The following is a 69,335-nucleotide window of genomic DNA, read 5'->3' on the forward strand; positions in this document are numbered from 1 at the left end:
TATAAATTAATAAACGAACCCTTACAAATGTTCTCTCCTGAGACGCTGCTTACCTTTGCACATCTGGTACGAGACTTGGAAAGAATTTAGTGCAGGTGCCAGTTGAAAAAGTCACCTGCAGTCTTGGGATTACTTCTGACTTCCTACTTTCTTTTTAAAGCAAAAGAATAATGCAACTTGACAATATGGTATTACTTCACTGCCCAGAAAGGCAGTTTTACAAGATTCAGTGCCTAAATAAGATTTTTAAATAGTTTTTACTGCTTTTCTTAGTACACAGCCCTACAAGCTACTGCTCAGGCAGGAGGCTTATTGAATAGCATTTTACCTGGATAACAGCAATATCAAAGGTATCCAGCTATGGGTTAAGCCTGGTTTCATTGATCTGCCATCTCTCTTTAAATCATTTTGCCATTCTGCAGCAATTCAACTGTTTCTTTCTAGTGTCTTTGAATAGCCAACAATTATGTATGTAGAGATCAAGAGGAGTATATTCATGGAATAAGGCTGGCAGCCTTTCTTTGAGGGTGGGGGAAAGGTGGCCACTTACAAAGAGATACTCATGAGAAGTAAAATGACACGCTTTCCTGTCAAGGACAGTTGTAGAGTCAGAAGCACAACTCAGACTTTCTGGCTCTGAGACCGGTTCAGAATTAACAAAACAGAATTGACTTGAAGAATGATATTGCAAAACACGGTACTGTCAAATAAACTATGCAATTCTGCCACATTTTATTATCTTTATAAATAGCCACTTTAAACACACCATTCAGTGAACTAATATATCCTGGCAGACTATTTTTCTTAGGTTGTGGAGTATATTAATGTATCACCCCAATGTATTAATATTGTGGTTTATTAATATATCAACTGCAATGCTTGATTTGGCCAATTCTGGAGCATAATTTAATTGGCTTGCTGTATCTTAGTTACTTGCAAGTTCATTACAGCAAGCTTCCTCCCTCTTTAAACTACAGTTCTTCAGCAAATCTTTCTATAAGTGAAAATGTAAATTTCAATGTCTGCACTCAATAAGGTATTGCTAACTCCATCAAAAATTTCTGTCTATCATAATACCATTTGGGAAAACTAAGCCTATTACGAGAAAATTCAGCTTTTTTCAATTTTCAGGTTTGCATTTGAAAAGTAAGCCATTAAAATAATAGATGAATGCTGTAGAGCACAGATTCCAAGTGACTCCTACCTATAGATACATGGGATAACTTAAAAACTGGAATCAAATCCTTCATAAAGGAATGGCTATAAGACAAGCAGACTTCTCCAAAATGCTGTTTATGAGGAATTTCTAAGACTCAAGGATAAAAATGAATTTTAAATTCCCTTTTGGTAGGTGTAAATAACTTATTCAAGACCAAAATTAAGAACAAACGCTATTTTGTTGTACCCTGGGTTTGTCCACTGAAGTCACTGAAATGCTACCGAGAACATAATTTGGCACATGGTGTATTTGTTACTTTACACTTGCATATAGTTCTTGCATGACAGTAATAGGAATAATTGCAACTGTACACCTGCAGAAATTTGCTCTTTTTCCACTGATGAATGTCTGGGGTGATTACATTGATACCTATTGGAGGATCCTAATTCAGCAACAATGTCAGAGCCAAATTTGCTACCCCACTGTTTAGTTCTTCACCATAGTCTTAAACTTCTCAGTGCACTGGAAAATGTTATGAGGCAACTGCTGAGTTACTGTAAGTTTGGCACACAGCATTGGCCAAAGAGCAAGGCTGTAAAAGTGGCTTTAAAAGGACCTTACAAGAACAGGTATCCCTCAGTGATACAGCATTCCTGACACCCACGATAAGCTTCTGAGTCCAGAAGCCTAAAGATAACCAGGTTGATTCTGGACGCCAGAACTCCCTCCAGCACCCAGGTGTACACTGGTATGCATAGCACAAGTGACAACATGCCACCTGATGTATCAGGCAGAGAGACTGAGCACGCTGCTGACGTCTAAAGTGCTTGCAGTTCCCAACAATCTTTTAATTTTCAGGCTCCATATCTTTGTGATCAGTTGTGCTGGTTTCAGCTGGGATAGAGTAAAATTTCTTCCTAGTAGCTGGTATAGTGCTGTGTTTTGGACTTAGGATGAGAATAATGTTGATAACACACTGATGTTTTAGTTGTTGCTAAGTAACGTTTATACTAGTCAAGGGCTTTTCAGCTTCCCATGCTCTTCCAGGTGCACAAGAAGCTGGGAGGGGACACAGCAGGGACCTCAACTGACCAAAGGGCTATTCCATACCATATGATGTCATGTGCAGTGTATAAAGCTGGGGGAAGAAGAAGGAAGTGGGGGATGTTCAGCGTGATGGCGTTGGTCTTCCCAAGTAACTGTTACGTGTGATGGAGCCCTGCTTTCCTGGAGATGGCTGAACAACTGCCTGACGATGGGAAGGGGTGAACGAATTCCTTGTTTTGCTTTGCTTGCGTGTGCGGCTTTTGCTTTCCCTATTAAACTGTCTTTATCTCAACCCATGAATTTTCTCACTTTTAGTCTTACGATTCTCTTCCCCATCCCACCAGGGGGGAGTGAGTGAGCGGCTGGGTGGTGCTGAGTTGCTGGCTGGGATTAAACCACGACACCACTTCATGCTTGTTCTTTCACCTAACAAGCCGTCCTGCCTCCTTGATGTTTACACTCATGTGTTTATATGCAGTCTCCTGTTCTCTCAGCATTCATTCTTCTAGTGCAAGCCAGCCAGGCAGTTTTAGGGTCTGCTAGTATGAAGACTTCCCCCAGTTCCTCATACTGCAGTAGCTGCTCTTTATGCTTTTCCTGGGTCGATATCCTTTTTCTGGGACAGGAATGACCAGCACTGTTGCATTCCCTGTCAGTGCTCACCTGCTGTTTTCAGGGGCATTAACATTACATGTTCTGCCTGTTGCATCAATTGACATATGTGTTCCATATTGCAGATGTCTGTTTAAATGTATTGCGAGACTGACTGTATCAGACTAGGAGCTTTTAGCCATCCTTTGCTCAACTACTATGTTCTCTCACCTTCTGCATACTCTGGTTTACAGTGGAAGCATTTTTGATCCTAATGCCATGACCCCAGGCACCGGGGAATCAAAAGGAGCAAGAAGATGAAAGCAGAGACTGTCACATGTCCCCTGCTGAAGTAAGCCATGGTGCAGATAAGCTATTACAGCAGCTGTCACCTACTGTGCCCCTTGGCTGCAGACCGTTCCTCTTGCGGCAAGGGTAGAAGGGCACATGCACTTGAGCCTCAGGTGTCCCACTTCAGTCTGGTAACTTAGCTGAAACATCTAAAGAAGTAGCCCACGCTAAACTACCAGGCTGTAAGCTCTGGTGACTGAACTGGGGAAGTATATCCTGTCCTCCAGCTGTAATAGAGCAGAAAGGTTTGCTGGAGGGAGAGGAGAACAGCTGGAGGCAGTGTCAGCTTCAATTGCTCCAGCAAGAATCAGCACTGAATTTCTGCTAGTGCCTTTCGTGGGCCTGCTGTCATCATCATCGATAAGTGAGGAAGTTAGTCCCTCAGCTCAAGAGATGGAGCTCTCTTTTATGGGACTGAGACCTCAGTATCCAATCCTGGCCAATAGTCCTGCCAGAGGGAATGTTAGCCTTGGCTGCAGAGAGCAAGAAGCTCATTTGCCTTTGAAAATCCAATATAACCCTCTCTGGGTGTAAGAACTTGACAGCAGTGTAATAGACATGTGTGAGTTATTGATTTATCCTTCAGCTTCTGGTCTGTCCTTCATTTTATTAACCTCACTTTATACCACAGGTTTTATGACTGATAGAAAAATATAATTCTATTTCCATTCTCAGGAAATGTTCCTTGTGCCCCTTTCCCTAAAGGAGACAGGTGATCTGTGACACAATCTCTGTACAAAAACATGGTGCACTGCCAGCTGAGACTATGGGTGCTTTTTGATTTTCACCAACATCTCTGATCACCTGTATCATCCAGAATCTGCTTTTTCTCCTCAATTAGACAATTGGAGCAGTTTAAAAAGAAGTGCAGATGTTGAGTAGCTAATAACAAACATGCCTGTCGCTCATGTGTGAAGAAGGATATTTGTACGAAGACCAGCTGTACTCCAAATACTTGTTCAGACAAACAATTGCTTTTGTGAGTGCTCACAAATAAGGATGATGGTCAAGCTGGACAACAGCTGCTTCAAAGATGAACAGATATCCATATTTGGCCAGTTCTGTTACTCACTTGAGTTTTCTATTACATTTGATCTGAAACATTGAAAATATATTCACTAGCTGCTATTTCCCATCTCCTGTTTGCTGATGGATTCCTCCTGCATGATGATTTGCTACAATATATCACTGAAAGATAATGACACATTGCTTAAGCACACTACATTCTCATAAGATAACACAATAAAAAAATAATAATACATAGTTTGTACCTATATCCTACTTCTGCTGTCGGTCACTAAGATTGATGGACTGTCTTCTGTTTCTTTCTTTTCATTCATGATTGTGTTTTTGTTCAAATCATTGATTTATCATGGATCTAATGATTCTTTTCTGGTTTTCAACTTGAAAAATATCCATGCCCTGGCTCATTACTGAAGTATTTGTCATCAGAACAACACTATCAATCATTTTAAGTTTAAGATCAGACTGGGAAGGTGGAGGAAAGTCTAGATGATTTAAAGACAATGTGCAGAAGAGATCTGAAAAACTTTTCTGCTGTAGAGAAAGAATTTATTTAGACAATAACAATAAGGCTTTACTGGAATTGGCGTTTCTCTAGAAGGCAGGTACTGTGAACTGTGGATGTTGTTAGAACAACATTATGGATGGGTTTATGTGTGGAGAACTCTGGAGGTGTCTACCCATGGATTTGGGTATTGTATTGCCAAGAAAATAATGTATCAGCCTTAGCTTTGTTTTTCTTGTTTAAACTCAATGGCTATCAACAGTTGTTAATTGAAGAATTCAAAGACAGACCTCCTGGAAAGACACCTTTGCTGATGTGAAATCAAAAACATGGCTTATCTCAGCACGGGGAGAGGGGAGGAGAGTCAGGGCTTGTCAGAGTCACACGGAAACTCCACAAGAGAGAGCTTGGCCGTAGGTTGGACCGTGGTAGAGACAAGTTGGTTAATAGGGTTCCTGGCTGGCCAGGCGTCCCAGGCTTCTGCTCTGACAATCAGAAGCTTGAAATTCAGCCATGGAGTCAAGCAGAGAGGTCAAAGATACAGCTTGCCTGTAATTATATGCCTGTTCAGGGTCTATTTAATCCCCCTGCTCTGGCTGTTGACACATAATCCCAGTCCTGCCTTCTGGAGGTGTCTTTACAAGACAGGAACATACAACAGTAGATTGACGAAAGCGAGCATCATTGATTCTCACTTTCCAGTGAAGTCCAGACACTTTGATATCTAGTCTGAATTTCATGGGCATGAAAACTACTGCACTCATGAATTTCAAAACAGGTTGTGATATATATATATATGAAGATGATCTTGCAAATTTAACTCTTTTTTTATGCCCAAGGAACACAATAAATAAAACAATGCAAAAGCCATATTGCCTTTTGCATGATAAATCATTTCAGCAATTTCAGACTCTTCCATTTTAAAAAGAGCAATATATGGGAAAAATACTTAGGTTCAAATTAATCCTTATTATAGAATAATATTTATCGATTGCATTTTTGTGAGGAGAACTTTCTTGGTCTATAAGGGTCAGGTGAACATCTAGTCTCCTTCATATCTGTACTACCATAACATGTCCTTGGTGATACCATAAAGGTATCACTGAAATACAAATCTTACCCAATCTTGTTAATGTGCCACTTAGCTGGTGCCTAACATACTGTCAAGTGTGATTTACTAGGTTTGGACTGATATCCGAATTCTCAGAAAAGTCTAGAGAAATTTTTCAAATACATTTTAAAATTTATTTTACTGAGATACTGCCACTGATATCACGAGACAGAAAAATGTTAACATTGTCTTTTTAAATTAAGAACTTGAAATTCATATAGTTAAAATTAAAAAATAAAGAAAAAGTCACAGCTAGCTTCAAACATTCAGTTAAAGATGCTCAAGCTGCTAAGTTAGCTAAGGCTGGCAAATTTTGCCAGATCAACACAGGCTTTTCAAAACTGAGCTTAAAAAACAACAACCTGAGGGAGTAATGTTGTTGACTGATTAAAATCTAGAAATGTATACTGACACACAGCAGGGAATTAGTGATAACTCTTGTGTGTAGTCTTCATGTCTGCGATATGCTCACAATTCACTTAATATAAGAGAAAATGGCCAGCTGGTCCTGTTGAATTGAAGACAGCAAGCTGTGCTCCTCTGGCATTAAGCTCAGGAAAAACACTGTTCTTGAAAATTTAACGTTTCAAAATTACTTGAACTATTCTGTATTTTTTCCCAAGTATTTCCATAAATGACTGACTCTTGTAGCTCTGACAGATCTTTGAAAGAAGTTTCAAATTGTGGTCAGAAAACATACCTGTTCTCAGAATTTATTTTGCAAAGAAGAAAATGTACCTGATTTTTTAATGTACTGTAAGGTGAAAATAAGACAGAAGATTAATAATCATAATATCAAGTTTTCCTTAGCAGATGGACTATATATTGTTGCTTCATATCTTGAAAATTGTTGAGTAGAGCAGTATTATTGTAGTAACCAAGTTCTTGTACTTGGCTACAATAATGGCATTTGCCATTGTCTTCAAGTAAGGGTGGGAAATAAAGACAAAACCATAATTAGTATCCAAACTTATGGAGCAGTTAGATACAGAAACTAGTGTAAAATTATTTGTCTCGTATATGTTGATCCTTTGAGACCGCAAATTGTTTGTCTCACCATTCTACTTAAATTAATTTACCAAACATAAAAACACGGACTCATTTGGAAAAATATTATAAAAATAACACCAAAAAGTCCCATCAATCCTCACAGTTTACATTCACTTTATATAATGCTTATGTTATAAAATAGAAAAGAAGCACAGGTATTGCAGGCAGCGTGTGGATGAAAACTAGCTGCCCTTTTAGAAGCATTTGTCCTCTACACAAGTATTTTTTTCTTCCACCAGTGAATCTGTACAAAGGTTTCCTGCACAGGGAATAAATTAATGGATCTATTTAAAAAGGACAAATATTATATTGCAAGCCGTGCTCATGCTATCACGGCCAAACAGATGCTAGAGGAATAGCATTTGGACATTGTTTTTGCAGAAACAAAAGGTTTATCATTGGAGTGGTATAACGTTAACAAGAGTGCTGACCTACTTACACACCATAACACTCTGAGTAGTGTCTGGGGAGACAGGAGACCCTGGAGCAGGGCATGTTTTACAAGCCAAGTCATGAAACTATGACCAAGAGCACAACTTTCCTTGTAGCAGCTATTTATCGTTGACAGAGAAATATTGGGCAAGTTTATTTCCATCTCAGTACAGATATTTAAGGTTTAGTTGTTTAATTCTCCACTGATTGCTCTAGGCTTCCATTACATTCGTTGGAGAGCAACCCACACATGCGATCTCTCTGACCTACTTTAACTACCTGCTTCCAGATGAGATAAATTTCTCCCTGGATGTGCCGCCTTCTCCCAGCTGCCTATAATGGGAAACAGGGTAAATAGCTGAGAGTTTGACAACTAACTTTTTGAGACTAAGTGTGATAGATCTCACCCATGGTCTAAGAGTGCCTCCATGACTTACAAATATCTGAGCTAAGTCATGTAAAGAAATGAGCACTTTCTCATGAGTTTCTTATGAATGTGACTAATGAAATGAACGCTAGTTGAATTGATACAGGATCTGTCCACGCTGCACCGCAGACTCTCCCTGGTAAGCAAATGGATGAACTACCCGTCTTTTCCACTTAGATATTCTCATAATTTACCTCATAGTGAAGCCTAGACGTACCTGAAGTGGAAAGTGTGGACAGCATCACATCTACTCAACATGGTGACAAAGGAAAGGCGTACCCAGCATAGAGAAAATAAGATAGCTGAACTAATCTTATTGAAAATGGTATATGTCTGTTATGCAAAGACATCTTCTCTGGGGCATTAAGACCCAACTGCTATTTAAAGTAGTTAATGTTATTTTCTCTAAGGCTCTAGAATACATATACCAAACCAGTAAATGACGCTCTGCAGTAGCATAAGGAGGTTATGAAAAAATGGTTGTGTGTTATCAAAATTATACAAGAATACAGACAAATTTACTATTAGGCACAGTTGCTTCAGCGCAGGTGATTCTGTTGCTGGTGAGTAACAAAGTGTGACAATGACACAGAGGTACCTAGTTAGCAGCACATTATCTCAGGGCAGTAGCACAGCAGTGCATCACACTTGCACATCACTGATGGCATATAAAAAAAAAAAGCTGGTTTTTATCATTCTGCAGAAAAAAAAAGGTAAAAAAAGGGGAATAAAATAGTTTAAACTGAGCTAAATTTTTTGTATTAAAAAAAAACCAAACTAAAACCCCCAGACTCATGGGTGAGCTACAGTCAGCTTTAAATCCTATCAAAACTCCCATCAACAAAATCTCTACAGCTTTTTAACTTAGTTTGAGAGGTACCTGCTGTGGCATGCCATAAAACAATAAGGGAAAACTAGTTCCTGGGTACCGTTACCCATGTGTTTCCAAACTATATCTACTTCTTGGGCTGGGTTCCCCTTAACAAGTCAACATGCTGATGAATGGCTAGGTTTGATAGCATTTCTGCTTGTTCTGATGGGGGTTTTTTTATAATCTTCCCTCTTAAAAAAAAAAAAAAAAAAAAAAAAAAGGTTATTTAGACTCTTAATGTCTTCATAACAAATTGTCTTGCTTGGGAGGAAGCGTTAAATTCAGTTTACCTAGGGACAGAAGAGAGAAGATTTAAGAAGAAGTAAATCTCTAGCATGGTTCAGAGACGTTTTATTTCTCTGTGTCTTCTCTTATATGAATCTGCATTAAATCTTCACCTGGAAAATGCTGAACAAAAATGAGTGCAACCCTGCCTCTTTATGAGGCTGATCTTGTTCCTGACTTGGTGCTCTGGATCCAAAGCCTGGCTTTCCAGTGGGTGCTAGGCAAGGCACAGATTTGGTAAATCCAATTATTTTCTAGCATACACATGAGATTCTAATACATGGACTTATCCTGCCCAATGTCCTAACTCCCACTTCAGGGAGACAGGTGCCGTATCTCAGCTCCGGAGTCAGTGTTGTTCTGGTTTACGTTGTTTGGAGGTTAGCTCTTCAGGGGCTCCTATTTGGCACACTTTGCTCATGGTAAGACACCTGGTATTTCTGCAACACTATATAAATATTATGACAAGCTCCTGATACACCTTAGTTGCTCTCATGTCTGAACCTCTCCTGTAAGGTCACACATGGCTATGTGACTTTGATTTCACATGCTTTCCTGAGGTTTAGCTCTGGATTGAATCCTACTCGCCTGCTAAAACAGTGAATCCCCAGGGCCTGCCCAGTAACTGGTGTGGTTTTTATAGGTCTATATAGCACGCATAAATGACATGTGCTTGGTTTATAGCAAAGCATCAAGCCTAACTAGCCAGTGAAGAAACCAGAGCTGTTAGCATAGCCTTTGAGTATATCACTTGCTAGTATTTGCATTTCAGCAGCACACAAAGGCTCAGCCAAGACTGAGATCTCCTGTGCTGATGCTCCACTGGTGCCCAGGCAAACTCCAGTCCATGCCCAGCCCACAGGCAGTGGAAAGGTGGGAAGAGAAGCGACAGCATGCGAGATGCACATACTTCGCTTTTTAGAGACAGAAGTAGCGCATCAGCTCTGATTCAAAAGCAAAAGGGCTCTGTTGCCACAGTGCTGATGGACCAGCGCTGTGGCTCTGAGCTGAGCTGCATTCTCGCAAGTCAGAGCAGGGGCAGAATGGGACGTGTTGGGGCCCAAGCAGTGGGAAGCTGTCCAAGAGGGCATTGCAAAGGCACCGAATACGTGGCATTGCAGTTCACAGTTTGGCAGACCAGGGAGAAGCCAAAAAAAACCAGAAAAAATTAAAAAAGAAAAGCACCAGGTAGGGTGGTTTTGGTTTTAGATTTGTCATAGCACCATATGGTGAAATCCTGATGCCCTAATTCACTTGGTGTTTGCATTACTTTGTAAGCAAGCAGTTATAAATTCAGCCTGAATAAAGGCGAACAAGATGTGGTACACAGATATGCACACTGAGAAAGTCTGATGTCATGATTTTGCTGGAGAAATTTTGGGCTTTTCAGCATGTTATTGTTTTGTTAGTCTTTTGCTGCTCGTATAAGCCTACAGTGTTTCTGTAATTAAGTTTACAGGCTCATACCTTTGACATACAGACAGAATTATTTCTGTTCAATATGCTGAGTTTCAGTCTATTAGTCAGCCATAATATATCCTAATACGCAAGACTGAAAACCCCAAATGAAGACAAATAAAATATATACATACTTGTCTGTGTGTGTATACATTTCCCTCTTTTCTAAAGCTAGTTAAAAGATTCATAAAGCTATTTATTTTGTAATTGAAAAAGAAAAAGGATATTCCTTTGAGAACAGCAGAAAGCTAAAATAATGCTCCTCTGCAGAGCTTTTTATTCCTCCCATTGCAGACACCACTGAAAGCAGCTAGCAGCGGTGAGATTTGCTGGTGAAAATTAGGCTCTGAGCAGCACAACCTGAGAACACTGCCCATGGCTGATAATAGATTGTCAACATTTGGACATGTTAGATACTGAAAAATATACTTCAAACCACGCTGCAGGGAGTCTTCTTGTCAGCTTCTAATTTCTGTGACTTTTTTCTCTTTGCACTGAAAAACACAACCTTCCCCTAACTCTTCCTACCTTTGCTCTTTTTTAATGCTGAGACTTAGATGCAGTGTGCTCAGCGCAGCCTGTGCAGGGCAATCATAATGTGAAACACATGTAAGATTTTCTTGCCTTTCATTTCCTTCTGTCCTTCATATGGCTGCAACGCACAGCTCCCAAAGGTCTTCAGGCTTTTTCAGTTCTCAGGGCTCTTCTGAGTTAATGAGTGCCTGGGGGCAGTCCTCGCTCCTTGTGTCAGCTATCACAATGTGCACACCATTTGCAGTGTCACCATGCTGCATCAGGTGCACTGTTTGTGGTACTTATCTCCAAAATTGTTTGGCCAATTTTATTCCAGTGCATTTCAGGGGGATTCCTACCAGCTTGCTGTCCGGTTGCTCATGATTGCTAGCCTAATCTAGCAAGGACAAGGGAGGCTAAAGGAGGACTTGGATTATGGCTGTGAGGACTCTTCATCTGAGAGTCACTTGTCTCTTCATAATGAAGACCATTAATCTTCCAGGGTTTCACTGTGTATCTCTACCAGCCTCTCTTTTCCCTTTCCTGCCATTTACAGTGTTTTCCCTTTTGACTCCACCTGGTTCTGGACACCCCTTCAGTGATGCACACAATAGTTGATATAAAGTTTACTTCCAAATTGAGCCCATTGATTTCTGCTGCTGCTTTTACTTTCTACATGCTCCTAAACTTTGCTGGTTCTACTTTAGAGTGAAACCCAAAGTCCCTCACGAGGAAATTTTTAGTCAGCAGATTTGGGGCACCTTGAAGCAAAGAGCGGAAAGAACATGTTGCTGTTCCCACCACCCACCTGGCTCTGGCTGAGCTCAATATTAAAACGCTGCTCTAAACAGAAGGAGCAAATTAGCACAAGAAACTCACGGAAGCTTCTTGTTAGCTCAGAAGTCCCAGGCTAGCTTCTGGTTTAGCTGGAAGCTAATCTTATGGGATGAGGTCTCCATGTTGACAGCCCTGCTTGAAAAAGGGTATCGCAGAGGGTTTTCTGGGGACACAGCAGGGAAGTGTTTTAAAATATGGAGCTCTCAAAGCCTAGTACATCTCAGCTGTTCAACACTAAACTGAAACTAATCCACAATAATCCGGCAAATCTTTATGTCCTTAGAGAAGGCAGAGCCGTGAGCAAGCACTTTGGTGTTTCTCATTCTGCACCAGTAGAGGTTTAATTTTTAATCAAACCAATAGAGGTTTAATTTTGAGGGCAATGTGCTGTCTCTAGCCTTTTTCTGTTCAGTGGACATGAATCATCCGGCCTCAGACCAGCCCGTAGTTGGCTGCCTGTCGTCACGGCACTGGGCATCAAAACGCCATCGCCCTCTTGCCTAACCCACTCCAAAAGAGAATGAAAAGTAAAGGGAGAGAAAATGTTTTGCAAGGAGCCACAGAGGATGGAAACACTGGCAATCTTCAGCTCTTGCCAAAATGAAATCTTCCTGTCCTGTGAAAGGACAGGAAACCGAATAGCTGGGACCTGCAGTCAAATCAACAGCGGCTGGAGTTATACAGTGCTTCAGGCCACATTGATTTAGGGATCTAAATATGGGTCTAGGTACCTAACCTCAGGCATAATGACAAAGCTCAGACCATAAGCAAGCTTCATCTCATTTTTTTTATTAAGATAGCAGCTTGCTTATGATAAAGGTTATCCTTGCTCCTACATTTATAAATAAAACCCCAATAAAACAGTAACTCTGTTGCTACTGAACAGTTCAATACAGCAGGCTAAAAATATCCCCAAATCAATCTAGGGTAGAAAGGTTTGTGAAGTTACTGAACTTCCTTTATTTTTTTCAAAATGAAGGTTTACATGCTGCTGTCATTCACAAACCCTCCATATATCAGAAAGCAAGATATTTATTAAAATAATCAGATATGGGGGCAAGTGAAAAATAGAATAAGACAGTTTAAGGTATGATGGATTGTACTGTAACTACATAAGATATCTGTTTTTAAACATGAAAATGCAATATTGTATCTTGGATTTAAAAGCACATCATATATGATTAAGTTTGAGTATTTAGTGTTTTTATCAATGAATTCAGCGGGAAAAGGAAATCGTGTGGTAATGAAAACTGCTGCTAATGAAAAGGTTAGCAGTACCAGCACTGCAAATGAGGATTTGAATATCAAATAAAAGAACTTGGCTGAACCTTTAGATTGGAATTACAGAAGTGAGAGAAAATTTAATAGCGACTAATAGCAATAACTACTGTTATAAACCTGAGATTTATCATTAGGAAAGGAGAGAAAAAGGAACATGCAAGTGGTGGTCAATCACGCCCAGTGAGATGCTGTACTGAAGAAAGCAAAGACAAGGCTAAAACTTACCAGATTAAATATTTCTACTGCAGATAAGCAAGTATTAACCCTTTGTACCAGCTGCTGTTACAGTCTCTCTGGAAAACTGATTGCAACTCTGGTGACCCAGTTTAAAAAAAAACAACAAAAAAGTGGATTCCAGCTGCCATAGGTGCTGAGGAAGGTCACTCAGAGGGTCAGAGACTTTCTGTCATCTTGGGGGAGACTGGAAAGAGCTTGACTTGCTCACTCTGGCAAAGCAAAGTTTGGATGGGGCTAGAAAGGGTGTTCTCATGCAGACTGGAGATGGGGGTTAGGGCTGTACAGAGTGAAGAGCTAAGATAAAGAGTCTCCATGCCACGAAACCAAAGGGTACAGCTGTCTGTGAATACGTTTAAGATGCAAGTTTGAAGAAAGTTTCCATCCTTCAGAATAGAGCTTAAAAAGGCTTAGAAATTGGGCAAACACCCACAGCATTTTTAATATGGAACAAGATAGATTTATGCATCGGTTTATGTGGTGTGATTGCTGGAGATAGCAGGGGTCTAGATCTGATGACTCAGAGGTGACTTACAGTTCTGCAGTGTACTGAATGTTCCTCCTATATTCTGGGGCTTGAGGGGCTCAATTTATTTCATTATTTGCTACAAAAATACAGATTTCAAACCATGCAGCAGACCGCCCAGGAGGAATAGGAAAAAAATTATATACGCACCGCTTTTTTTTCTCTCAGGTGACTTAGACCAAATGGTGTGGGGTTGCAAGGGAATAGACTGAGGCTTGACAGTGGGTGAGGTCCTTCAAGCATTCCTCAAAGTCACCTTCCTCCTCAGAAGCAGGTTTGAATACCTAGATTTATTTTAAAGCTACCTTGCTCCAAGTAACTCAAATTCTTTTGTCTTTATTTTTAAATGGTAACCTGGGTTCAGAAAACACATTTTACTGACTATCTTTATTACTCTCCTGCTACTGTTAGATTTCAAGGATTTGGGGCTCTTCATCATCTGCTTTTTCCTCCACTAAAGCTAGTGTCTTCAACTGTACTTTTATTATCAATCAAACTAGATATCTTAATTGAACGTGCCTGAACTGAGCCTGCCTATGAATATGGAAAGGACCAGGGGAGGGAAGTTCACAGCAGGAAGATATTCACTTTCCACAAGATTTCCCCATTTTGATGGGCTGTCCCTTGCCACTCAGCATTCTGCTTCTTTTCTCACAGCAAGTTGAAGACATTTTTTGCTCATTATTAGTGGAAAGATTCATAACCCTATGCTCCACTTTCTGGGTCACCTAGTGACACCTGAGTGGTTGCATCTTCTCATTCTTTCCACTGTGTCCCAAAAAAATAGGATGCCAAGATGCGATGGGAGAAATTAAGTAGGACTTTGGTGTGTGTCGGAAGGGTGGTAGCAGTGAGGTGTATATTCCAATGAAACCTTGACTTCATGCTGAAATATTTCCCAGTGTATATACGAAAGGTGCCTCTTGATGCTGAGCCTTTATGAACAAAGCCCTGTAGGAATCACAGAGGCTGTTTTCCAGTGGCTTAGATAGCCATCTGAGACCCTTCTTTGGCCGTATCTACACTGGAGTTGCAGCAAAGACCTATCTGAGCTAGGATTAGGTGAACTGTCTCGCACAACAGCAGAAATCCAGCTGGGGCAACACTGTGCTTATGCAGACTGAGCATGCCACCCCTTTCGGGAGGATCTGTAGCCCACGCTGAGCTCCTTGCTACTGCAGCTAAGCTGCTATCAATCACGGCACAGTTGGACCAGTGGCTGTATTATAGACATTTTCTTTGTTTGTAAAGCGTGATAAAGTTAGGCCCACAGCTGGTGCAGAGAGGCTGTTTGAGAACCGTGCTGCAGCGTGGAGCCTCCAGCCCCCTCTGAATTCCTAAATGATGGAAGGGCAATATACTTGCACTGTTCGCTAATGCTTGTTCCTGCGATGCCATATAACAATAAATTAAGTTCTGCATCTTCTAGTTGATAAAAGTTGTTTATCTCCAGCTGAGATGTTGGACTTGATTTATATTAGACTGCTTTTTCTATTTCAGCTGAGTTATCTACAAGACAAACCACTCAGGGAAGGGGAAAAAAGCTTTTTTTTCTTTGTGCTCTTTGTTTTAAGGTCAGGCTCACTGCCTCTTTATAAGGATCCTGGAGAATGGATTTAATTGGGATTGTACTGTAGCCCAAAGTTTTCTGCATATTCCAGCAAAGATCATTAGTATCCGTAACACAGGACTGCAAGCACGTAGGACTAGATAAGGCATTACAATATTTCCTAACCCCTCCTGCTGTGGAGGTGGGTTTACTATCCTACAGACTTTTACTGGTGGACTGCAGTACTAATACATTAAATGTGCCTGGCACAGTTCTCTGATCCCGAGACCAAATGGCCCAGGGAAATATACTTTGAAGCTCTCCTACCTTGCTGTGAAGGATGCTCCCATTGAGCCTGTCTGTTGGAAATGGTCCCTGGCCCATGTGAACTGCCAGCCCATGCCTGGGAACTGTTTGAGGAGTGCTGACGGACCCAGAACAACTGATGCTTTTGCAGGGAGGATGACTGAGTGCCCAGGCCTGTGTTCGAGTATTGCTGAATTGCTAATATTGACATAACCTGAGCATCCTGCATGGATGGAGATTTCATAATCTGCCAGGGTCACCATACTACCCTCTCTCTATCTTCATCACTAAGAAGTCTTCCCTGGTATGTAACCTAAGTATGGTGAAGTTAGCAAGAACAACTTATAGCAATCTTTATGGCGATGGAAGATTTCCATTTCTTTCTCAGTCCTCACCTTCCAAGCTGAACAACCCTAGTCTTTTTTTATTTTTTTTTTCTCTGTAGATTTTCTTTTCTAGATCTCTTACTGCTCTTACTGCTCACATTTCCTTGTATTTTCTCTGACTTATCTTCAAATGCAGAATCCAGGTCTGGATGCAGTGGTCCAGGTAACACTTTACCAGCACTCTGCATGACAGAAGAAATATGTTCTCTGCCTTATTTCACACCCCATTTCTGTAATGCTTCCCAAAATGAAAGTCGTCTTCCTTCTGCAGTGCTAGATTGCTGCATCCGTACCAGTTTTGTGATCCCTATAAACCCAGCTCTTTCACAACACACAGCTGTCTAGCTGATTATTATCCCCATTGATTTGTTTGGTAATAACTTCCCGGGAAAAAAACCCTTCGCATTGCATTTGAGGCAAAGACAGGCTAAATTAATGTTGTTGACTTTGGACAACTACATCACCAGATCATTTTAAAATTTGGTCTGATCTTCCACAGCTTTTGCCACCCCTATAGCTTGTCATTAATCATTTTACAGCTCTACGTAAATGAAAATATTGAGTAGACTGAGCAGAGAAGAGACTTGTAAGGCAACTCACTTGAAATGCCTTCCCACTCTGTCTCTCTGAGTGTATTTTAACAGTCAGTTGTGGACTGGTTTTATGATATTTTAAGCTAGGGCTGATTTCCTTAGGTAACTGTGGGAAAGGTGTGCAAGACAGCACTGGCATCCTCCCCCTAGCCCAGCTATATTTTAAAGACAAAGTATATTCTTCCTTTCTCACTAGGCATGTATCCCATCTTAGTAGGAAAATACTTTTCCTGAACAAAGTCAGAAAGAGGTGATCTGGACATGCAGTACTGGTTTGAAACTGGTGGAAACCTTAGAAAATGTTTACTCTGGATTTCCAGTTAACGCTTGCTGAGCTGATCTGCTATAGGGTACAGCTTCTCATTGCAGAAAATAGCTGGGTTGTATTTTTCTGTATGTAGTAATGTTGTGGTTGGAGATGTGATCCTCTGAAGATCAATCTTTTCTAAATTACAGATCTTGCTTGCCCAAGTAGGTAACATTTGTAAGCAGGGGTAATATTTTATATGAAATTGGCTGATGTAGCTCCTATTTTAAATAAATTATTACCATAACAGTAAAAAGAAAGGAAGAAAAGAAATTGTTTTGGTGTTATTATGGTAATGAGTGCATTAGAAATGCATACAAAGAGCATCTCGGTGACTTAAACAACTGCTCATATAAACTGTTGGCTCTCAGGTTTTTGTGATGGCTTTTCTGTTTTCTACTCTGTGGTTCTCAAACTGCTGTGACCTCCATTTGTTGAAAGGACAAAACCTCAGGCCTGTGAACAGCACTACATTCACCCTCCCCAGAAAGGAAAAGACAGGATGCTTGTAACCACTGGGTGCTCATTCCAGGTAGAAACTGTTACCAGAGTGATGACTCTCGTGGTGTGATACGCTTTCTGTTTTGCCATCTGTCCTCCAGCTCTCTGTCTGCATTTGGGAAGTCCACAAAGGAAAGACCAAGGATGAGGTTGATTTGTAGCTTGGTGCTAGCTGGTTTGCACGTCAGTTAAGACATGTAGGATGAGATGTCTTCTTTGATGGTCTGGATACACAGTTCAGATTGAGAAACAGGGCCAGCTAAAGATCTGAGGCAATGCAGGAAGTGAGTGGACATGGTCAGTGTTCCATATCTTAACCGAACATTTTCCATTTGCTTGTTGCTTGTGGGATCTGCTTAATACACTAATTTTTAAATATACGCATACTCCTGGGATCTGTTTACTGCACAATTGAGACTAAGGGAGAGAATGTTTATATTCAGCTTCTCATCAGTGTGTAAATCCCCTTCACTAAAATATCTATCAACTTGGCAAAAGTGTAAGGGCCTGATTCTGAGAGCCATCAGGTGCTGAGTATCTGTTGACCTTCTTTGGACAAGGCTTTAATCCATTTTGCTTTGACAAGAGTAAATGACAGTAAATGCTCCTTTGCCTATTTCTAGTCTTTTGCCATTATGCAGAGTTCAGTATGCAGTGTGTGTTATTTTTAATCATGAGATGTTGTACAAACTTAAAAAAAACTACTTATAACTGCAGTTTGCAAAACTAATTTCCCTGCCATGATGTAGAAGGTGCTATATTATGTCTTTTGTTAATTAAACAAGAAAATATAGATTTAAGGGCTGCTACAAGTCAGGCTTAAACCAACAAGAGTAAAATTAGAAGCAAAACTTGCATTTTAACTCATCTGCTGTTCAAGTCTCGTGCCTGCAACGTTCGTGATGCAATTATGAGATGTTATAATGTAAGTTAATCACCTTTTATTGTTCAGCCACTATACCATGACAAAAATTACATTTTACAGTCTGTTTATAATTAATTTTTTTAAAAATCTTTTTTTTTTTTCAAAGAGAAGAGCTTTCTCTCTTGCTGGAGAGTTTGTTTAGAGTTCTTTATGTGACTACAGATGAAAATATAAAACACTTTTCAATTTGGAGCTGTGTGCAAGCGACAGTCTTCTGACACAGGCAATCTTCCTTTCCTATCTAGGCAAGGTCCCCTCATCAAAATGACACGCTTCTGTGTACATTGTCTCCTTTACAGATACATGTCGAGAATTTATGTGTGCAGATGCTCACACCAGTGCTCTTGATATTGTGCCTTTCTTGCAAGTCTGACATGAGCAATTGATATATTTGGAAGAATACTCTTTGTACTCTCTGAATTTTTAGCTGATTGATCCTCTGAGCTGGAAGCAACTTATAGAGGTCTTTCCTAACCAAACCTATTTCTAGGGCCTTGTTCTTTATTCTTGGGAATGAAACTAGGTTTCTGAATAAGTTGGGAGAGGAGATGATGAACATTTAAATCCCACCGTATGCATTTGAATGCACATGAATGCGCATGTACATCTGCTCACTGTCCTGTGCATAGTGGTGTGCATCATGTTGTTTTGTACAGTCCTGCACTGTGCTGGGGTAGACTGCATGTTTCAAATCCTAACCTAAAATGCTGAACCTTGTTCTGTTTGTAGAATCTTCCAGCCCTTCAGAAATGAGCCCGTTGATGGTGTGACTTGAGCAGAACTCCCCCACTCCCATTCTTCTTCCACAAGCTGTGCACCTTCAGCCTGGGGCTTTGCAGCCTGGAAAAGAAACAGCCAAGAGGTCATGCCGAGCATAGAGTGGCATGTAGAAACCTGGAAACTATTGTTTATGATCCCTTCTAATACAAGAATGAGAGGCACCAGGTGGAACCAGAAAATTGCAGGCTCAAATGAATCAGAAGGGAGTCATGCACAGAGTGCAGACGGACATGGAAATCCTTGCCAAAGTGTGTTGGAGGTGCTAAAAGGTTGCATGGGCCTAAAAAGCAATGGTACACATTTGTAACAGGAAAATCCAACAAGGACTCCTAATTACAAACATACCACCATTATTGGGCCTAGGAAGGTATTCTGGAGAAATATTGCTATAGGCTTATCTTGTTGTTACACTCTCTCTTGACATTCACTAACATGTGCTGTCAAAGACAGGATACTGGGAGAGAGAGTTGCACAGAGGATGCTGAGGCTGGTCCATGTGCACAATGATTAATTAGTGGCATCTGTAGCTGACGGGATATGTTGATTTTAAAGACACAAATTAAGTTTTGGGAAAACCAAAAAATGTAAGAGAGAGTGAAAAGGAACAGGAAAAACTCCCCAGTGCCTGGCCATGAAAAGCAGTGGTGAGATCCTAGCTGATCGTCTGCCATGGGGACTGTCCAGTGCAGCCGGTGTCAAGGATGAAGATGACAAAGAGGAGGAGGAGGATTTTTGCCATGCTTTTTCCCTAGTACTACATGTTTTTCATCAGGACCTGCCCAAAATCCCTACTGGTTGTTCCTATTAGTGATGTTATTAGTGCTCACTGGAGCGTGCTAATCAGATACAAATGTTGCACATTGATTGGTTGTTAAACTTCTGCACATACACTATTGAATCTAGCAGGGCCTCAGCATTACTAGGGCTAAGGCACGAGGGTACCTTGGGCACTGGGCAGCAACAGGGTGTGGAGCAGGAGGCGAGATGAGCACCTAGAGGAGAGCCACCAGGAGAGCTGACAGCAGGCAAGGAGACATCACTTTGAAATGACCTATGTTTTTCAGATACCAAATAATATCTCAAGGAGAGAGAAAAAAGAATGTTGTTTTAAAGCATTTCAGAATATTAAATAAAGGAGGAAAGCTGCACAGGCAAAAAAAGTATGTTGCATAGAATTCATTTAAGCTACAGCAACATGGTTATATATTAAATATAATAAAAAAAAAAATTAGCAATTTTAAGGATTAGTTTGCCTGTCATAAGGAAACAAATTAAATGTCCCTATTCTTCTTTTATAGAAAGACAGCTGCTTTCAGAGCGATTCAAAAAGGAAAAAAGAAATTGGAGTCTTTTATTTACTTACTGTCTCAAGAGGAGAAAAACTAGCCAGGCTTGCCAGCTTGACACTATGTATGCTATTTGAGCTCCTAGGTCTTGTTTTATCAAGTGTTTATAGTTTCATATTGAAAAGGCTAACAGACTTGCAATTACACAAGTGCTACCAGGTGCTTAAAACCAAAATACTTCATAAGACAGCCTTAATTCAGGCCTGATGAATTTGTATCTTTTTCAAACATCAGCAAAGACGGACTCTCACCTTCCCAGATCTCGTGCATTTTCACTCTCACTGACGTTTCTTCTGCAGCAGAATACGTCTAACTATGTACGTTGAAGCCAATGAGATAATTTTTATAAGTGCCCCCAACACAAATGGGCGCCTGCCTGTGTTTGCCATCTGTGCCTGGTTTTACCATACGTGTATATAACAGGTAATACAACTTGGCTTAGTACAGGTTACAGATAAATAAAGACAAATCTTTGTGACTAACTGGATCAATGAGAAGCAGGAATATACACCTATGTTTGTGATATGTATAAACTGTATGTTTTTGAATATTGTTTTGATGACTTGATTTTACAGCCTTCTCTTCTTCACACACTACAATGAAGAAAAACACATAACCTTGGGCAAGAATATCATCTACTTACTTACTTAAAAACTGTAGCCTAAGGAATTCCTTGACTATTCTCATACCTAAGTCAGGTAAAGAGCTGTATCACCGCTCAATGCCTATGGGCTGACAGTGCTCATGAGCTTACCAGACTAAAGAATCAAGATCCTGGCTTTCAGCTGAGTCCTAGGTTATAATAAAGACAGACAGACTATATTTTAACAGGAATAGCAGTAGGAAAAGTGGATTTTTTTTTTGATGGTTGTAAGCCAGCACTCTCTCAAGTAAATATGAGGAACTGAAATAACATAGATACCTGATTATATGAGTTACAAGTGCAGTAAGGGATGTAGGCAGATAAATTCTACTCCTTGTCCATCTACTTGGGGGTGTTCTGGTTTTGGAAAATCCCACAACAGCTGCAGAAGCTGTTTAAAAACATTAGTTTATAGAGCTAAGATGAAATATTAATATTTTGCTCCAGAACTGGATGGAGATAACAATAAGAAGAGGTTAATTCTCTTAGTCTTCATCCAAGGAATGAAGCAGTTGGAAGCTGTGAAGGAAATGAAAGGACAAAGCATGGCATATAGGAGAGCTTATGCTACCTCCTGTTTGGGAATAACCTGTCTTTGTCTACTTTTGGACCCAGACTTTGCTGCAGCAGTCTGTTTGGTTTGCATCTGGTTTCGTGAGTGGCACATATACCTGTTATGTAGCTCAGTGCCACAATACAGCTGAATCTTTTGAAAACCCTTCAGATGGCAGTAACTAACGTGATAATTAGATGTAAGAAAATTCATAGGGTCGGGTACTGAATCCTGAATACACAAGTCTGAAGAGGATTTAGGGGTCAGAGTGAACAGACAATTCAGCGTGAAATTCCAGAGTGGTGCTGGAGCAGAAAGGATTAAGGCAGCCTTTGGCTATGCAAGCAAAGAAGTCGTGAGTCAAACAGGATGTAGTTTTACCTCAGCACACTGTACTGGTGAGCCCAACATTGGAATAACAGACTGGGGTTCATCAGCATTAGCTTCGAAGAGATTCTTCTCATCCAGAAATAGATATGCAAGCTGGGTCGAGGTGAATTATCTGCTAACAGAAAGTGATTATAAAGGGAACCTTTCAGAGGTTTGCTGTCGGGTGAGATGGGTCCCATCTTTGCTGCTTGTAGTTTGCTTGCAGGATGTTGAAAAGCTGGAGGCTGGTCAGAAGAGGGCCATGAAATGATTTAAGAGCAAGAGAGCTGTAGTTACAGACTCAATCTGTTTACTTGATCAAAAGAAAACTTGGAAGTGACATGATTACAGTGTACTTTGAGGAGACAAAATGCGGGCCCTAAAAGGTTCTTTATCCTAACAGACAAAGGCATAAAAAGAACTAATGGCTGTAAGCTCAGGCTTGTTAAATACAAATGAGAAATTAAGAACATTCATTATTTGCAATCAATGCGAAACGAATTACCAGGGTTAGTAGCAGATTCTTAATTTTTAGATAACTTCAAGTTACGACTGGATGGAAGATATACTTTAGCAGAACACAAGTTATTTGGCTTAATATAATCAATCACTCTTTATTTGCTGTTGTTAATAGGAGCATTAAATCTTTTCAGTCACTAAGGTTCCAGAACGATGCACTATCTACAGATCTTGCTCCCATTTCTTTTTCTGTAAAATACTAAATGTAATTTTGTTGTTTATTTTTTCATTTTTTTCAACAGTGACTGTGGGAGGAAATGTGTCTGGGAAACTACAGTATAATAAATAAATAAATAGCGCATATAAAATACATTTTCAAATGTGGCTCTACTTCCCCTCAAGAGGCTTGAATCTAATATTGGTTCCAATCTCAGCATTTCAAGTCCTTCAGCAAAATTCATGCTAATAGACCCAATAGTTTTGGATTCTGCCTCTAATGCCCTGACACACTCAAGAATGTCATATTAAAACAGCAAACATAAGAGTAATTCCCATTATTATTCCAAGCAAACAAATTGCCTTGGAACCAGCGGAACTAATGCAGAAACCATCGTAGGGATTTGTTTTCTGCATTGCTTCATTTCTTCACAACAATAACCTGGCACCTTCCCTACCCCCTGCCACGATAACCCACTAGCTATCCTCTCGGGTCATTGCCCTGCTTCCCCTGTGTTACCTCCATTTTTCCCTCTTCCTTTGGGCACAGAGGGGACCCCGAATGGCCCACCATCCCACGCTCATGATATGCCTATGTCTCGGTTGTGTCCCTTTCTCGGTGGCTAGGCAAGGGGCTGTGCGTGGGTTGGAGTTGCACGTGTGCCAACCCATCAGCCAGCCAATGCACATGATGAATTTGTTCTGACCAGGTTGCTGGCAATTGCTGTAAGACTCACCCTGCAACCTTTCCATCAGTGCAGGACATTAATTTAGATCTCTCTCATCTGCCCAGCCACAGACTTTCATGAAATTTGTAGGAAATTATTTGTCATTGGTATCTTACCTTTCTGTCAGATGGGTTTGTAGTCGGCACGTGATAGATGGATGGACAGAGACAGCAAGATCACGTAAGCTGCATTCCCCTGGGAAACCAGGCTGCAAACACATAAGGTATGTGTTACAGAACACATATTGGCTTAACTTTTCTGGCCTGTAAATGTGTTTAAACCATAAATCTTCCATGGGAAATATGCAAGTTAGTGAGAAGCAGAACAGAGTGAACTCAAGAGGAGTTCAGGATGATATACTGAGTGTCTGTATCTCCAGAAAGTAATTCTACTTCTTTCCACAGACAAGTACTTTTTAAATATTGTTTTTCTTTGAGCAATAGCATATCTAATGCACCATTGAATATTACAAAATTTCCTAGAAATATACAAATGAATTTCAGAAGCTTCATTCTTCTGCCATTTATAGTCTGAAAAATATTAATAAGTTTTCCTTCAAAAGGCTGAAAAGTCTGAGCTAAGTGTAGAGTTATGTGAAATCTGTTCTTCCTTTTCATGTATTTTTCCCGAGTATCCTTGCCTACGTTACTATCATCAGAAGGACCTATGAAGGTAACAGCATGGAGCAATTGATAAGATCACGCCTTAAATCTGCAGTGCTGCTAACTTCTAGATTAAAAAAGCAGAAGTGGAGGCAGCATAAGTCTGTGATTCCCTTTGTAAACTCATTTGAATCAACTCTAAATTAATTCTTACAATTGCACTGAGTTACTAGCTGCTCTAATAATATGTAAAGTATTAAGAATTCAAACAATGACAATGAAGTCAAAGATGTGAAAGTCTGCAGCAGGCTACATGAAGAGCAACTTTACATCATGGAAATCCTTTTTGGTAGACCAACTTTTGCAGATTTCTCTGCAAAATGATTGTTAAAGATGTTAAAGTACAGGTAATAAACATCACTATGAAGTCCACTTCTAAATCAATGTCAATTAAGGCCCATGTTCCCTGAGGTTCTTGGAGGAAAGGATTATAAAGTAGAGTCTAGAAAATCTAGATAACTGATTTAAATGTAACTTGGATTTGAACTGATAAGAAATAATTACCACTGTGTATAAATACACCAAGTTTACAGTTCCCTACACAGTACTAACTGGCATACAGAAATACACAGGGCCAACTAATTTATTTTAGGTATTTCATACTCACTTTCACATTTTTACATGGTTGTATTTTTTAAAGAACTATTGTCATAGGAATTAAAATTTGTTCCCTCTTTTTATTTAATTTTTTACAGGTAATTTTTTTAAACTAGAATTGGTCTCTCTGCCCATTAAGCATTTTTTTTTCTCTGCCAGACTCAATGTCAGGTAGGAAGACAAAAATATTGTGTACTAATGATAAGGGGTAGTATCTCTAACCCAGCTGGCATGCTAGATGATGTTTTCCTGAGAAAATGCCACCCTCTGAGGAGAAAAGCAGATTTATTTATTTATTTTTTAATTAGATAGATCCCTTCTGTGTTGCACACGCTGAGGAATTTTGGCTTTTTCAGTGCTTATCTGATCCTCTTTATATGATTAAAAAAGTTATTTTGATTGCACCTGCTTCTGGTGGCTGAGTTATGGGCTAAAATAAGGAATAAAGAGCAGGTATAGAAGAACTTTGAGAGGCTCTATCCTCAAGTGAATATACACTCGGTAGAGCTCTCTCATTTCTAGGTAGACACAAAACATAAATGTTGGAACGACCACCTGCCTCGGCCAAGAATCTTCTACAAAACCAGACTGAGTCTAAAGGGTGTAAACTGCCATGCTCATGGCTCTTCTGAGAAAAGAATGGAAGTTAAAAGGATATTGATACAGCCATAGAAGAATTAGTGAAAACTGAGTGACTGATTTGTTCATTTGGGATAAAGCAGACCTGTGACAATAGGTTACATGAACTGAAACAGCTCTGGCAGGAGCCTACACCCAAGCTTAAAGCCAGTTCTTATGAGTGAAGCAGAGCAGGATCTTGGGCCTTGATCTCACACATCCCAGGAGCATCTTCAAATGACCAGGATGGCTTTCCCTGTCAACTTGTTTGGGAAAATAGTGCAGGAAGTTGACACCAGATCCACCAAAGTACTTAGGCTTTTAGCTCTCACTCAAAAGCTAAGTAGGAGTTACAGACTTGATGCCTTGAGAAACTGCCTCTTAGTTTAGAGTTGTGCTGCCATTCAAAGGGACCTTAACAGGCTGGAGAAATGAGCTGAGAGGAATCTCATGAAGTTCCACAAGGGCAAATGCAAAGTCCTGCCCTGGGGGAGGAATAACCCAGTGTACTAATACAGGCTTCGGGCCAACTGGCTGGAAGGCGTCTTGGCATAAAAAGACCTGGGGGTCCTGGTGGACAACCAGTTGACCATGAGTCAGCAATGCATCCTCACAGCAAGGATGGCCAACAGTCTGCTGGGTTGCATTAGGAGAAGCATTTCCAACAGGTCAAGGGAGGTGATTCTTCCCCTCTCTTCATTACTAGCGAGATATGTCTGGAGAGCTGGGTCCAATTCTGGGCTCCCCAGTACAAGAGAGACATGGACATACTGGAGAGAGTCCAGAGAAAGGCCATGAAGATGATGAAGGGCTTGGAGCATCTGACATATAAAAAATAGGCTGAGAGAGCTGGGCCTGTTCAGCCTGGAGAAGAGAAGGCTCAGAGGGATCTTAACAATGTACATAACTACCTGATGGAAGGTGGTGAAATGATGGAGCCAGGCTTTTTTCAGTGGTGTACAGTGACAGGACAGACAATGGGCACAAACTGAAAGACAGGAAATTCTATTTAAATGTAACAAAAACCTTTGTTTACTGTGAGGGTGGTCAAACACTGGAACAGGTTGCCCAGAGAGGCTGTGGAGTCTCCATCCTTGGAGATATATCCAAAACCTGACTGGACATGGCCTTGTGCAACCTGCTCTAGGTGACCCTGCTTGAGCAGAGGGGCTGGACAACGACCCTGTGATTCCTACTCTGGAGGCTCCTGTACAGGCCTAGTGAGGCAGGGATCACCGTTTTGTCTCCTGGAACATTTTTAATGTTCCATAATAAATAATGTATAATATAGTTTAAGCAATTTTCTGTTTGTTTTTAACATCATTTCCCTCTAACATGCTCACCACAGATTTTCATGTGGAACTTTCTAGTCAACACCAATTTGACAGGTTTCAGGCAGAGAAGATGCATTAGGCCTAATGCAACACTTGTAATGTGAAAAGTATGATATAGAGTAAGAGCTGACAGCCCACCCTTGGGAAAATATGGAAATTGGGCTTAGAGCCGCAGTTTAAACTTGGATTTCGCTTGTTAAATTCCCAGCAGGTCAGTGATTCAGCATATACATTCAGATAACCAGAGATGAGATATCTTGAAAATGACACCTTGTTAGTTACAGAATGGGAAACATGGGATGAACTATTAACTTTCTTTCCTCTTCCTCCTATTAGTTTACTTATCCCATTTTTAACTCCTATATCTATCAAGGGAAGAAGGAAAAGAAAAGGATAATACATATGCATTTCATTATCATTGCTGTGACATGGTACAAGCACATGCACAGACTGGATCACCTCGTTAAATTCTGGCAACAGGCTGTGCTCAGATGCCTCCCAGTTCTTCACAATGCATGAGTAACCTTTTCCAGCCACTCACCAGAAATTAATACAAACTGGTACAAAACCAATACCAAATAATTTTAAAAGGATTAGCAAGCTTGCATAGTTCAGTGTGTCCTGCTCTGTTGGAGAGGCACATATAACTCCCTCTCATGGAAAAGGGTTATTTTCACCTCTCTAGTGGCAGCCCTGGGAGTGTTCTCCATCATTCCCTTCCACTGCACACTCAATATTTGTTCACAGAGAAACTCATGTCATTCCCCTTCTGAGTCCTACTTTCCAGATGGTAAAACACAAAAATCTGTGGAATTTTTTTCTTTAATTCCCCTCTGTGTCTGTTATATCACTGCCCACCTTCTTCTTCTCAAACGTTTTTGTTTTTGATGAACTGTGTTTATGAAAAAGAAAGGGCAAGTTAGAGCTCAATGAATACTGAAACAAACTAAATTGTAAATATTTTATTTAAATTTTGGGGGAAAAATTTTCTTCTATAAAATGTGAAAATAATGAAAAAATGAATGATGTATGGAAAAAAATATCATTAAATGCATTGAGTGACTTATTTGAGGAATATTATTCAATAATCCTTAGGGAAAAGAAAATGCCCCACATGCCAAGCTTCTAACTTCACCTATGCCTGCTTTTCACATACCAATAAAATTATTAGATGCCATATTTGAGGCTATTATTGCAGAATACCCTGCTAGACAAAAAGATAGGTTGGTAACAACTGTTACGGGTGATGATTCCAGGAAAAAGAGGCCCCATACTCCTAGAAGGAGATAATTTCTTTTCTTAGTATCTTGCATACTGGCAGAGCATTATACTGAGTGGTCATTCCTACCTCTCTTCCTGGTGAAATGATCCATGCCTATGTAAACTTTGTTGCAACCATTGGAAAGATCTCCTAGTCTCAAATTTTGGAAAATTCTAATTCTTCTTAGTTTAGTATTATGGGCTATTGATAGACTCGGGGCATACTTTTTGGAGTTAGAAAGAGCAGGAATACTCATTTAAGTGCATTTGTAGATTCTGTGTTTTGAAGTCTTGATCTCCCTATATGTCAGTTTTTATCTATAAAACATGCTCAGCAGCTCTTCCTTTCTACACTCCTTTTCTCTCATCTATTAAAGCTGCAACATCTCGAGGACAAGGACTGTCTCTTTTCTATGTATTTGTATATCACCTTGTGCAATGGAGCTTCTGGATGCTATCATAAGACATTTTAACTGCATATTACCAGAGTGAACTCCTAAACAATGCAATGAAAATTAATATTATCCATCAAAAACCTGACAGTATTACAAACTAAAACAGCATAGTCTAGAATCTGACATTGGCCTTTGAATAAACACTTGAGATTTGATGATTGTCTTCAAGGGATGACTTAGTATGGGATTTGCGAGAGATGATGCAGTGGAGCTGTCTACCTGATATATTTTGATATGAAACTAGTTAATCCCCTGATATTCATATCTTGTTTTGCTGGTTGATGCATGAAGACGCCAGGATTTAGAGTGCATATGGCTGCTCATCCCTGCTAGCTTTCCTTTTCAATCCTCTATAAAGGATCCTCTTCAAAGCTGGGCACAGCAGGTTGACTGCAGTTAATGGCACAGAGACAAACCTCTTTACCAAATACAGGTGCAGTTCCCACCTCTCACTCATTCCTGAGAAAGGCTGTGGCCCGTCTGTGGACAAAGCCTCACGACCACCCACGGTATTGGCTCCCAAATCACTTTTCTCTTTGTTTTCTCATGCAATTCTCTACCTTTCAAACTCAGAATCTTGACTTAGAGTCTGAAAGCACCTTCCTGACATCAGAGTGTTCTCCAGAGAATCAGCCCACAATTAAAGCAAAGAAATCCTAAAGGGGTGAGCTGCAAGCGAGAATTCCATCTGTGCCTTAGGATAGATAAGTAATACATCATTACTTCTGGTGACTGCTTTTACATCTCCTTATGGTTTTTTTTCAAATTTTCTTGCTTGAAACAAGACAGATATTTTCTTGGTGGACCCTTGGAGGCCCAAAAAGAGGCAAAGAAAGTTGTGGGTGCTTCTGTCGGCTGAAATCCATTCCTTATTTCAAATCCTCTTATTTCAAATCAACTTTTGAAGTGAGAGTCAGATTTTTTTGGGGAAAACCAAAATCTTCAAGGGTGATAGTTGTATGCCATCAAGTAATAAAAATAGTGCAAACTTCTTAACAGTTTGGGTTTTTTTTAATTGATGTTTAAAGCAATTAGGACACCGTCTTGCTGTAGCCTGTGCCAATGTGATGCAATGTGTGTTGCTCCACAGGCAGGTTGCTGTAGCTAATTTTCTCTAGTGTTTTGTTTTGGCACCAACAGCATCCCTCATTAGTTTCTTTATTAGTACATTTAAATACCCTTTTAGCACCATTAAGTCTGAAATGGCTTTATTCTTCGTTCAGCAGTATTTGTGTTCAACATATTTTCTCAGCGTTCCCTACAAGGTTCCTTACAACAGATGTTATGACGCAGTTGAAGGAACGTGAACCAAATTGTAGGTAATGGTCCACGCTTATTTGTTTTGTGTAAGCTGTGGTTTCTATAGCTACTGTACATCTGCTTCATGCCATTTGCTGATCATTTTCTGTAGCTGTCTCAGTCTGGATATTTAAAGCACGCTGTACTGATTCTGCTCAGCACAGCAATCTGATAATGGCTCGACATGCGAACCAAGTTACAAATTTGGAAACATGTTTGAAAACAGCTGTTAAGCCTACGTAGTAATTCTCCATCTACCACCGGCACAATGGCAGCTTCACCAAAAACGGAAACACACAGAGGTCCAGTCTCAGCAAAAGACTTGAAAATACAACTAACATTGAGTGCAATTAGGCACGGTGTCAAGCTGGTGGCTAAATTGGGCTCCTAGTGTGGGAACCCAGAGGCAGAGACAGAAAATCTCTCTGTATTCTGCACTTTTACCCAAAATCAGAAAACATCCCTGGCTGAGGGATGTAATTCTGTTGGGGTCGGTGGAATTACCTGGGAGCCGCACCAAAGATAAATTTGACTCATTGTTTTTCTATTGAAGTTTTTTCTTCTGACATAGAAGCACAGCTGCAGTGCCTTGGCCTTTCAAACTTTTCCTATATTGAAGGAATTCCATTTCTCTCCTGAAATCTCTGCTTCTGTAATAATGCTATTTGACTTAAACTGCTGGGGCTAAAAAGTGACAGTAAGGGCTAATGTTTTGTAAATTTTACATCATTTGTTTACTTTTTTTTCCTGCTACCCTCTATCAGCCACTGTACCTGCTTTTTCTGGTTTTGGTTGGTTAGTGTGAGTTTGCTTTTCTAAGTGTATAAGGGAGGCAAAAAAGCTGAATTGGTGCTTTCTGCCTTTATAGCTTACTTTCCGAAGGAAGTTGGGCTTACATGGTCTGTTTTTCAGGCCTTGCTTTATAATTGTTCATATGTCAGGTAATTTCAGCTATGTTTGACCAAAAGGGTAGAGATCTCAAAGGTATTACATGCCTACAGACTACTTCTCCCTGGCTCCTTTTACCCCTATGAACTACCCAAATTAGTTCCTCCACTGAGGAAAAGGCTGCAACACTCGGCTGCATTATTAGACAGCTGAGAATCCACCTGGGAGACAGTGTCTGGAAACAGGACCTCAGAAGTGCTGCAATACACGAATCTGCCTGTTTTGGATAGTGCTAAATGCTACTTCAACTTTCATGGTAAAACTCAGATTTATTTTCAGCATTTTTTTTGCACTGAATTTTAAGGCATTTCTGATCTTGACGGCAACACAATAAAACTTGAATCAGTTACAGTGTGCAAAAGTTTCCTTATATTCAATTAATAGGCTTATTAATTTAAAATATGATGAGAAAGTACCCAGCACATTAATCGCCTTCAGCAACTGTCTTGTAATAACTGCATGGGTTTTATTAGTTCATAATACTGGTCTTTCTGTCATAATCTGACATTATTGATTTTCTACAAAAAAAGAATAAAACCAAATGTTCCCTTACTGTCTTTTCACTTCTTCTCAAATTTCAGATACTGTCCATACTTTCTTTCAGCTCTGGGAAACTGTAGTTTGTGAGGAACCAAGGAATGCTTATTGCATGTGAGAAGTTGAAGCTTTAAGATAAATGTAAATTAGATCCAGAGGAAAAAGAGAAATCAGATTCTTTACTCTGGGAAGAGTGTGAAAATCAGCAAGAAGAAAAACTTACTGAGATCTTACTTCCAGGGTAGAAGGGATTTTCTAGGACTAACTATGCACATTTTAATCATAAAATGAATAAGTTTAAGCTAAGTGTAGACTAAGCAAGAAAAGCCCAGCCTGCTTTGCGCCTGAGCTAGAGGAGTTCAGGCTTGCTCTACCTGCCCAATCCGTCACCACAGGCCACGGTTTGCACTACACACACTGCTGCAGCAAAGAACACGACTGCTTTTTCCCATTTTGCTCAGAAAAATTTCCTTTTTCATTTAGAAGAAGTTTCCGTGGCTCTGCTCCAACAGTTTATAGCACTGATGCGGCAATAAAGCAGCTGTCGTGCTGCTGGCAGGAGCTGCCCAAGCTTCTTGCCCTCCAGGGAGGGAGCGAGGAGCCGGTGGCTGCAAAGGGAAGATAAAGCCATCCCGTGGCGGAGGCGGCGGCGAGACGGCTCCACAGGGCGCAGCGGGGTGGCTCGTGAAACACCAGCTGGGCAGGAGATGTGTGACAGCTCTCCTCCTCCAGGCTGGTTGTTTCTGTTCGGGTGTTGGGCACGGACAGGTTGGCGCATTGGGTCAGGGATGGTGCGGCTGCTGCCGGGCTGTTTGCTCCCCTCGGGAAGCAGACGGGCACCACGGCATGGGCAGCTTGGAGGAGCCAGTGGCCGAGCGCAGTCAGTAACCAGGCTCTTCTCCAAACACAATTATTGTTCTGTTTGCTGTTCCAGGACAAAGGATGTTAAATGTGACTGATGTACACTAGTGCGTGGTTCGATACGGCAGATCAGAGAAAGGGGTGGGTAATGCCAATAAAATAGTATTTGCTAGATGAGGCAGCAACATTGACTTGGACACGTGGATCAGATTTAATACTCAATCTTTCATTTTTCTCCTCCTAAAGGAAAGGATTAGAAGCAGCATTGCTTCTAATCATAATATATTATTGGTTAGCCCAATGTGAAAAGGTGTTAAATTAGGGAAAAAACAATGTTGGTGGGTTGGTTTTTTTGCTTCCTTGGATGCACAGAAAACATCACAGTTATTAAATGAATAAAATGCATTGTGATGCTATAGCAGCACGATCTGATTTTATGACGCTCTTTAAACCAGAGTACAAGGAAGAAAAGTTGGGGTTTTTTATATAAGCAAATATGATTCAAATATCTGAAGCAAAAGTTTTTTCTTTCCTGCATATCACTGAAGGATTTAAAAGAATTGCTGAGAGATATCTGCTTACTGAAATTCCTAACTTCACTGAAAGAGCCCCTCAGTCTAATTTTTTTTTTTTTTACTTCTAGTTTTTACAATACTTTACAGAGTATAATTAGTTTTATAGACAAATGATACAGACTATCAGTTATCTATTATATGATGTATCAAGGAAAAAACCAATATATTACATTTATATAAAACTCTTTCTCCAGTGCTGAGCTAACTCTCACAGTTTCCCTGCAGCCAGAGAAACAATGATCCAAAGCATGAACAGACTTAAATGCATTTACTTCAAGCAAAGGATTATGACCTGGTTTAACTATATCCTGGAGACTAGTTTGACTGGCAAGCGTGTCAGAGTTTGCAGGGTTGGTGCCTTAATCCTCCAGGCCTTTCAATGATATCTGACACTGTATTCATTCTGTCAGGCCTAATAAATGGCCCAGTGGATGATTACCTTTAAATATTATAGCCGTTGAAAGTAAATTATTCATGGACATTACCTCATTTCTTTGAAGATAGCTTTTACTTCTATTACATTAAAAAATAAACAAAATAACAGACGGATCGCCATCTTTTTTGGTCAAAGGAAAAAAAAAGTTTAATTGAATCTGCATATACTTTGCATGTGGATGCTAATCTGAATTAGAATGCTATTTTTTGTCAATCTTATTTTATTCTTGTATTTGATTTTGGAATGAAATCAATGTATTTTTTGTTTCTAAAAAAAAAAAAAAGACCATACACATGCTTTGGTGAATCATTTGGTGAATTAAATTTGCAAACCATAAGTAGATGCTGCACAGCTTAACGTTAAAATGTTGACCTTCTGGTGCAAAGTAGGCAATTTCTTCAAAAGGGTGATTTTTCTTCCTACTGTGTATTTCGAAGAGTGTAACCTGGGAGTCAAGCTGTCACAAACACATAAGAACACTGGAGAAGGGAAAAAAAATCTCTTTCTTACTGGTTATGAGAAAGAAGAAAATGGTTTGAGGCAGTCAAAAGCTCTACCTTTGCCTAAATTAGGAATACAGAGAAGGAGCCAACAACCCTTGTTCTGGAAGCAGAACTAAGTTACTACCTCCTTCCTTGGCTGCAGGAGGAAACCTTAGGCTACATATAGCAAGGCAGTGAAGGGCTTCAAAGTAGTGTTCGAAAACAGCTTACATACTGAGCAGAAAACCTACCTGATAAGAAAACAGGGAAGGAAAGCATCTCCCCTTTTTGGAGCTCATATGCCTGACTCAGAGAGGGAGAAAAATGTAGCTTCACCGAGGATTCGCACACCACAAGCCCTCCTTCCCAGCAGGCAGCTGCAGGCACAGCGCTCAGCCCTGGTGTTCGGCAAACTCCCACCTCTGCTGCAGTGGGCAGAGGCTGGAGCGTGGTTGAGGGGCAGGGCTGTGCACTTAGCTGTATATCACAGCAGTGAACACCCAGCATGATGGGTTTTGCATAAAATTGGTGGGGAAGCCTAGGGAGGGCACCCAGATCTGCAACAGCCATGGCATCAGGCCACCTTATGTCTGTTCTTTCACAGCCCCAGGGACCTTGCATCCCTTCCCAAGTCTCTCCGAAGCTCTCAAGCTCTTCATGCTCTCTACCATACACTGGGACTCCGAGCCAGCACCTCCTGGGACATGACACAGGTTTCTGCTGCTCTGGGACAGCGCACTTCATGATTTTAGTACCAGAAGCACTGCTCCTTAGCACAGCTTAGAGAATCAAGAACTATGTTTCTGTATTGTGGATACCTACTCAGGAGGAATTGTCCTACAAGGAACAGCAGGAGTCCCAATAGATGGAGAAATTTCCCCTTTCTGCCCTTCCAGAAGCAGAGTGAACCTGTGCTGCTTCTCCGCATTGAAGGACGCAAGTCTTCCATTTCAGGCTTCCCTGCCTTACTGAGACCATCGATCATTTTTAGTGTATATGTCGTGTGTATGTCATTTGTTAAGCACTGAAACAAACGGTGGCATTCAGAGCCAGAAGCTGCTGTAGCTGGGATTTCTGTTCCCAAAACCTGCCCTCCTCAATCAGTCACTCTGTGGGACCACTCTCTGCTTCAAAGGGGGCTGAAGATGGAGAGGCATGTGAGGAATGCTGAGCTGTTAAATCACTTAGCTCCTCAGTTCATTCCTGGACCCTGGCAGCCACGCTGCATATAAACTAGGGTTTTGGGTTTGTTTGGTTTTTTTTTAAGAGAGAGAGAGAGAGAGAGTGTGTGTGTGTGTGTGTGTGTGTGTGTGTGTGTTTAAATTCTGAGCTCATTTCTGAAGCAAACCAGTTAGGTCTTGCTAAAAGAAAACCCATGAACAGACCATTTATCCCAATCTACTCCAAGCCAGAGCATTTGGGTGTAAATCACACCAAGTTTAGCTCCATTAATTCATGACAGTCTTGTAACATCATCCCAGCAAGCACTGGGAACACTGGTCTATCCCCTTTCCACACCTGGCCATTGTAATATGTACCATTGGCACCACATTATATACACACCTCTGCCGTGCACTGCAGCACAGACCTTCCAGTTGCTATGTGGAAAGCATTGTACTGCGGGACCAAAGGACAACCAGACAGGACAGAAGCAAAGAAAATGTAATTCCACATTAGAGATGTATATCTGTATCTATAGATACAGAGATATAGAGGGGTATGTGTGTATATACATATATATAGCCACAAGCATAAGCTGGATGTTTTCACGAGGAGGCTGTACTTTAACCAGTAGCAGAAGCACTGTTTCACATTTACATGATGAAGAGATACCACGTTTGCAGTAAGGCTGTATTTAACAAAGCCGGGCACTGTGGTGCTGTTCTAAAATAGGGGTCTGAGGCATGGGCAGCACCTGCTTCCTCCTCAGCTCTTCTCCTGTTACTGCGTTATATACAGAGATCAATTGCTGGTCACTCTGTCTGCCTACTTCCCTGCTTAATACACAGATGGCCAGGACTTGCACCTACTGCTTGTGCTTGGATCAGTGGCCACAGGACTTGGTGTTGCAATATTTCAGTTGCTTTCCATTGAAAAGCAGCGGCTAGGTCTCAGTGCTAGAGGGGCACCCAGAGGAGACTCGGTGAAATGAGTGTGCAGCATGGTCAGTCTGCTCTGGCAGGAGCCAGTCCCAAAGGGTTAGGGCACCAGCCACCCCATACCCAGGTTTGGCCTGAGAAAAAGCACTGCTATCTTGGACAAAAGCCTTTAGCAGTGGAGATGTAGCCACAGAGAACAATAGTTCAGATGCTCAGAGCTGCCCTCTGAAGGCGTCCATTCCTGCCAATATGATGGGAGGTCTAGAATAGCCAGCGGCTAACAAAATGCCACAAGTGGTTGAAGAAATATTAGCTCCCATCTCCCTTCTCGGTGCACTGCCTGCGTAGAAAGGTAGGCAAAATCGCTGCAAAAAGGCTGACAGAAATGGAGTAGAAATTGCCTCTTCCTTTTTTGACTGCCAATGGGCAATTTATAGGCAGTTGTGCTGGATTCTCAGAATAATCTACCTAAGGTTGTGCATTATTAAAATAATTAATCAGACAACTAAACAGCTCTTCACCATTACTTCTTGTGATACATTTCTTCTGGTATTATAGGCAATTACCTTCTAGAAAGAGAATAATATAAGCTATGGTGCCTCCAGTCACCTCTTTTCCACCACTTACTTGCTGTAAGAGATTAGTTATGCACATATCCACCAATGTGTGCAGTTCCTCATATAGATATTGTAGTTTCTTTGGCATGTCTGCTCTGGTCTCTCCCCTCTGTTTCTTTAGGTGTTAGAAACAACAAGACCTTATCCCTCCTCTCAGTCTCAAGGCAAGTAAAAATAACTGCTGCCCTACCTTCTGGAGACTGGATACCGTTATCCCACATTCCTTCCCTTTTCTTGCATATCAGTACAAGCCCCAGTACTCCTATTCCCATCTTTGAAACACAGGTAAAACATTTAAATGTTTTTCAGGAACACAGTATTGATTTTAGGCGTCTCTCAAATACCTGCAGAAAGAGGCATCGCGTTCAGTATTTGACATTTTCTTTAACACAGCAGCCAGGCCCCTGGCTCTCTAGGTAGCAGTTCTCAGAGCTGGAGAGTGCTCAAAGGAGGGTAAAAAGAAGCAAGGAACCGGATTCAAGGCTGGAAGCTGTTGCTTCCCTCTGGGTAACATCCTACCCATCAACGGCTCCGGGTGAAGCAGCAGTTCCTGGCTCTTGCTGCCTTCCTGCAGGCGCTCTGGCAAGACACCACGGCTCAGCCCACTGGCAGGAGCTCGCCTCGCTGGGCTGATGGCTCACACACCAGCCATCTGCTGTGGGGCTGGAGGAACCTGCTGGGAAGCATTGCCCTGCTCAGCGGGGTCCATTAGCTGTGCCTTGCCTTGCTGCAATGCCTCCTGGCATTGTGGAGCAGGTTGCTTGTTCCAAATGCCACTTTTTGGCTAAAAAATGAGACAGGGTGGTATTTGTTACACGTCACTCACCTCTGGGGGATAGAGGATATAGCCCATGTGAGTGCAGGAAAACACTCGGAGTTGAGTGCGTTGTCCCAAGGCTACTGAATCAGAGCAGCTATACTTATACTGTTCAAACAATGAAATTCTGAGCATCGCTCTCTGGGCTTCCTAGAAAATAGTCTTCTGGTCACTTCCTCAGCTGTTGCTTACCATTTATGAGAGTATATACTCTTTTGATGAATAATTCAGCAGTTAAATTTATTACAGAGCATTAGGCTCCTAGAGGAGTTCGGATGTTCTCTCTTGAATTCCCAGAGCAACCTGAAGAATTCCCTCAGGACTACCCTCCTTTAACGTCTCCACCCCAAAATTTAATACATTAATGACTTCAAGATTGTAGAAAATTATTGCAGATGCAATCATATCTTCAAGCTTAGAAGGATCAAGTTTTTTAATCCATATTATTGAATTCCCAGTGAAACTGTTCTTTTTTTTTCTTTTTACTCTTGCTTTTTCAGACTTGTATTAGTTATATTGTAATTTTTACCCTATGGCTGCTTTAGCTTTGCTTTGATATCTCATTTGAAACAGTTAGTCTTTGAATCAATGGGCTGTTCATAAGACCAAAGGAAAAGGGTAGCTAGATTGTGATCCTCAGACTAAGTGAGGAGTCAGTGAGCCGTTATCAGGTAGCAATAAATTTCTCATTATGAATCTGAGTTTGTGAGTTCTCTCTCCCCAGTAACAAACAAGACAAGCTTTGCTACTGCTCTTAGTTCTTTTGAGGAATATAATACTTTAACTTATATATAAATTAGACCGATATTGAGACACATTCAAAATAACCAGTGGGAGGGAACTTATCACTGAACAAAAAAATAGTGCAGTAAGTGAAGACCAGGGCTGCCCTAAGCCGCTCTGAAGTTCCTCTATTGCCATGCCACCTTTCATTGAAAGGGACTGCACTATCACATCCAAGTTTGGAGACTCTGGAGAAGAAATATGAGGTCTCCAAACTCTGTTTCTTCAGTTAGAAGCATGGGCAGGGTACAATCATGCTTGTTTGTGTCTCTGCTAGATTTATTTAGTCTGAGACGGAGCAGAAGCACTGCCTAATATTAAGGTTTCCTCGGCCATGTCCTGCTTAGCCACTGTGCAGCAAATCTTTCCTTGGGCATTTCTGTCACTTCTGGGAAATGTGCTATGTCATCCGGAAGGGCGGTTTACCCTGTTTCTGAAGACTGCTGTGTTGGCTTAATTGTAAGAGATGATTGGTAATAAAATACACATTACTTCACAGGAATGATAAATTCCTTTTTTTTTTTCATTTTTCCTGAGAAACACAATATACGGGCCTTATGTTCCAGCAGCAGGTTCGCCTCACTCCTGTGATGAGAATAGAAGAGCGTTGGAGGGCATAAGAGGAAAATCCATGTTACAGGGCTAATTTGCTCCGTGTGATACCAGAAGAGCAGGACTAATACTGTACGGGAAATCTCCCGCCATTGCGCCAGCACCAGCCAGTCTCCATTGCGATGCTGGCAGTAGGGGACCTCTAGACTGGGACCAGGTATTCCCACTGGTACTCTGTCTGGACCAACCCTGTGCTGGGATCTGCAAGCTTGTGGGGGGAAATTAAAGGTGGATTTCTGGGTGTAGAAGGACCCAGAATAAAAGGGTGGATGGAGAACTGTGGATCTTCAGCCTACATTATAGGGAGAGCAGAATTAAATCTTTCTAACTTTTTGTGGAGATTTTTATGACTTAAATTCCCAGCAGTATGTAGTATTATAGTTTGTGTCCACGAATATAAGAAATATCCTCTATGTTTTTTTTTTTTTTTAAGCTGAAGCAGTTCACCATGCAGTGCACCAGCCAATGCCACTGCCTTGTTAGAAATGTGTAGGGGACAGTGGCAGGTCACACTAAATAAAGCTCTGTGGGTTTTTGTACTTGGAGTACTACTTGTTCTTAGTTTCCATCACCATCTGCATCAGGAAACACGTGAACTCACTTCTTTTGTACACATTCAAACCAGTCATAAATTTTTATGGTCAAGTTTAGTGAACTTTCTCATACAAATGCTGCAAACAGAATAACAAAGCACACCAGTTCATGTTTCAAAGGTGACTCACACCAGCTAGCAATTTATCATGGGATCTTTCACAGGCCTATTTTTGGTCTGCTCGCAACGCACACAACCTTACTGAAGACTCCCAGGTGTGCTGGCTCAGAGCGACGTGATATGGTGGGGATTGCCCTGAAATGAGTAAATGTGCTCATTAAAAATGATTTCTGGTATGAAACGGAGACAAGTGGCAGTTAGAACGTCTCCTTCTTGTGACCCTTTTCTCTGTGGAGGTAGGATGCGCAAACGTGGCTCAGAGTAATCATAATTTGTTCTTAGAAGGAACGAGAGCAGGCTGGAGGGAGAGGAAGGATTTTTGGTTTATGCTCTGTTCACTGTATGTATCTATGTATTTGACTTGCATAACTGGAATTGCCAGATCATACTAAAAAATTTGCATTTGTGAGTACACAAAAGGAACGGCCATTGGCTAATCAAATCAATAAAATACAGCATCTCCATGGGAGGATTAAAATGCAATTAAATTGGGATTTCTCTTCTAAAACTATTCCTTTTAAATACGTGTCTTCAGATGGTAAAACTCAGCATAAATTGGGATGGGATATGAAATGCATCTCTCTTCAGGATGCCAGATTAAGAGGTGGAACTAAATGAAAATAATTCCATTTTTTATTAGGCTTTTTTTTTTTTACTTTTACACTATGTTACTAGATTTGATTAACTTTTCCTAGCAAAATTAAATAAAGTGTATGTCTTGTCATGTGTCACAGATTCCAGTACCAAGTGAGGAAATTCATGCACTGTGTATATTATTTAACTGTTTAAATACAGACTTTACTGGAAAATAAATGAAAACAGATCCTTTCATGTCTGCAAAGCTATATCAGATGTTCTAACTGCTTGTTTGTAAGTCACTAGGCTCTACACTTGGAACACGAGGCTTTGTCTGGTGGTTGCACTACTCAGTTGGAAACTCAGAGACAGCTGCATATGATGAAGTTTTAAAAATATTTTTAACAATATATCTTCTATTCCTGTTTTAAATGGGGATGACTGTTTCTACATATTTTATTGCTTTGAAATATTTTATTTTGTAGAAATGACCAGGAAAGTTGCTAACAAAAAGCCCTAAAGCATGATAATTACTGCTAACTTTCTCTGCTTGCCCCTTTCTTCACAGTGTATTTCTTCCAGCAAAGCATTCTGCAACAAAATGGAAAAGCTGAAACTTCCCCTCTGGAAGCCTTTTGAAAAGAAGGTTATAAATGTTTTATATTGCATCTCAGGGTATTATGCTGTTTCCCCAGGAGGCCAAGTCTTCAATACGCAACTCTCAAAGTGCTGTAGGTTAGTTACCTGCTTCCTCATTTACTGTCTGCATGATCATAACATCCCTTACACTAACCACGCAGTAATGAGTGGCAAGGAGAGCAATGTCTTTGGCTGTACGAACACCTCTCTTAGAGACTATTATATTTGCAAATGAAGTGATCTTTCTGTCACTGGTATTTTTTTTACATCTTGTCGCTGCTGATCAGCATGAAGAGTCTTTACATAGAACTCCCATTTCCATCCTAAGGGTCTTTTTTTATGGTTATTGTATTTTAAAAAGAAACAATTTTATAAACTAGTAAAACTCTTCTCCCTTAAGGTCTGTCTTTCACCCTCTCTTTATATAGACACAAAAATCCTAGCAGTTTTACACCAAAATGGCCAAACATATTATGCATTGGTTAAGTATTAGAAGAAAATTATTTTTTAAATTTTTCTTCACATTTTTTTCCTTTTAATGTTCCACCTCTGGCTACACAGCTCTTTCTCGAGCAAAAAGAGAACTCCGAGCAAGCGTACCGAGCTCTGAGTTTCTGAGTGATGCCCGCCACACAAGTGGAGCTGTGCGTGCGAGAGGACTCATCTCTTGTGTCAGCCTAACAGTTCCCTCTGGAAAACCCAGGACTTGCCTGGCTCCATGTGATCCCAATAGGCAGCTCTCCACCTCATGTGAGACCTAACTGCACAGCACAGCCTCCAGATCCCACTCCCTCTCACTTTTGCCGTGTTAGGCTCTGTATTGATATTTTTATTATCAAAAAAACAATTACATTGTAGAAGGCTGGCACAGATTTTGGTCCTGATATTTGCAACCTGTGGCAGTCAATAAGGAACTGAATGGTTTAATTAAACTGGATACATCTGTGATCATGGTAGGGAGAACTTTCACTGTTCTGAAAGTGACAGGTAAAAAGTAATCTGATATTACTGTTCAAATTTTAATAGTCTTTGTTAAGCTTCAGAGTTAACATCTACAGCTATTAATGAGGACAGTTCCCATCTCTTAGAATTACTGCTTGGAAGCTCCTCTGTCTGCATTTGAAGGTGACCTCTGTAACTGTAGAGGTGAGGTATTAATGAAAGCTAATTCATTAACTAATTCATGGCAGCTAATTAAAGGAGCTTAAAAGGAGTTGTGGAACTACATATTGTGGTTGTATTACCACATTAAACATTGAGCTCTGATTTGTGTAAACAGGTTTAGGTCACCAGACTATAAGCAGCTGTTGTTGATGAAAAGGGATGGAGGAATTTATCGCATTTCACAATATCATTTCTTTAATGATAAGGTTTGGTTTAATGAACAAACCTTGTACAAAAAAATACATATAGATGAGTAGTAACAGTTTCATATTTGTATAAATAAAAATGCAGCTTTTACAGTTCCATTTAATAAGTACTTTGCAAATGCTACCAGCGAAAACCTCAATGAGGGTACACTCTAATGAAACATGAACTGTATTTTACAGCTTGAAGTGCTGTTTCACATAGTTTTGGAAAAACACTTTTGCATTGGATGAAACAAGCAACTTGGAACTGGTGTGATCATTTTCGTGAAGAGGGACAACTTGAGGTGTTACTAAATAATTATAGTGAAAACCATGGTGATTACCTAGGTGGTCAATGGCTTCTTAACAGCATCTGTGCCATTACTCATAAAATCAAATTTTTCCACAGGGTGGTATGCCCAGAATAAAGTGAACTGATGGCTCCTGTCCATCATCTATTTCACCACTTAAGAAAGGTTTTTGTACATTATTTTGGAACTGAAATTGCTATTTGTACTAGACTTCTGCTCTGGGAATGCCCCGAGAGGCTGCTCTGACAGTGCAGAGCAATAAAGTATACATATGGGTTACAGGAACACTGGGACAGTCCTCAGTGAAGACTTCCCATTACCAAAATCCATATACTGCTGAGCGTACGATCTTGCAGCTCACTGGAGCTATTGGACTGACCCAAATGCTTCCCTCTCTGCACAAGGAAAAAGAAGAGAAATTCTTACTTGACGACACTCTGCAGAAAGGACAAGCCATGTCTTCCCAAGCCACAGAGGGCGTGTGGAGCCAGTCTGTGATGAAGCACCATCACAGTCCAACCACTGCCTCACTTCATGGTTTTAACTAGCAGATCTGCCTACAGACCAGGCAAAGTCGTTTGGCTTCGGGCATTTAGGAAGTTGATGTCCTCATGACCTTAAAAAACTGCGAGCATTCTCTGACCGTTCCTCCCTTCGCCTGTGTTCTACACAATCCCATGGCACAGCCCTCCTTCTTAAGAGTTCAGCCCCTTCCTCCAAAAGACAGCAAAACCCATGTGTCTATAGGACCTAACGTGGGGCAAGACTTGAGTTACAGGGATGAACTTTCCAAGAGAACAACTTCGCAAGCAGACGGCCACAGTCGCTTGAATTTTGGTTTGCCTACTTCTTAAGCCAACAGGCAAAACAATCCCCAAACTGCTATAGTTGTTCTCTAAGTCACAATGTCCTGGAATTATTTCAGTCTTTCCTAAAGGTGTGCCTCTGTGTGTGTGTGTATAATTATACATATCTGACATATAAATTTGAAACACATATATGGAAAGGAAATTTGTGTCATAAGCTGATGAGCAAATCATATTCACCTCAGTGATGGAATGCTTAAGGATGCTTAGGTGTAGTGCAAGACGAGCCTTAGGGTTTACTGGGGCCTTTGGGTGATATGAAAGTCTGAAAATCTGACATAAATCATACCACTAGAGGAGTATACTAATCTCATTTTACTAAGAAAGTACTAACAATTGGGTTTAGCAGCTCGTTGTATTAATCATCTTTTCTAGTGATGAGTCAGAAGAATTATGAGACAAATTACGATCTGCTCTCACAGAACAGAAAGTAATGGAAGTGAATCACCTTCTCTCTCCAAGCCTTCCTCCCCCCTCACAAATTAGAAAGTATCATTGATGCGACATGATCATAAGCAGAATGCACTTGAGCTAATTCAAGATAATTGAGGCGCAGTGTCCAAAGGAAGCACGGCTAGCCGTTTTCCTTTGGAGCGGGTTCAAAATCTACAATACAAAAGGCTTGGGAAAACCATCCTCTACCTCCTGCTGCTGTGTGTTAAGCCTCTTTTACTTGTAAAAACAACCCATTACTTTGTGCTTGTGTTTCTCCCAAGTTCAGGACAAACCTATTTTGCTGGCCAGGAATATGAACAGTTTGCTCAGAGAAATCACCTGCTTTAAGTGTTGGACACACCTTTCTGAGCTCTCACCTACCTTCAGAAGCTCCCACTGAAGCTTATTACAGTTCCATACACAGAACCAGACCTTGGGAAGTTCAGCTGTTTTGAGGAGGGTAACGTAAGGTGGCCAGCTGGAAAAAAAAGGGAGGAATGGAGCAGCTGCACACCTGCCTTGCTCCAACGCCTGCTTACAAGTGCTGCTGTGTACTCAAAAGAGCTCAGCTCCTGTAGAGGATAAATATTTGTTACAGCTAACAGACATCTTTGCATAAAATTAGCACATTTGGAAGCATGTGAAAGAAAATAAATGAAAGAGAAGCAGTGGAGTGTTTATGTTACTTTGATACAAATACTTCAAAGCAAACTAGCCACAGCCCTTCAGACTTACTGGGCCAGAGCATCCCTCAGAGGTTTCTGCAAAGTCTCCTGCACAGATCTTTTTATCAATTTATTTATTAAAAGAAAGCTCACGATCCCCTTCACTGCTGTCCTCCTCCATGGGGAGTTCGCTATGAGCACAGGTGCTGTGATGACTGAGGGACTGGGCACACCTGAGTGCCCCCGGGAAAGATGGCACGGCGGGGCTGGACTTTGACAAGGAGCATTGGGCAGGGGCCCATGATGTTCAAAGGTGCACAGATTCCAGCAGAAAGCCTACTGCTGATACAATCTAAAGCATCTGGGATGCTCTCATCTTCTTTCACTGCAGTCTTTTAACAACCTCATCCTTGGTGACTAAATAGGAATTCTTAAAAATTATTTTTGTACCGGAGTTCTGTATTGTATTAGTTTTTTAATATTTTCTTGAAGAATTGTTATGGCAAAAAAGACGGTATCTTTTTGTTGTTGCTCTTGAAAGAAGCAGTCTCTCTGGCAGAGTAAATTCTCTTGCAATGAGTTCTGTATTACCGCAGCTAGACTTCTTCTACAGAAAGCAATGCATTTAAAGCCAACTTAAAGCCAACTTGGGTATCTCTGCATTAAACTGGAGGCTTTCCCCCAGTTTACCATGCAGTATTTAGCTGTCTTAAGAATTCTTAAGCTTGTCTCAACTTATCTAATTTAAATTTCTCTGTCCTGGCAGAGCCCTATTAGAACGTTGAGTACTTTGTGCCTAGAAGGTGCTATTTACTCCATGCTAAGTATTGAAGAAGGACGCTCAGGTGTTTGGGGGATTTGTTGCACTATTCCAAAAGCATCGGTGCTGTTAAAGCAGTAAGTGTTATCGGGGAGCCCACAAAGAAAGTGCAGCGTTCAGTCTGCACAGCACTACCATTATTTATTTTGCAGTAGCATTTGGGTGCTCCTGACAGAAAATAGCAACCCAATGTGCCAGGCAATGTGGAAATACAGCACAAAGCTACTCCCTGCTCGAAAAAGTTCACAATAAAAGATGACGGCATGCTTCTAAAAACATTGTTCCAAATGTATGTAGAACGTCTACCTGTTCCTACTTTACAATACTTGATTATTGAGTCACAAAGTTATCATCTGACCTCCACAAACTCCTCATTTTTGCAGTATTCACAAGTTTTACTTTGTAGTATCCACTAGTAAAAACAAAGTTGCAAATGAAATCAGGGGTAAGTATGGTGGCTTTTTCCTCCCTTTTTCAAAGGCAGTCGTATGTGTTACTACTTTGTGCTACAAGGAAACTGGCAACTGATGGGCTAAAGAGAGCTCCCATGAGTGCCTAGTAAAAATTACACCGTAGAACGTTTTCCCTGTTACTGCTAGAGCTCTGCCTCCCTGAGCAAATCTAAATTATCTCTGGCAAGAATGACTTATCCCCAGGGCTCAAGGGAAAACCTCTGAAGCTCCTGTGCCACAGGTCACACCGCAAGTCAGGCATTTTTGTGATTTTGGAGTAAGGATGGAGCTCTAGGCCTCCGCTGTAATCAGTCTGGTTTACGTTACTTTGTTGGCACAAAACAGCCACAAAGCCAGGATAACTGGCCATAAATGGATCACTGGCACTGTAGAGAGACCTTTCAATATCCAAAATTGTTCCTTTGCCAGCTCACAGACAGCACCACGGCCCCAGATGAAGGAAGGCCAAAGAGCCATCACACGATGTCCGACATGGCCTCCTTCACTCTGATGGCTCTTGAGTTGCAAGGCGTTGGCGTAATGCAAAGGCATCTCTCCTTTACAACCCAACAAACAGGCAATGCAGGACAAAAGCAACACCAGGTCTTAAGTCACCTTTCACAGAGGTGCCCTCGCTCCCCAGTTGCCTTTGAAGATGGAGACCCTTTCACGTTACAGAAGCAGGATGCAACACCTGACATACCGACACCCTCTCACAAAGCATAAACACCCACTCTCCCGTTGTCAAATTGTATTGTGTCTTGGTAATTATCCTGTGGTTGTTTTGACAAGGAAACTCAAGAATATCCCAGTCCCTTGCTCTTTTTCTCTGAAGGCATACCATCAGAGACAGAGCTACACAGATTTTAAGGAGGAAAAAAAGTCAAAATATTGGCAGCATCCTTGTGCTGAAGAAGCAATAAAACCAAAGTGGAGGCAAGGGAGTATTTTGTGCTAAACTATTCACCCAGGATAGGCTTCTGTCTGACTGTTTTACAAGTTATGAATTCTAAAGATACTCACAAGACTTAATAGATGCTAAAAATTGCCATGCTAACCTGCGCTATCATTCCTGTTATCAAAAGTGTTTATTGCAAAACTTTACTGCAATAATTAGTTCTAAAACATCAGACTCTATTTCTTTTATCTAAAAAAAACAGTGACCAGAATATAAATAGCTTTTAATTAGCATTATTTGTAAAAGCTTTCACATAAGATAAAACTGAAATATTAGTTTCCAGCAAGAACTGCATATCCAGCCCCACCTGTATATAGGGAGCATGTGTTTTCATACATATATAAAAGCAATAAGATTTTTTAAGTTTTAAAATGCATTATATAAATGTCTATGAACATACATACATGTACATATATAAATTGAAAATGTATAAAGTGAATTTTATTTATTTGTGTCATTATGAGGTGAAGATAGGAAGAACAAAAGGGTATGGGGATGTTTCCCCTTTGCTTTGAAAGGCAGCGAGAGCAATTCACAAGATGACTAAGTTGCCTGCACATCTTCAGTTTACCTCGTATTCCTCATGCACTTAAACTGTAAAGCTCAGATCAGCACATGCTAAATTTTGGCTGACGCAGAAAAGACATTAAAACCAACTCTGAGGTTCAAATATTGTGTGTCCAGGAAGGTAAGAGGATGAAATCCACGTCCTTTTAGCTGGAGGGTGGGACACTGTTCAGTCAGGGCAACGCAGGCTACGGCAGTACCGTCTGCCTTGATAAACTGAAACTACAGTCAGAAATAAATCTCTGTGTGCAATACAATGGTACCTGCAACGAAATGAGGGGAGATGTAGCTGACTGGCAGTTTCAGGTTAGAGAGTTCTTGTCTTCTGCACCCTGAGATAAGGATTTGGCAGGCTGGGAGAGTTGTTTTTCCAAGAGGAGAGGAGAGGAGAGAGGAGAGAGAGGACCCCATAGGCTATCAGGGCAACGACATTTCAGAGCTTTATGTATGGTCTGGCCTCTTGCAAAAACCAATATGGTAGCAAACTCACAGAATGGACCCAACACTGAAGTGCAAATCTCATTTTGCTGTTGAAAAACTTTGCCCTGAGAGCTGACTATATCATAACACTGAGGTTTCTGCTTGGAGTGTTGCTCCTGTTACTAGGAGAAGTGGGGATGTCTGCAATGGTGTAAGCTTAAGCAGGATGCTTATGGAGGGAGTTTATTTACTGTGATGTAGTTTAAAAACTTATTTAATTGGTAGGATCTTTGCTCCTTATTTTTTCACTGTTTCTAAACAATAATTTTCCTATGGATTTCATCATGTTCCCAAATTTATGCACAGCTTATGTTCTACTTCCTGATGCAAAAGAAAATTTTAAGACTATTATATTCCTTTGGGAAGATGAACATTTAGGACTAAATTAAAAAGGAGAAGAATGTACCTCACATCTCCTGAAGCAGACAAAAGGCTTTTTGCACAGGAGACAAAACTCTCTCCAAGCAGCAGGCTTTCCAAAGGAACTTATTCATCCAGGAATTAGGGAATAACACAAAGCTAATCAACCTTCTGCTTTAAGTACAAAGTGCTTTACCTTGCTTATGACTTCTCTCAGAAACACAAGGCAAGATGGCGCATACACTGTCCCTCAGCCAGTGTACACGCTTCCCTTGGGAGGAAAGGAGAGCACAAATGCTTCACGCATTACTGCAAGGCACAGAGTGCAGCGTAAAAATTATGGGAAGAAAATGTATAGCACATTCTGGCATTGATATTTTCTGGTGACCTAGATTAGATGTTGATGTGTGAATTAGCTGGGGCTCCAACAACGCAAAACCCTGAATAAACCTAAATAACCTGAAACTTCGGAAAGAAACCATACCTTCCTCTACTTCAGCATCACTAACGTTGCCACATGGTTTTACCGTGAGTGCAAAAAGGACTGTCATTACAGGAGGTTTTGACTCTACCACATTTATTTCTTAAACAGTTTGTTCTGTCAAAGATCTTCCATTTTCTACCTCTCTCCTTTGCATGGCAGAATAATGGAAAATTAGATTGGGAGGGTCCTCAGTAGCATTTCTGTACTATTCATTGGTCTCTTTGCACTGAACACTGCCTCTGCAAACTTCTGTGTTTACAGTGTCTGATGTATAATAACAATGTTGAAAGTTTAATAGTGAAGAAATATGTGAAGTCAATATATTTCTGTGATCAAAATTTCTTGAATTCTCATCAATAATGAGATCAGTAACTATTATTATTTTGAGAGATAAGATTTTTGCCTATTAATTTGATTTACATTAACCAGTTGTTGTTTGCTCCGATTTTCCTCCTAAACCACAGAGGAGACATACAGTTTTCTGTGAACTATTACACAACTCGTATACGAACAAACCTAGAACTGCTGTGGTGGAGGTGGTGCTTCACACCTATATCCAAAACCTTTTGGATATCCTATATTCTATATCAACTGCTAAATGACAAGGACAGTTTGTGTAGCTCTCTACAGTGACTAATACTCAGTTTTGAGTCTCCTCCTGCCAGTTAAAACAACGATTCTAGCTGGTGAAAGCACCAGTACCATCTACTCTAAGCTGGTGCACCACAGCATCATCTGTGTGTGTTTGAAATAGGTCACATCAATTCACGTTACTCAGTGTCGTTTATCAAATCCTATCTGCTATCTCTGTGATTTTGATCAGAAAAATTGCTAAAGCTACAAAATCGAGAGCTTTATTAAGAACAACAGTAACCCCTACTGGATTGTGACTGTCTCCCTGGAAACCTAAGAGATAAAACACCTTGTACTGCTTCATGGAAAAGGCATAGCCTGCATAACTACGATGAAGAACAAGTCATTCCTCTGCTTATAATAAATTTCAGTGTCATCATTTCCTGGATTAAATTGGAAATCCTGCTGAATTTACACTCAAGCTTGCTGAAAGACATCTGTTCCTTGCAAATTCAAATTCAGAGCTTTTTTTTGTATTTACAGGTAAGTTATGAAACCAGGCTTATGCCAGCTAGTTTGTTTCTGTGTTAAAAATTACAAGTACTAGAATGTATTTCTTTATGTGCCTGAAAATAATGGCCTTCACATATGATTAATAATCTAAACAAATTACCACAATCTGTTGAATGCATGTCCTAAACCCATCTAAGTCCTCTTCAAGTATATTGGGTGTGTGTGGGGCTGCAGGGAGGAGAAATCAGAGTAGAGGTACCATAAGCTATTGTAATAGAAATCTCCCGGTCTCGTTAAACAGCACATGTATCAGTATCACAAATTCAGCATTCCAGTTCTTTCTGGAAATGCAGCATTTCTGACAAATGAAAAATATGTTAGCAGAGCTATTTTCAGTGAAATTTTACTATCCTGTCAGAAAAGTTCGAGCACCATTTCTGCAAGTTTTTTTCTAGACAACTGTCTCAGAGTTAAAATCTCCTTTTTCATTACTGCAAATCGGAATCAGAGAGTTCCTCTGGGCTACCACAGAAGCTTTCTGGTATGCTGGAAAACTAAACAGAAAGGGACAAACAGGAAATGAAAAAACCTGAATGAAAGTCTAACAACAGATTTAACCTTATTAATTAAAACTGCTTAGTGATAAACATTCAAGATTTGATTTTATGCATGACTTGTTTCATAGGAATTCTATCTTTGCTTACCAATGTGAAGTAATCAAGCTTGGTCACAATACAAAGGTGATGGAGAAAAAGCATCTGGATTATGAATGATTAAATAAGTGAGCTGGAGAAGAGGAAGGATATTCTGCATGGACGGTGTGACAGAGATCTCAATGAATCTGAGAAACAACACAGAGAGCAAAGACTGGGGAATTTCAAAAGCTCTAACAAGTATTTATATTCTCTCTCAAGCATATACCAGACACATGCCTTTTCACGCTGAAAATTGTTTTTTCCACACTTAGTTCAATTCACCTTAACAGAAAAACAGTGTAATTTTCCAAAAGGTGTTCGACAGCTTTTGAAAATGAAGCTACTTTAAGCTACTTTGAAAGCAGAACCCCAAATTGTGGCCACTTTGGAAAATCTTGGCGAGTCAGCAGCAATTTGTGTTAACCTGCTGCTAACTTGCAGAAACATGAAGCATGTTTTAAGTCTTCTCAGAGGCATACCTACTCCATTTAGGTACTTAGGTCCCCTTTCCAATGTGTGGGAAAAAATAGGCTGTTAAGCTACCCAACAGGACAGACTGGAGAGACTGGTGTGCCTCGGACTCTACTCCTCTTCAAGCTCCCAGTTTTACATTATACATGTATGTGTGTGTGTGTAAAATGCATATATATATATATATAAAATAAAAATGCTTGTTTTCTGATGTTGAAGAGCTTTCTCTTAGTCCGCTCCACGCTAACAAAAGCACACACCCCTGAAAACAAGGAAGCATAAAAGCACTGGGGTAAAGCCACTGACTTAAATGGATTCAAATCTATATGTATCTGCAGGATTTGGTTACTGTTTGTTCATAAGCTGTTAAGGAGAATGAATGAAGACACCTACTGGAAGAAGAAAACTGTCAGTGCAGTAACTACTTCTTTTTCCTTTTTCAAAACAAGCTTAAATTGCTCACATGCTCCAAAGTCATGTCAGTCCATGACTGCTTCCACCATTCTTGCAATAAATGGTATTTTTTTAATTTTTAATATTTCACTACAGTTACTTGATGCTTTTACATTGCCAGCATGAAGTACATACCGCATTCTGTTAAAATGTCTATTTGACGTTTGATAATGTCAATTTGACAAATGAGTTCTTTATTGCATAAATTCCCAGGATTTTATGTAAAGATACCCTGGGCTATGCCATAGATAAAATTTCTACTAGAACAAATGGAATATGTGAAGTAGACTGTGGACAGATACTAAGACAGATCGGTCCCAAGATAAAATCTAGGACAGATCAATCAGTCACGTGTAAAGCCAAACATCCTTCCATGTTAGGTGTCCTAAGAATGTGAAAAAAAACAATAATAGCAAACAAAGACACAACACTAACCAAGTTATCAGCTATGCTCCTGGGACAGCCCCCCAAAAATCACTCTGTCCTATTAAAATTTCAGATGTCTGCACTAGCTATCTATGAGAAGATGAAATGTCATCCTTCCCTTTGAATTTGCAATCTAAATATTTGCATTAAAAAAGTTGTAAGAATAAAAGAGTTTGCCATCAGAATGTTTTTTTCTCTGGAGTTCATCCTTGATTCTCTGTTTCAGCAGTACTTCAATAGTTCCTTCATAGTAAGAAAATTCACACCATCAGTAATAATACTGCCTCTGTATTTCACTATGTAAATATGTATTTGAAGACTTTAAAACACACTGTTTGATCTAGTCATTAAAAACCTAAAAATCCATTACTCTTAAATTTAGAATTGGCACCCAAATTGAAAATCAATACCACATATATTAAAACCCAGAAAGCTATCAAATTATGTCCAAAATAACAAGGACAATTAAAACATAATCCTTATATTCACTGACCAAACTTCTTTCTAAAGTAATTAATCAGGCTACCTAGACGGAAGTTGCTTTTTCACTATTCTATCATGCAAATTCACAGCACAATCATCAATTTGAGCTATAAAGAATACAACTACACTTTTAGCAAAGACCTCAATATCTGTAAGGATTTACAGTAATTAAATCAACAGGTGAACATATAACATTTATAAGCAATCTGCTAAATATTTTATTGTGTTTTTCTTCAAGAATAATTTTAATTAAGAAATAAAACTTCAGTCTGAAAAAGTTACAGCAGTTTCTTGCACATCTAAAATTTCTAGAATAGTGAAACATTCTAGAACACGAGATTTCTAACATTTTCATCACTGCATGTACTCAAACAACATTGTTAATTTATTCAGATGCTTTCATGCATAATTACTAGAAAACACAAATCTGTTTTTCTGTTAGTCTACCATCAGAAAGGAAAAGCTATCTAGTTAATACTTTGAAAAATAAAAATAATTGCAAGTATTAAATTATTAACTGCAAGATGAATGCACTGTCTAAAGTACCATTTTAATTTTCTTAATAGTTCCCTTTTTCTATTTAGGCTAACATTGGGAATGCAAAGCCTTATTTCAAGCTTTGCCTACGCAACAGATGACTTCTGGCTAAGCAAGGTTTTCCAAGGATGTGACAACACGTAAATTCTAACACTGTTGAGAGAGCAAAAGCCTTTTTAAGGACATACTTATACCGCAAACCTGTATTTTTCCTTCTGAAAGCTTGGTGTTTGGTTTTTTTTGGTTTTTTTTTTTTTCAAAGTGGGAGAAGGGTGCTGATAGGTTTATTGTATTGGCACAAAGCACCACTTTTCTGCTACTGCTGTATTGACTCAGGAAGCTACACTTACTTCTGTATCAGCAAATGATCCTCTGCTCCCACATGGTTTATGTCTCTTTTTTTAAGCATGAGTGAAATATCTAATAAAAATTACACTCCCCGAACGGACTGCTTTCTCTCTTCCTTGGTGGGCTTTCATCATTTGATTTCAGGCCAAGGTCTTTGCAACTAGTAAGCAGCACGCTTGCAAAAAAGGAGCATTAAGTTATGGGCCTGATCTAGTCATTATTAAGTCAGCAGGCACTGAATTAAATTAAATCTTCTATTGTATTCCACAAAAATCTTACAGTGGAAACACCTGCATTATAAATATTACAGGACACGACTCCACGTGTTAGCAGAATGTTTCTATTTATAGCAATAGGAAGAAAATAGAGCCATATCCATAAAACATGGCCAGAACAGACAGAATCAATCAGCAATTGTTCCTATTGCTAGTGTTATGATTTCCAGTCCTGACCCACTACAAAGGGGTATCTCCATTTCCTTGATAAGCTTCCCCCTTCAACCTTCTCTCATAGAATATAAATGTCATTTGGAAGCTTGAAACTGAAATGTTTTTCTTACCAAATGCTATTTTCCTTCATCATATGCTGAGAATGAATGGTTCTTCTTGAACATTCAGCTGCTAAAGAGAAAGAAAAAGCGCATATCAAATTTTCATTCTGTCCACTTTGACAAAGGTTCTTTTTCACGTTAAAGCTTTAAGGGAAATGAAGACACTAAACCTCAAAATATAGGTGCAGTCGGACTGATTTCTCTACCTGTGCAGATTCATGATACTCCTTTTAATGGATTTCTTGAGAAAATGAGGCGAAGAAGAAATTATGCAGATGCATAAAGAGCAGAGTATACCACAGGGAAAATGCTGGTGGAATAATGAGAGTTGGGATCCTAGCACAGTCATATTTTGAATATTTTGCCATGCCCGTCTTCAGTGACATCTCAGTCAATAACCGAATACAGGTCTGAACAGACTGCTTCGCTAGCTGGCATGTCACTGGGGATTGTCACCAGTGCTTAAAAGGTAAATTACCCTGAATGAAAAGATTTAAAGCAGTTGTGCAAAACTTCAAATCACTTTTTGGATGTCAAAATTACTGGTAATATTATGGCTCGCTGAGAATAAAAAAAAGTCGGATGATCGAATAGAAAGCTACCTTGGATAAAGAAAGATTTGGGCAATTTTCTGTTTCTTACCTGGCAACAGCACTTATCCAAAGTACTTGATGAAAATACATTAAAACTATGTCAATTCCTTGTGCTATTCTTCTAGGAAAATTTTAAGCTTATTACAACTAAAACTAGTTCTAAGAAAGCAGCTGAACCTTGGAGAAACCACGCTTTCTGCTTCTTAGCTGCGCAGCCTTCCCTGGAGATTTGCCCGCTACTTTAGTCTAATGTTTTCTATGAAACATCAGCGACAATCGTGTCATGCAGAACTTTGGGGGTTTATGTATACAAAACACATTTTAGAGGCATTTAGTACTGCACGTGTTTTATTGAAGAACGAATGAATAAAACAGCCTTGCTAATTAAGCTGCTCTGGTATGGTAATCAGTTGAAATTTCAGGTGTCAAAGAAGAGTAAGATTATAAAACGTGCTTCAGAAGAACCCTTAAACTAATGTTATTTTAAATGTATACTTTTTAACCAAGTTCTGAAGCACTTCGGGAGCTACTTTTTAAATGTCTTCTGAGTACCACTGTAACTATTTTGTAATAGGAAAGGAAAACAACTTTCAAGCACTGTTTATGGAAGGGGATTTAAGATCAAATAATGCATTGTACAAAACACCAAAGCATTCACTATTGGTCAAACACTGCAGGAGAACATTATCCAACACAATACTGACACATGCTAACTGTTACATCCTAGTAAATACACATGTAAGCAAATGGCGAAAATTATTTTAAAGTAGCCATCACCAGGTCTCTAATAAAATTCTATTACAATGACTTTCTATGATACAAAAATAATAATAATAATAATCTTTAGAATAATAGGTGTAATACAACAGTTACACTTGCTCACTATACAAATACTCAGTCCATTGGTGAGAGACTGCGATTGAAGTCGTTACCTATCCTTACACAACTCTATAAATGCATGGCTGTTACATTAACACATAATTGCTTTTACTGTAGTTAAAGTATCTGTTAACAAAAAACAAGAAATTGCCCAAGGAATGGCTTGGTTTGTACGTATTTTATCTATTATATTACAGGAGTATCTTAAGCAAGGATGACGCTCTACTCCTCTTGGCACTGTACAAATAAGTGGATAATCTCCGAAACGACCAATACAACACAGCACACTGCATAGCTATTGTAAATTCTAGCTTCTTACGTAAACTACCTTAGGTATACCAAGTATGAACAGTTTGCATAGTTGCACAGTAATAGTTATTGACACTGAGGTTTTTATACTATTCTTAAAATATGGGCAGCTAACATTCAGGCCAGCAGTCTGCTTTTTAAGAATCCACAAGCTTAAATTCATACGCTGTTAACCAGATATTGCTCATACATTTAAATTACAGCAGGAGAAATAGGCTATCACTTAGCTTACATTAATTGTAAAATACATTGATTTATCAAAACATTAATTGTACTTAATATTAATTCTTTTTTTACTTTTGAGGGCAAATGTACAAAACTACATTAAAAAAAAAAATCACTGCTACTAAATAAAGCCAATTTAAAGCAACAGAAAATTAGCCTGAACCCACTTGTGCTACTTGCTTTGTCTGAAGTTGCACGGAGAGAAAAATGCATTTGAATAATACTGATGCCCAAAATAGATTATATTTCTTCTGATACTTTAAGGACTATTTTATATTTATGAGCTCTTACCAAAGGCATATATCTATGAGAAAACTGTCACTTTTGAAAGCAAAGGGAATTAGCTAGTGATTCATAAAATTTTTGAGATGCTCAAGAGCTTCAAATAACAGTGACCATGGAAAAAGCTCCACAGATATACTGACAGATACCGATTCACATCACACTTTTATGGTTGGTGTATTTTTTTTCATTAAGAAGCTATAAATGGATTAGAAAAAGTGCATTAATTGTTGGTGGCCATTGGAAGGTTCTTGCTAACCTTTTCATATGTCATCAGAGATGCATATTAAATGACGCATTTCTGAAGTTTTTCTTTGCATGCTTTATCTATTTACAAGAAAATGCATTCCCAAGCAAGTAATAGGCACGAGTAACATACAATACTGAAATGCACCTGTTATAAGCTTTAAGATAAAGTTCCATCAAGTTACTTGATGTAGATCACTACAGAACTTCATGAGTACCGAGAGCTTAAAATGAAACAGTAAGCACTTAATAAGAGCCGCATTGATTTACAAGTCTGAAGCTCGCCGACTACACAACTGAGCTGCATTTAATTTTGTTCAGGACATGAAAGTATGTTTTTTTATAATAAAAATTCTATTCAGGTAAAATTTTCTTTAGCCTACAAACTCCACAACTTAATTTGAATGATTTTTTTTTTTTAATTTGGTAGAGAAGACCTTATGTAAATTCTGTCAGCTTGTACCTTCCCAGCAAGGTGGACCCTAGCATCTGTCTCAACATTTTGCAGTTGTTTTGAGAGAGCAGACTGGGGATTTTGTGCCAAGTAAAACTGCTCTCGCCATTGACTGGTGTAATTCTCCTAGCATATTTCACAAAACTGTCAAACATTTATGTCTCTAAGCTACACATTTGTATAAAATTTTATCCAGAGTACTACTGCAGGGCTATTACTTCAGAGACTATAAAGCTATCCACATTCTTAGATGTCCATACATTTCTCATTGAACAGCAAACTTCAACACAACAGTTCTTGTAAGACTGTTTATTGAATTTAACAGTTCAGATGGAGTTTAGATGCAGTTTGTATAAAAAAACCTCTTTTCACGTAAACTGCAATCAAAAATAACTTTACAAAATAGTAAGAGACTTACTGAGATCGTAAGTTTCCTAACATGTAAAACTATAAAGTATTTGTGCATGCTCACTATTCAATTTCTGTTCTTTGTTACAGAGGAGTTGTTAAAATGAGTTTCTTTGTTTTTTTTAAATCTCAAGGTAGTCTATGAAATGGAATCGTTGTCATCACAATTCGGATATACAAGATCAAAACTGGCACAGAGGAACATAACATTTTTTTCCAAAAAGTTGAGGCAGCTTTTGTTGAATAGTGTCTGCATTGGTAAATTTTTTATAAACTCTGGTGACTTCGGAGCATCAGGGAGAATCCTTTTTTCTTTTCAGATCTTGAAAAAAAATTTCCCACAAGTACAGACAGGTAAGGAAGAAAAGAAGTAGCAGCTTGTTTCCTACATACAGCCCAACGCCATGCGCAGCTGCCCAGCCGTCTCAAAACAAAATTGAACTTGACGTCACAGGGAGGCATATCCCCCTCACATTACAAGCATGTCTGAGATTTCTCCGGGGAGAGGGAAGCAAGCACGAGGGTAAAGCGTAAGTCTACTTTTCATGCACAGCTACTGCGCGTTGCCCCGCGTCTGCGGCGCTTCGTCAGACATCCGAGTTGGAGCTGAGGTTTGTTAACCTGGGGTCTGCATTGATCTCGTATCTGTAGTGGTAGCCCTCCATGTGATCCCTACAGGCATCTCTGATGTTGTGCATCCACTTTTTGATTCCTTTTCGGTTCAAGTACAAAACCAGGAGGAAAATGGCCCCGATGAGAGCCAAGACTATCCCTAGGAAGACGTAGGAAGTCTGTAGCTGGGAAGGCAGGTCTACGGGCACGGAGCAGTCTAGGTCCGAGCTGTTGATCTTCAGCAGGGCTTTGCCCAGCATCTTGTCGGGGTAGGCGCAGGTCAGGGCTTCTTTGCCCTCCACCTGGTCGCTCTCCTTGAGCCAGGCCACCAGGTCCTCGATGGCGCAGTCGCAGACCCAGCTGTTGCGGCCCAGGCCGATGCGCCGGAGGGCAGGCAGGCCGCGGAACTGGGCCAGGGTGCTGTTCCTCAGCACGCCCAGGGAGTTGTCGCTGAGGTTCAGGCTCTGCAGCTGGCCCAGCCCCTGGAAGGAGACGTTTCGCAGGCCCACCAGGGAGTTGTTGCTGAGGTCCAGGTGCCGCAGGGCGGGCAGGGCAGTGAACATGCCGGCGGGCAGCAGCAGCAGCCCGTTATCGGCCAGCTCCAGGCGGCTGAGGTTGCGCAGGGCCCCGGACTGCAGCATGGCGGCCAGGCTGAGGAGGACGCCGTGGTCGCGCAGGGCCCCACGGAGGGCCAGCTCCTCCAGCGGGCTGCCGCCCTCCCCAAAGGCCTGCGGGCTGAGGGAGACCAGGGGGTTGCCGCTGAGGTCCAGCTGCCGCAGGGCGGGCAGGGCCGCCAGGGCGCCGGCCTCCACGGCCCGCAGGTGGTTGCCGCTGAGGTTGAGGGCGCTGAGGTCGGGCAGGCGTTGGGCGGGGAAGGCGCCGGCCGGCAGGCCGGCCAGGCGGTTGCCGGTGATGAAGAGGTTGCGCACGTAGGGCGGCAGGTCGGGGGGCACCGCCGTCAGGTTCCTGTTCACGCACTTCACCGTCCTGGCCGCCTCGGAGCACTCGCAGAGGGCCGGGCAGCCGCCGGGCTGCTGCGCCGAGCCGCCGCCCAGCAGGACGTGCAGCAGCAAGCCCAGCCAGAGCGCGCCGCGCCCCGGCATCGCGCCCGGCCCGGCCCCGCACACAACTTTCCCCTCCGGGCGCCTTCGGCTCTGGGCGGCGCGGCGCGGCGAGGCGAGGCGGGGCGGCGGCTCCCGCCGGGGCGCTGCCCGCTCCGGGCAGCCCCTTCTCCGGGGGCAGGCGCTTCCCCTCCGGGGCTGGCTCCGCTCCGCTTCCCGCAGCGAGACCTGCGGCAGGGGAGGAAAGGGAGAGGGCAGCGGCGGAGAGGCGCGGCGCGGCTCCGCTCGCCCGCCCGCCCGCCTTCCCCGGCCCCGCGGCTCGCCCCCCGCCCCCGACACGTGGCGCGGCCCCGGCCCCGCGGCAGAACCGGCCGAGGAACAAGTTTTCCCCCGCTTCCAGGTCCCGCCGCCCCCTCCCCACCCGGCCGGCGGCTCCGCTGGCGGAGCACGGAGGGGAAGGGAGCGGAGGGAAGGGAAGGGTCTAACGCGGTGTCCCCCACAGCTTCCCGCGGCTCCCCGCCTGCCGCCCCCTCCGCAGGGCTTTCCCCTCCGCTCCGCGCCACGACCGGTGCAAACTCCCGCCCGCAAAAACCACCACGGAGCGGAGCAGAGCCGAGCCGAGCCGAGTCCCGCCCGGTCCCGGTCCCCGTCTCTCACCTCCCGCCGCCGCCGCTCCCGCCCCGCGTCCGGAGCAAACTCCGCCGGAGCGAGCCGCCGACTGCCCCCAGCCCCGCCGCCAACTCCGCGCACACCCTCGCCGCGCCTGGCCCTGCCTCCGCTGACAGGAGAAACCAACCGCCGCCCCGGCCGGGGGGAGCCGCCGGCCGCGCCTGCCCCGAGGGTCGGCCCCGCCGCCGCCCGCGCCCCGCCCTGCTCCCGCCCGCTGCTGCCGCGCCCCTGCTCCGCGGCGCTGCCGGGCGGCCGCGCCGGGAGCCCGCCGGGAGGGTCCGCTCGGTGTCCCCCCGCCTCCGCTCCCCTCGCCCCCCGGCCCAGGTGGTGCTGCCGGAGGCTCACCTTGCCGCCGAGCGGAGCCGCTCCATGTGGCGCTCCCCTCAGCGCGGCGGGCGGCTCGGCACGGCACGGCACGGAGCGGAGCGATTCCCGGCCGCCCTTCGAGGGGAGAGCCGGCGGCGGCGAGCGCTGCCCGAGCCCCGTGCCCTGCTCCCCGCCCTGGCAGCGCCGTACCTGTGCTCGCCCCGACGCGGCGGGCGGGGGCGTCGCGCCGGAGCCTGGCTGCTGGGTGCCGTTTTCCGCAGTTTCCCCGCGAGGCCGGCAGGACTGGGGAAATCCCGAAGGATTTCCAGGGCAGGGTCCCCCCGCGAAGCCCGCCCTGGGCCCGGGAGCGGGAAGGGGGGGGGGGGTCCGCGGGCCCTGGCCGGTCCTGGGGCGGGGGCGGGACCGGCGCTGCCCCGACCCGTCTGTCCAGGGAACGCGTTTCGGGGCAGGGGGGAGCAACACCAGCAACAAAATGCACCGAACGAGCTCCAAAACTAAAGCAAAAAAAAAGCCAAACCCGCCAGGATCTTTAGAGGTCCTAAAATAAATAATAATAATAATCTTTTTTTTTTTTTTTAAAAAAAAAAGGAGCTGCAAATTGACAGCTTAAGTCTGAGATTTAAACTTTATTGTGGTGAGGAAAAAGCCTAAATATCTATCTGTACATAAAATACCAGTTTCAGCCGCTATGGCTGTCCCAGAGCCCCCCAGGCGTGGCTGAACAATCCGGCTGCTACAAATGCTGTTTTGTGGATGAGAAACTCGCTTGGGTTACTCCACGGAGGGGGTATTTGAGGAAGAGGTGAATGGTGGGGAGCTATCATGGGGGCTGCACTGGGCCACTAGTCCCTATGAAGTGATTGAGATAGTTAAATAACATCTAATTAACGCAGAAGACATACCAGTATATTCAAAATAACCAGTTTCAGCAACGTGAATCTGAGCGCTTTGGGTCTGTGACTCCTTTGGGCTTTCCTTACCCCTCTGATGACTGCTTGCACAAGATTTCCTTCCCCCTGTATGTCAGAGTTACTCTCCTTCTGCTTTCCTGATCAAGGTTCCTTTTTTTTGGTAAAGTCAGTAGAGATCTTACAGCTACCCAAAGCCATAGGAGAAATGAAGAGATGAATCCAGTATGAAGTCTTGAGAAAATCAGCCCCAGAATCTGGGGAATAATGAGCTAAAACACTGATTTCTGTAGGATTGTTCTCCCCTGTCTGGCCTGACTGTGCTATTATGGTGCAGGCAAGTCTGGGGTTGGGGTGGCAGGCAGGGGCTGCCCAGCTGACAGAGCAGCATGCTCTTTACATGAAGATTACGGAGAAAAGGAAATATGGAGTGGCTGGAGTAACAGTGGTACAAGTGAGGTCTTGGACTCGCAGGCAGTTCCAGAAGTTTGGGAAGTTATTGCTTTGATGTTGAGTTAGAAAAACAGTGGCACTACACTGCAGGAGGTTTTAGTTTGTTAGAAGGTATTTGCGTTACAGATCCACATGCCTGTCTTAGTATAATGCTTAGAAAAATAGACAGGTAAAGATATCCCGCATTTTGTAGGAGAAAGACATGTTCTCCTAATCTATTATAATTAGTCAAAGAAAAAAAAAAACAAAACAAAACTGGCCTACTAGACAACAGTGAAATTCAGTGACCAGTAAGAGGTAGTTTCCAAAAGGAGACAGCTTTTACAAATAGGTAACTGATAATATTAACAAATCTGAGATAAATCATATAAAAAATACTTATGGAGCATACCCATAACCGTTTTTTATAAAATGTTTCGATACAATGTCATTTTTAATGGAAAAGCAATTACCCTGATCCGCTCATTGTGCTGACCAAAGTTGTCCTAGTAGCTCCTGGCTCTCCGTGACTGCCTCGGTGGGCTTGTGCAGGTTAGCTCTTTGGGCAGGGAACATGGTTCTGTCCATGTTTGTGGAGGGCTCCCTGACAGGTGCTTGCATGTGCTGCGGTAATGCAAATGATAAATAACAAATATTTTCCTATTATTTCCTATTATTCCAGTAGTAAATCGCACTTGCTAAGCCAGCCTAAGCTTGCAAGAGGAAGAAAAACACTTGTTAATCTGCTCTCTTCTCGTTTAAATAAAACAACATTTCTCAGAGGCATACTCCAAAAGGGAAACAGGACTTTCTGGTGAATACACTTATACTGAGTGGATTTCCTGGACGTGTTTGTAATCTGTACTAGGAAAATGAAGAAAAAAACCCTGATGTATTTTCAGGTCAGTTTTGGCTATTACGATTGGTTGATTTGTGAATTTTCATTGCACAGCCCATAGAATGTCATCTCATAGTTTTTTGCATAAAGTTTATGCAAAACTTCTGACTGAGTTAAAATATAGTGTTTGAAAATATATCATCTTGGCTAAAGGACTCAAACTGGAAGATAATTTACCATAAGTAAACTGTTCCTGTGGCTGATATTCGTATGGGCTGACTGAGAAGCTCACGTTAAGGGGGGGGTTTAAGGCAATCCTTCAGCCTCTCCATGGTTCTGCTGCTCCAGGCTGAGACTGGGTGACGTGCTGGTCATCTGGAGTCATGAAGGAAACTTCTGACTGTCCTCCTCCAGAAGATCAAAGCTTGCTTCATGTGTGTCGTGGCTTAACCCCAGCTGGCAACTCAGAACGACACAGCCGCTTGCTCACTCCCCCCTGGTGGGACAGGGGAGTGAATCAGAAGAGTAAAAGTGAGAACACCCGTAGGTTGAGATAAAGACAGTTTAATAGGTAAAGCAAAAGCTGCACATGCAAGCAAAGCAAAACAAGGAATTCATTCACTACTTCCCATCAGCAGGCAGGTGTTCAGCCACCTCCAGGAAAGCAGGGCTCCATCACACGTAACGGTTACTTGGGAAGACAAACGCCATCACTCTGAATGTCCCCCCCTTCCTTCTTCTTCCCTCAGCTTTATATGCTGAGCACGATGCCATATGGTATGGAATACCCCTCTGGTCAGTTGGGGTCAGCTGTCTCAGCCGTGTCCCCTCCCAACTTCTTGTGCACCCCCAGCCCACTCGCTGGTGGGGTGAGAAGCAGAAAAGGCCTTGACTCTGTGTAAGCACTGCTCAGCAGTAACAAAAACTTCCCTGTATTATCAACACTGTTTTCATCACAAATCCAAAACATAGCCACATACTAGCGACTATGAAAAAAATTGAACTCTACGCCAGCCAAAAGCAGCACAATGTGACAGCGATGAGAACTGCTTGCTTTTGAAAATCAGTACCCCAGTGTTTCAGCTCCCCCAAAGTGAAAATATGACATCTACCTAAAGAAATGCAGCGGGTCATAGGGACAACCTGTGAGAACTGTACTGCTTGACATTTTTGGAGTCGCTATACCCCTTTTAAGGCTCTCACCTTAACAAAGAATAAAGTAGCATTTGTAGGTGCTTGTGTCACTCCACTGTCCTTAGGAAGACCTGGAAGATTATTTTAGACACTGAAATTTAAGGCTGTTAATTAAGTTAATTGAGATGAACCCCATCCTAAATAATCTTCACAAAGCCCCTTGGCCAGATACTAAACAATGCTGGATGCCTTTTATGAGATTCTGAGTGGTCTGACTCCAGTTGATGTCCAAGGAATTGGGATAGTGTGAAGTAGGACTCCATGCAATAACTATCATCTTTTTTTAACATTTTTTTTCTTTACTGACTTTTTCTTTTTTTTTTTTTTCCTTTTCTTTATGTTTCTTCTGTGAAATGTTTCTACGCTGTCTCAATATTGTTAGAAGATACTCAGCACTTCATAGGAAGTGGCCTTGGAAGGGTATTTATGATGTGCTAAAGATTATACACCAAGTGAGCAGTAGCACAGAGACCAGAATTCTTCTCTTTTACCAAAAATATCTTCTCACAAAAGTGGAAGAACAAGCTGCAAGTTCCATCTGCTTCCTCACATGGAGAGTTCCAGCAGGTCCTTCAAAGGACACCTTCTGTTTCCCTCGGGACTCGGCTTCATTTGAAGAAACACCACCAGAATTCTTAAAATGGTGCCATAAAAATACTTAGGCAACCAAATGCTGCCTTGAATTCTTGCTTCAATGTTTTATACAGCATTCACATGTTCACACCCATAAACATTCATGTTCTGGTTTTCTTTTTAGGTGCACTTAAATGTAAGTATATATTATTCATTTTTATATAAATTGAAGCAATACAGAAGACAATCTTCAAGTAATTTTTTTTTTTTTTTAACTTAGCACTTTGTTCCAGACACAAAAACACCCTGTCCAAATGATCTGTTGGTCTGTTCTGGTTTTCACTGTCTGTATGATGAATACAGGATAAATCCTATGATTATCTATGCATCTACATGGAAACCATGCAGCCATTAATCGCTATACAAGATAAGACCATGTTTTCATTTTCTTATATGCTATCCATTTTTATATTGAAATATCAAAAGTCAGTCTAATACAAAAAATGTTGATTTTTAATACCGTGGAAACATATTAAACTTTCCTAGAACTAACAGAAAATTACTTTAGGTAAAAGTAACCCTTTTTTTGGGTCTTTAGAAATACCTTAACTGGGTATGTGTAATAATGCACTGTTGTAAATTCTGGGGACTCCTGCATGCCTTAGGTGGAGATTGAAGGGATGACAGGAGACAAAGTACCCCCACCTGAATATAAGCAGCACTGAAAACTGGTGAAACTGTAAAGACAGACTCTTTACCTGCTGACCTTGTTTCCAAAAAGTCCATCTCTGCATCTGGTAGCAGTTTATTGTTAAAACCTGTTACTCAAATGAGAAGGAAATGATGGTGACTTCCTCCAGCGAAGCTGGCTACCAGAGCTGGGGTCAAGAATACACTAGGAAAAACGACTTGGGAAGAGGACCTGCTGTACTCCAGGTGCTGCCGTTGTGTGCACACCCCTCTGTCCCTACTCCAGCTCTGCATGCTCTGAAGTGTAGAGAATCTGCAACAGGAGCCAAGTTGAATAACTGCTTACAAGTTCATCAGAATATAACTGAGAATTTGACATGCTTAAACAGGTCAGGCTAAACCTTCAATCCTGCTTTTATTCTTTCCTTGCTCAGGAATGATGCATGTCTTTTACTTTCAAGCTACCTTTGATAGATTGCTATATGGATTTTAGAATGGTATTTTTTTTCATTAGTTTAATTTTAGCAATTTAAGGTTTAGTTCTATGACCTAGACTAAGTTCCATGTAAATTCCATTTAGATTAGAGTAAATCTCTATGGCCAGTAAAACTCTTCCTTCTGCAAAATGAGCCTTCTGATTTTAGTCCTTTTTGAATGACCAAAAGGACCCGTCTTCTGATTACTCCTTATTCCTCCGATTCTCACTGCAGGGCAGCTTATGTGAGCAGGCTTCAGCTGGCAAACTTGTATATTGTTCCTGTCCACTTGGGATGTCCTTTCAAGGGGCAGCAATCTGGAAGCCTGATGGCAATGCTGGGAAGTCAGCAGAGCGGATTATCTGTTGGAATAGAGTTGCTCTCTGCCATAGTGACCGGCATTGCTGCACGCAGTCCCTCTCAGCAGACGCTGAACTCAAAATCCTGTCTTTTGGGCCACCTTGCAAATTTGTCTTAGATATAGTGTGTGGGGAAGGCACCTGGTTGGATCGAGGTACTGGGTTCCAGCTGACATCTGCTACTGGTATCTAGGGGTCTTTTAAAAGATGGCATAGGTTAGGGTGGTTGCCTAGCTGCAGTGGAGAAAAGGAAGGGAGAGCTGAAACACATTGTTTTCCCTGCTGGCTCCGAAAAGCAGAAACCCAGATCTGCAGGGAATCTGGGCCAATGTGTACCTCACACTTCAGACAACAGTCCCACTAGTTCCTCACTCCGCAGGCTGTGCCGTGCCGAGGTTTCGCAGCCGCTCGTGGTGCCAAGGGTGTTTCCCGGTTTGCCCTGCTTCCCCGGTGGGTAAGAGTGGCTGGCTTCAGCCCGCAGGGCTGCGGGAGCTCTAACCGCAGAGGACTGCAAGTTGGGAATATTTCCATGTAAACCCTTTTTCGTGAAAACATGTTCATCTGTTGAAACTGAAAGTCTTTGTAGGGAAGAGTTGAATTTGATGAATTCCCCATTTGGAAAAAAAAAAAGGCTTATAAAAGGCGCAGCAGATTTGAGAACATATGGGGTTTGATTCTCCACTGTCTTACACGTTGTGCCGTTGTTTACAATCTGACAAAGCAGATGTAAAATGCAACCTCGCCGCCTGGTTAGGATTTGCCTCCACTTAGTTACAAGTATGATTGAATACACAAGATTAAAAAGCCTGGTGAATCAGTTCCCTGCTTCTTTTCCTCCATGATCATTGATCCTTTGTTACCTGCTTTTGACCACTGTGACAAGTGTAGTTTTATATAGTCCTCCTCTACTGAACTCTTCCTCTTTTGCTTTGCCTTCCCAGCCTTCTCCTGCTTTATCTCAAGTCTTTTCATCTTTCTGGGTTACTGCATCCCAGGTGTTTTGAAAGGAATGCGTATTTAGAAATTGGAAGGCGGTGGGAGGAGCAAGGAGGACTGATTTTTTTGTGGGGGTCGCACATTCTGTCAGCAAAGGAGGAAGATGATACTTTCCCTCACCGTTAGCACTGGTGACTACACCTGAAATACTGCATTCCACTCTGGCATCCTATGACTAGAAAAAATTACAAGAAAGAAAGAAGAGAGAAAGAAAAGAGCAATAAAAGTGATTCAGAGACTAGATATATACTGACTTATATGGAAAGACTAAATTAACTTTAAAAAGGTATGGGTTGCCCAAGCAAAAAGCCACAGAAGATACCGCTGTCTGAAAGCAGACTGTAAAACTGAGTGAAGAGGGTAGCTGGTTATAGTAATTCAAGGTGGGTAAAGATGATGGGATAAAATGCAGAACAGAAAACTACATGCCTGCTATAAAAAATAAGCTTGCCTATACTATAGAACTCTCTCCTTAGTATACTCTATAAGTGGTAGTTTACCATACCTAGTTAAAGAAAGTACTTCAGAATTCATAGTAGGTTCCTTGTGCTGTAATCAGTGGAATAAACTAGTGAAGACGTGACTCTAACACATACTTATATTTATGCCATGCTTGAAAAGGGTCTCAAAGACCACTGTGGCAGGTGGGTTTATGTAAATCTGTGTATGAAAGGCAAATCTTTGACTTCTCCTGACTGCTTCTTGCAGCTCTGGGAATCTCTTCCCCTTAGTTCATGGTTGTCAACACTTACTTAGGTTTTGTGCAATTTCTCACTATTGCTTCAATGCAAGAACCTCTCACTCAGGTCCAGCCTTTGTATCCCTTGGAAGTCTACTATCTAAGTCCACTACGGTGAGAGATCGAAAAGCAAAGGGAATTAATGGAGTGATTGAGTGTTTTGAAAGGAATGCATGTCCTTAATTTTTCCTTTCTCTGTTGCTGTGATGTCGTGGCCAAGAATCACAAGGTCCTCTGCAATTATATGCAGAAGAAGAGTCTGTTTTGGCACTTTCTAATAAAATTACTGTCAGGATCAAAATACCTCAGCTTTCTCTGTCCAAGTTTACATGCTTAAAATTATGCTAGTTTTAAGGATTTAACGCAATAATGGAGCATGATGTGTATCATCACCAGCTAGCCATTGAAAGTTAATGCTACTGGGCTTACTGAACTATTTTATTATGTTTTATGAGTATTACGTGCATTTTACATTATAAAGTCTGTTATAATTATCCGTTTGATGTCATAAATGGTTTGAGGTCTGCCCTACTAGGTTTATTATTCCTGAATATAAACTGGAAAGAACTTCAGTGCTAGAAAAAGAGCCAAAGTCTTGTTATGGCATTGGAGCAAAAGTCTGCCTAGTCCAGCATTTTGTCTCTTATGGTGGCCAACACAGATTGCTGAAGAAAGACATTAAATTCTATACAAACATGAACTCCCCAATATTTCTTCCCAACCTCCCGTGATTTGTGGCTGAGGGACTTCCCAAGCAAGAGCCAGAAAAACATCAGTACCATGAACATGAGCACTGTTAGCTGAATTTTTTCACTTGAAAGATTTTCCCATCAAAAGATTCTCCCTTTGTTGAAATATTTTTCTCTTTTAACCTGAAATTTCAAAACAAAATTATGCAACCTTAATATTTTGAATGTTTTAAAAAAAGAGTAAAACAGTTAAAAGTTTACAGCATCTCTTTTCATTTTCTAGCTCTGAAAGATTTCAATCGTAGGAGGCCAAAAGAATGCAAAAGATGGAAGTGATGCAGTGGACCTAATTAAATCAGTTACACTCTGCGGCTGAATAGAGGGAGAGACATGAGAATGAAGGGGGCAAAATTCTAAAATATTTAAATTTGTAATTTCTGAACATAAGGAGAAACAGAAAACGTGGGGTTTTTTAAATCAATTTTTGATCTATCTTTCTATACAATATAACTAACAGGTGACAAGGAAAAGTATTTGAATATTTTTCTGGGAGAAATTTTTTTTGACCAATTGTAGTTATGAAATTCTCTGGTCATCTGAATGTATTAACCAATATTTGCTAAAAATATTTATTAAGGAATTAAAAACTTCCTACTCTTGAAGTTCAACAGATGCCCTATTGCTAAACACATTACTTTTAGATTTTGATATATTTGCAATGCACTTCAGCACCACAGTGTAGACCTGATGTTGTTGAATAAACTCTTAGAAACACACTTGCACAATACAGGTCCTGAAAAGTCTCACAGATGAAGTTCTTGGCTTGTTTCTTTGTTTTATTAGGGCCTCCTTGTGCCATATTCACCAAGCAAACATGCCTTGAAGGGGGTAAAATGGCTTTCTGAAGCTCTTTCCCTTCTCCGGGTGCAGGCAACCTCCGTGGAACTGCGGTATGGGCATGGAGCACATTGAAGGGTTGTACTAGTTTCACGGTGAACCATGTATACCTGCAATTTATTTCATGGGGATTGAGGAGAGCAGAAACTACCTGAGACTGCTCTGCCTCACCTTTGGGACAGAACAGTCACAGCCTACAGCACACACTAAGGCTCTCGATCCCTGTGTCCTTTTCCCTACTATTCATACCCCAAAAAAAGTAAAAGGAAGAACAAGGTAAAAGAAGTAACTGAAAAAACAGCTTCCAGTTGCTGATAACCTCAAGGCAATATGAGCACACAGATATCGGGGTTCCCCTAAGTGGAAGAAATCTGATTCTACTAGTTACACACTTTTTGAAAGACAGAATTAAGATATTTTTCTTACGCGATGTTGAAACAAAAAAACCCCAGATGCATCACTTGAAATACAGCAGACTGGGGAATAGGTGGCAGTGCCACAACTGCCATCCCAACCGAGCCTCCAAAGGAGGTGATGAAAGACAACGTAACAAAGGTGTTCTTTGCTGAGGCTTTTCTGCTTGAAGAGATTTACGACATGAAATTAGATCCAGGCTGGCAAAAGTTGTTTCTTTTATAACTAGGTTAAAATATGCTGAAGTTCAGGATGCTGATACCAAGTAAATAAACATGACATTTTAAGATTAATGTGGTGCCAGGGAAAATGGTCAGAAAGCAGTTGTTGATATGGTTAAATCATCTTTAGGTCATTCTGGAAAAAAAAAATCCCACTGAAGTTTTCAGTGGTGGATATGGTTCATTGCGTCTAATATAAATCCGCTGGTCATAGTTATTACTGTGACTGGGAACTGATCACGCTGGGCGTGGAGGTGTTGGGTGCATTTAAGCTGGGCTAAATGATACTAAGCTGTGCGTGCTTTCTTCAATGCAAAACAGTTTCAGTATGTAGTAGTAATTTTAATGTGAAACCCCCAATTTTTAGTATTTGCAAAAATATAGGGGCATGGCTTGTTACATTTATGTATTCCTATTCCAATGAAGAGGAACTGCATAATACCTTAGCATTTTTGAGGCTGCAAGTAAAACTTTTTTACAAATTTTAGCATTCTACAGCGACAGAAAAGTAGCTTGCTCACTTTTTTGCACTTTCAGTATTTCATTTATTCCTTCCACTCAACTTGTTCTTTCCGGCATGCTTAGACAAACTGCAAACTCATGTACCTTTACAGAACTGCTGCAAGCCAGGAAACAGAACCAGATGAGATAGAAAAAAAAAAAAAAAAAAGGCGGGATGCATTCATTTGTTCTTCACTGTGTTTTCAACTGAAACTCAAAAAGTATTACAAAGATAATAATCTATTGCTTTTACATAACGTAGAGGT

The 69,335-nt window shown here is 41.2% G+C and overlaps 1 protein-coding gene across 3 annotated transcripts; it reads right to left on the reverse strand.

Annotated features, from left to right (window-relative positions):
• Nucleotides 1–18,427: 18,427 nt before the first annotated feature.
• On the reverse strand, nt 18,428–59,281 carry TPBG (trophoblast glycoprotein). Of its 3 annotated transcripts, XR_015708882.1 has the most exons (4): nt 53,087–58,316; nt 23,479–23,570; nt 21,972–22,092; nt 18,428–19,108 (listed from the first exon to the last, which is right to left on the reverse strand). XR_015708882.1 is itself a non-coding variant. In XM_087777088.1 (2 exons), the coding sequence occupies exon 2, from the start codon at nt 58,186–58,188 to the stop codon at nt 57,061–57,063; it is 1,128 nt and encodes a 375-aa protein (XP_087633214.1). In that variant the 5' UTR covers nt 58,189–58,374; nt 59,161–59,281; the 3' UTR covers nt 51,940–57,060. The 3 variants fall into 3 exon arrangements, 2 of the variants coding, with proteins under 2 accessions (XP_087633214.1, XP_087633215.1); XM_087777088.1 differs by lacking the exons at nt 18,428–19,108; nt 21,972–22,092; nt 23,479–23,570 and adding an exon at nt 59,161–59,281 and having other exon boundaries at nt 51,940–58,374; XM_087777089.1 differs by lacking the exons at nt 18,428–19,108; nt 21,972–22,092; nt 23,479–23,570 and adding an exon at nt 58,804–58,920 and having other exon boundaries at nt 51,940–58,374.
• Between the last annotated feature and the right edge of the window lie 10,054 nt (nt 59,282–69,335).

Source organism: Nipponia nippon, unplaced genomic scaffold, assembly GCF_047370975.1.
Source record: "Nipponia nippon isolate SJK-2023a ecotype South Korea unplaced genomic scaffold, ASM4737097v1 scaffold_4, whole genome shotgun sequence".
NCBI lineage: Eukaryota > Metazoa > Chordata > Aves > Pelecaniformes > Threskiornithidae > Nipponia > Nipponia nippon.

Coding starts and splice junctions, on each gene's coding strand:
- TPBG (XM_087777088.1), bottom strand. CDS start 58,188: ATGCCGGGGCGCGGCGCGCTCTGGCTGGGCTTGCTGCTGCACGTCCTG.